Here is a 54,156-nt window from a genome sequence, read left to right on the forward strand (position 1 = left end):
CATCCAGTGTGGAATCTCTCTGTGGAAATGATTTTATAAACCTAATAAGTGCTTTTAAATACCTTTTCCCTCAACTACAGAAGTGCCCACTGCAGAGCATAAGATTATAGGAAGGTAGACAAAATGGAACAGACACCACTCCAGAGTCCAGATTATACAGACATCCCCAACCGCTATTAACATCTAGGTTCACAGCCTCCAGTCTTTTCATAATTCTCTCTATACATGTTAAATTTAAAATATGCATGGGGTCCTAACACATTTTTTAAAAATGTAACTTTAGGAAGGACTTCAATCTTGAGATATTTAGAGAATGACCACTGTACCAAGAAAAAAAAAAGAGAGAGAGAGAGACAAGGAAATACTCTACTGGAGTCCTGGAGAAAGTATTAAACCAGGGATCTTGGATTTTGCTGCTAGAACTATTCAAATATGTGCCGGTGTGGTGGCATGCCCCATAATACCAGTACTTGGGAGGCAGAAGCAGGAAGATCTGTAGGTTCAGGGTCATTTTGGCTACAAGGTTAGTTCCAGGCCAACTGCACTACCTGAGGACCAGTCTTTAAAAAGCTAAAAATTTAAAAAGTAATGAACTTAACACATTCGGCAGAGCACCTTTCGACCTAAACAAGTTTTGACTCTCTGTACAAATTGTATTTCCTAATTGTGGACAATTTGGAAGAAGAAGGAATAAAGTCGCTATTAATTAATCAATCCATTTTTGAGATAGGGTCTCATTATGAAGGTCTCCCTGATCTGGACCTCGCTGTGTAGACCATGCTGGCTTCATACCTCAGAAATCCACTAGCCTCTGCCTCCTGAGTGCTGGGATTAAAGGTATGTGTCACCACGCCCAGCCATCCTGAGTTCTTAAAGGACTCATTTGAAGCTGATGTGTGGTTTTTTTGAGACTGGCGCTTGCTATATAACCCAGAGTGGCCTTGAACTCGGGACCTTGAGTGTGGAGATTATAGGTGTGTGCTACCACACTGGGATTCAAATATGGTTTTGGTCTAAATTTATTACGTGTATTATTGTGTGTGGGTTTACACACGTGCCTGAGAGTGAGCATGCGCAATGGTGTGTATGTGGGGGTCAGAGGACAACTTTTGGGAGTCAGTTCTCCTTCCATGCCGTCCCCAGGGATCGAATGCTGGTCGTAGGGCTTAGCACCATGTGCCTTTATCTACTGAGCCTTCTTGCCAGGCCCCCAATCCATTTTTTGAGTGATTTTTTTAAATTTACTTTTATTTTATGTGCATTGGTGTTTTGCCTGCATGTTTATCTGTCTGAAGGTGTCAGATCCCCCGGAACATGACAGTTTTAAGCTGCCATGTGGGTACTATGAATTGAATCCAGTTCCTCTGGAGAAGCAGCCAGTGGTCCTAACTGCTGAGCCATCTCTCCAGCCCCTCCCCCCTCATCTGTTTTTAAATGAAACTTCTATGTATTATAAGTGATAGAAAACTTTATCACCTCGTGAGTATTATTTTATCTACAGTCTTTGCTCAGTTTTGCTCGGTCAGACCATTTTGGTGGATTCTGCTACAGAAGCATGGTCTTTTGAACTGACAGTGGAGGTAGGTCCCCATTACAAGGAACTCCAGATGTGCGTGTCTGACCGGGTTGACTGTTCAAGGCTAGACCTTAGTAAAGGACCTCAAGCAATGGTCCTGGGCTCGTCGATGTTACCGTAGGGCAACTGACTGAGCTCATCTCACTGTATTCCTGAAACAGATGTCTGCCAGCAAGTGGGATGAAGACGGTGAGACCAGTGCGCCAGTAAGTCAAGGTGAGCATCAAGGTGAGCCGTCTCGGGCTCTCCAGAGGAGGGTGGAGGCTAGAAGGCCTCTGGGTGAAGGCTTCCCTCCTTCCAAAGGCAGAGACGACTCAGATGCCCCAGCAGAGCCGCCACCATAAAGGACAGATTACGGTAGCCAGAGCTCCCTTTGCTGTCGAGTCTCGGGGCTTGCCTTCACAAAGCTTTGTGAATAGACAAATGTGTGTGTATTGATAGGAAAGATTTCTGTCCCATAATTTATGAAGTATTTGTGTTAAGTTCTCTGTAGACTCCTGATTTCACACACAGTGTTCTTTTTGATTTTTGCCAGACCCTTGCCTCCTAGGTTATAGTTATAAGCCGAGTGACCAAGTGAGTATAATGTTAGCATAAATGTTATTGTCCTCGCTGGGTGGTGGTAGTGCGCACCTTTAATCCCAGCACTCGGAAGACTCGGAGAGGGGCAGATCTCTGTGAGTTCGAGGCCAGCCTGGTCTACAGAGCTAGTTCCAGGACTAAATCCTTCGCGACTAAGAAACCCTGTCTCGAAAAACAAAAACAAACAAACTAACAAACAAAATGTTATTGTCCTCAAAGCTTAAGAATGAAATGGAATCGAGACATCAGCTTAGCTGTTCATCGGCTGCTTTGATGAAGTGAATAACAGCTTCAGAACACTGGGAGAGTATGTCTTGATTGTGAGTTGCTATTCACAGTTAGGTGGCAGCTGTGACAATCTACATTAGAAACACAGTCTCCATCATTTTCCTAGCCCCGGGCACTAAGCCCTGGTCTTTTTGCTAGTTTCCAGGTAAATGCTCACTCCCATGATGGTTTGGAGCTGGCAGCATATTGTCAGAGAACAGACTTGGAGACAGAAGTACAATAATAATGCATCCTCCGGTAGGCCTTCCCACACCCAGATAAACAGCTCTGAGAGTCCACAGCATAATAAAATGTAGGAAGATAATTAGGAAATTATGGGCATTAAGTAATTATCACCTTTTTGGTAGACTGATTTAATTGTAAATTTGTTTAGCAATGATGGTTTAACCATCTCACAAAATTTTCAAAGATGTATCAGGCTTTTTGAGCTGCTACGAGCCAACATCAGCACAGAGCATGGCAAGGAGAGAGAGGCTGTCTTGCTGTCAAATCCCTCTCCCACACACCCTGCCACCTTCGCGACATTTCTTCTCGGGAAACCTTCCATTTGATACCACATCCAGGGCTTACAAAGGTTCTGCAGTCATTTCCTCCCGTCTCTGTGGGGTGGAGAGCAGCGCCAGAAAAGCACTCATTTTGCTGGCATTAGCGACTGATTGAGGAAGGCAGTGATTTGACCGCTGGGTCGGACTTTCTTGGGTAATGTGAAGTTGTTAGCCAAGGCCCCATCATTTTGAAAAGTGCCATTTTGAAGAGTTGTAGCAGTTTCCTGAAACCACAGTAATCAACATTCAGGAATACATAAAGTAGTTTACTTCCCTAGGTTCCTGCCACCATCCCCACTGAAGACCCCGATAGTGCCCAGCCACATCCGGTATTTATGGGTGGTCAGATGACTAATTGAGTTATTTAGATGGGGTCTTACTACGTAACCATTATCAGACCTAGAATTCAACTTTGTAGGCGAGGCTGGCCTTGAGCTCCATAGAGATCCACCTGCCTCCCCAGTGCTGGCCTTAAAGGCCTGTACCTCTGACTGAAGGACCTAACACTCTTTAACTGATTGCTCACAGGTTATGTCCAACAAGGGCCAACTGCAAGCCAAAAACAAAACTTTGAAACCTCCTTCCCTGTCCCAGGTCCTCTGTCCTGTAAATATGCCAATTTATAAGCAGAAGGCAGGCTCTGGCTCTCCAGACACCTTCTGTAGGGCCGCCAAAACTGTCTGTCCTTCTCACTGACCTCTCTCTCTCTCTCTCTCTCTCTCTCTCTCTCTCTCTCTCTCTCTCTCTCTCTCTCTCTCTCCCCCTTCCCTCCCTCCTTTCCTTCCTTCCTTTCTTTGTTTTTCAAGACAGGGTTTCTCTGTGTACCCTTGGCTGTCCTGGAACTCTCTCTGTAGAGCGGGCTGGCCTTAAACTCACGAGATCCGCCTGCCTCTGCCTCCTGAGTGCTGGGATTAAAAGAGTGGGCCAGCACCACCTGGCTTAATTGATCTTTCTATAGCAACCAATTATTAATGACTATTCTTGCCTAACTTGCTGATCTGTTTTCTTGGTTAGCAAGTAAAGAAACTTTCTATAAGCAACAAAGTAAAGACAGATCCTTGGACTATTCACAAGTGATGAAGAAACCAAAGCAGAACCAACTTTCTGCCGTAACTGACTCCGAAATCGCTTTGGTCAGTGCCTACCTTGAACATAGACGAGCTAGGCGCCATTCCCAGTTCCACCGGAAGAATCAGATCCAGCAAGACAGCGATAGCACTGAGCGCGAAAATGAGGAATCCAACTCTGGAGCATCCTCGTGGAAGGAGAGCGAAAGTGAACAGCCTCCGTCGCCCGCCAGTATCAAGAGGAGAAAATCAGTGTTGAGGCATAGGGATCTGGAAAATTACCAAGTTAGAGAAAGGCCCTGCCTCCACTGCAAGGCCATGAGAACCAAAGAATGGCTGTCGCGTCACTTCCCCGAAAGTACTTCAGGAACAACCCCCGTGACGGAGACGGAAGAGATTCAACAGGAGAGTCTGACACTTGGCATCAACACAACATTAAGTAAAGTTTGAATTTTGGCATCCTTACCTTACTTGAAATCTAAAGAAGGAGATGAATAAAACATGAAATCAGGGTTGTGGGTAAGGAAACCTTTACAATAAAGCCTCTTTGCTAAGGACAAAAGTGTAATTGGAACTCAAGAGGTGGAATTTCAGACAAAGTCATTGTTCAAAACAAGGGCGAAGAATTTGTTCATGCCACCGTAGGAACATGGAAGACTTGTATCTTGTGTAATCTTTTTTTTTTAGGTCAAAGAGCCCAGGGTAGATAGTCCATATCCCAAGTGTATGTATTTTGTTTATGTTGATGATACAAAAACTACGACTCTTTGAAAATACATTTAGCTGGGTGGTGGTGGCTCACGCCCTTAATTCCAGCACTTGGAAGGCAGAGGCAGGCGGGTCTCTGTGAGTTCAAGGCCAGCCTCCTCTACAAGAGCTAGTTCCAGGACAGGCTCTGAAGTCACAGAAACCAAAAAAGAAAAAAAAAAACATTTATGCTGAGAAACCATTTAAATATATTCCTATATTTTGATTATCTGACTGACTAAACCATTGAGGTGGCAGGACGGACCGGTTGGTTTGTTAATAGTTGAGACGACTCTGCTAGAGCTGTGTTGGTTGGGATACTGAGTCCACTAAGGGCTGTTGAGGAAAGAGCTTAAGGACCTGGAATATGACCATATTTCTCGAGTCACCAGGAAGACAGGGAGAGAGACTCTGAAGGCAGCCGGGCCGTGGCTTGTCCTCGGTTGTTGTCCCAAGACCATGGCAAGTGTTAAGACTTTTTTCTCATACTTGTTAAGATAAGGAGAAAATTTTTATTTGACACTATTACAATAGAGATCAATAAAGGAGCTACATAGAAATGAAAGCCTAATACAAGATAAGTGATACACAGCCAGGGGCAGGGTGAAGAGGGTCATTGGTTGGAAACTACTAAAGGATAATGGATAATCCTTTTTAAACTTACCAAACACTGTTTTTGGAGATATGGTTTCTCTAGGTAGCCTTGGCTGGCCTAGAGCTCGTTATATAGTCCAGGCTGGCCTCAAACTCAGAGATCAGCCTGGCTCAACATCCCGGGTACTGTGCTTGACAGTGTGGGCCACCACATCAGGCCTCTAAGGTAATTCGTGGTGAAGGTGGGACTTAACCATCACAAGTATGGTCAGCCATGAACTTACCAGCTCAGTAGTTCAGACAGAACAGGGCCAAGCTGAAACCTGGTCAAGAGGAGGACTCAGAAGAGCCTGTCTGAAAGTTGGTAGAAGAGAGGACCTTTAGTACAAATAGCTGAAATCTAGGCAAACTTAGAATTTTCATTTAAATTGGGGACCCTAGCGCTGGGTGGTAGTGGTGCCAATGAAGAGTTTAAGAGTAAAATGGATGGGTAGCCATTCTGTGGATCACTTTCCAGGTGGATGGCAGGCACCCAGCTGTGTTATAAAACAAGGCCCAGATCCTAGAGAGGGCTAGCAAGGATAAGAAGATTTGACATGACCTCTGGTCATGGGACTAGAGTTCAAACAAGGGTGCAGGCCTTGGAGAAGGACTTGATTACCATCTGTGGTGGATCATGCAGCCTGATACTAAGGACTAAAACTTCCATGAGGGGCATGGAAAGGACTAGCACGGAGAACAGACAGGCTGTGACTTGGGACCCAGGATTCCCCTTGGCAAGGGCTGATTCCTTAAGTAATTATAGCAGAGACTTTGGAACCAATGTAGATGTCTCCACCACTGGGGTCTAACTAGGATTATCTGTGTGAACATCAACAGAAAACAGAGATAGATAGAGTGGCTTGGCAGGATACATGAAGAACATGCGTGAGGCTTTGGGTTCCATCCCCTGCACGACATAAACCAGATATGGAGGCACATGCCTGTGATCCCAGCACTAAGGAGGTAGAGGCAAGAGGATCAGGAGTTCAAGGAGATCAGCCTGGGATACAGGAGAATCTGTCTTAAATAACACTAAACAGAGGTGGGAGGATATCTAAGGAGAGAGTTGCCCCAAACCAAATGGATGAGACGTAGATGAGGTTAGATAAGAAACAAAAGCATAGACATCGAGGTTGGGACTAAAGAGGACAGTGCAGAATTGGTGGGGTGGGAAATTGCTCAGGAAACCAAGGCTGTAAATGCCGGTCATAGGTGATGTTGCCTTCATGCAAAGCCCAGTGTCACTCTCAGGGTGGGACTCCAGGCCAGCCATGATAGTTGTAATGCATTAAGTAAAATGCTGCAGACCCTCGAGTGGCTGCAGCGGCAGAAACGCTGCGGATCTCCAAGCAGTGGCAGTGGGCAGCCAATCCCAGGCAGGTATGGCACTGTTCCAAGTGGCTGCAGTGGGCCAGAGGGGCAGTGAGTTCCACAAGGAGAGACAGACGGATGGGCATACCATGAGACCACGCTGCAGGTCTCAGAAGGAGGATGGTGCCAGGCAGGGAGCCACGCAACAGGCAAGATAGGCATGCCATGCAGAGTAAGGTTGGATATTTATTTAGTGGACTATGGATGGGAAGGGGAGAGGGGCTAAGGAGAGAAGGGGGAAGAGCAGAAAGAAACAGAGAGAGACAGAGATAGACGAGGGGGGGAGTGGGGAGTATGGAGCAAGGCTGGGGCAGGGGCGAGAGGCGGGAAAGGGAGGGACTCAGGCTGGAAGCTGAAGATCAGCTTGCCTCAGCAGATGGGGAGGGAGTGGGTGTGGCTTGTCTCTTAAAGGGACAGCAGACCATTACGATAGTCTCCTCTTCAGTTCTCTCCTCTGATGTTTATGGTCAAAGGCTGTGGCCTGTTTGGCCGGCTGGCTTGAGGGAGGGCTTGCCTCCGTTTGGTGACTCATCCATGCATTTTGAGAACTGACCTCGGCCGCTGCAGGTGACGCACACCTTTAATCCCAGCGCTCTGGAGGAGGAGGCAGGCAGATCTCTGAGTTTGAGGCCAGCTTGGTCTACAGAGTGAGTTCCAAGACTGGCTTCATAGCTACTGAGAAAAACCTGTTTTGAAAAACCAATAAAAAAAAAGAAAACAAAAACAACAACAAAAAATCCAAGTCACAGCTGACTTCCATAACAACTACATCAAGTATCAATCACAGTTGTTCTCTGGAACTGAGAGGCAGAGAACTGTCGGAAGCAGGGAAGGTTCTGACTGAAATGGATGTCTTGAAGGAGGTCATGCATGCAGGGGGTATTTGCAGAAAGATAGGGAATGAGGGGGCAGGGATCATGGATTACAGGGTGGTCAGTATCTATCTCCTTGCCAAATTGGGTGATGTGGCTTTACTGGGTGCCAGTAGGCACCTTAATTCCCTTAACCTTTTGCAGCCTTGACTCAGGTAAAACCAGATCCTTCAACCTCAGAAAAGAACTGAAAGGGAAGCTGGATGAAGCAGGGTTGAAGTTGAGTGAAAATAGAGAAGTGGTCCCCGTGGGGGAGGTATACACACCTCAGATGTGGGGATGGGCTTCCCAAGGAAGGCTGCACTTACATGTCTTAGTACTGACCATGGTTACCACTGTGGCTCTGAAGTTACAACGCAAAGGGCTGCTAAGAGACTCTAACACTTTCTCTCTTTTTGATAAATGAGATGAAAGGCAGTGCCCTAGATATAATCTAATAAGATAAAACCAGCAGCCATTGGGGTTGCCCTAGGAGCGCAGGACATATATTTTACTATAAATGGGGTTTCTAGTGAGATTTCTAAAAAAGTATAGATTTATAGAGAAGAAAGGAGAAAGGCCTTAAGGAAATATTAATTTATCAGAGTTCTCATCTGGTCAAGATGGCAGATTCCTAGGTGAGGGATTCTTTTTCTGCTCATGTCTGCATGATTTTCTCTGTCTTTGGATTCTGCTTCAGGGTAAATCTAAGTAACAGAAACATAATAATGTTGTTATTGGGGGACATTTAGAAAATGTTTGCTATATTTCAGGCACATATGAGCATCTATAAAAACTAGTTTTCACACATCTGCAAGATAGGTATTATGCCAACCTGGCAAATGATGAAACCAAGGCAAAAGGAAAGATTGGTAAAAGTGAAAGACCTGGGTTTGGGGTCATATCTAACCACCATGATAATACATTATCTATTTTGTTTTCTTTTTATGTGTGTGTGTGTGTGTGTGTGTGTGTGTGTGTGTGTGTAGGAGCACTTGTCCATAGTATGTGGAAATAAGGACAACTTGCTGAATGGAATCTGTCCTCTCTTTCCACTGCTTGGTTTCTAGGGTTGAACTCAGTTTAGGAGGCTTGGTAGTGAGCACCTTTACCCTTTGAGCCGTCTTGCCTGCCCTTATCCTTGTTCTTCTTTTTAAAGATATATTTTATGTGTAAAAATGTTTTGAATTTTTGAATGTATGTATGTACACCTTGGGGCCCACAGAGATCAGAAGAGGGCTTCAAGTCCCCTGGAAATGGAGGTATGGATGGTTGTGAGTCACCATATGGGTGCTGGAAATTGAATCTAGGTACTCTGCGCTCTTGACCCCCGAGTCACCTCACCAACCCCATTCCGTGTTTGTTGTTTGAGATAGGGTCTCAGTAAGCAACCCTGGATGGCCTTGAACTCAGAGATCTGCCTACCACGGGCTCCTGAACCCTGGGATTCTAGGCGTTCATCACCCACCATACCTGGCTTCTGGTGTGAAAATTTGGCACACGAAACAGCAAATAGAGATTAGAGGACCGTGGGAGGAAAACGCAGCCAAGAGTCAGAAACTGAACAGAGCGAGGAGCCAGGGCTCACCTGTTTGGTGGAAAGAACGCACGGCTTCCACTTGCCTCGGCTTCTATGAGAAAGCCTGGTTTGGCTCACGACAAGAGGAAGAAACCTTATAAAGGCTGAGCTGAAGCCATGGGAAGCTGGAAATGAGCGAGACTGAATGCTGACTAGCAAGAGGCAGCAGGACCTAGAAAACAGCCAGGGTCTGAGAGGAGACAGAGGCGCTGATTTAGAAGGGCAGGGAGTAGGGACTCTCACTACGCCATCTCAGAGCAGGGAGGCCCCTGAAGGCAGCGTACACCTACTCCAGAAACCCAGTTAACAGCTGCAGGATTCCAGATAGCCGGGAAGGAATGCTCTCATCTCCCAGCTATTCTAGGAAGGTGATTTCAGAACAGCTCTCTGTGGCTTCAGGCTTCACGGTCAACCGCCACAGATACTAAACATTGGTAGTTTTTATTGTTCTGGGTTTGTTTTTCATTTTTTATTTATTTCAGGACAGGGTTTCTCTGTGAAGCCCTTGGCTGTCCTGGAACTAAACTCTGTAGACCATACTGGCCTCGAACTCATCGAGGCCCCCCTGCCTCTGCCTTCCGAGTGTTGGGATTTAAGGGGTGCCCCAGCACCACCCGGCTAAGTATTGATTTCTTACTGTACCCAACTTATAAACAAAACAACTTCACTCACAATGGGGATGTTCTATCGGGAACTCACCATGGCCAGCTGGCCCGGGTCTGAAAAAGCCTGGGATAAAACCGGACTCACTGAACATAGCGAACAATGAGGACTACTGAGAACTCAAGAACAATGGCAATGGGTTTTTGATCCTACTGCACGTACTGGCTTTGTGGGAGCCTAGGCAGTTTGGATGCTCACCTTACTAGACCTGGATGGAGGTGGGTGGTCCTTGGACATCCCACAGGGCAGGGAACCCTGATTGCTCTTTGGGCTGATGAGGGAGGGGGACTTGGTTGGGGGAGGGGGAGGGAAATGGGAGGCGGCGGCGGGGAAGAGATAGAAATATTTTTTTTTTTTTTTTTGTTTTTCGAGACAGGGTTTCTCTGTGGCTTTGGAGCCTGTCCTGGAACTAGCTCTGTAGACCAGGCTGGTCTCGAACTCACAGAGATCCGCCTGCCTCTGCCTCCCGAGTGCTGGGATTAAAGGCGTGCGCCACCACCGCCCGGCAAGATAGAAATCTTTAATAAATAAATAAATTAAAAAAAAAAACAACTTCACTCCTCCTCCACCTCATCCTTCTCCAAGAAAATTTGACTACCCAGTAAAGAGTAACCGAGGGTGTGGGAACAATAGAACTGCCAAATAGACCTTTTGTTTTTCTGCAGCAGTACAGATAGGACCCAGAGCCTTGTTCATGCTCGACAGGGACTCTACCTAAATGAAATTGTATCATAGGGACACACAACATACAGGTGAAAAATCATATGTGCATAAAGTTTCCACACCCTCTGGGAATAATCCTCCGTGGTAAGGGTAGGGGCTAGTGTAATGAGTAGTAAAATCAATTAAAATAATAGAGGGTAGCAGGATTGTTTGAGGAGAACTGTTTCGGTTTCAGGATACAGGGACTGAGTTACAGTACAAAATGTGCTTCTTGCTATGTTAATGTAAAGAACAAAAGCCTTCTGCTGGATGGGAGTTTTCTTCTTAGATTTTTCCCTTAATATGCAGCCACACATCGTCGCTCCACGCATTCCAGACTGGCCACATGCTAGTAATTAGTAAATCCTCACCGCACTGTAGGACGGACCCACTGTTTAGGTTAGTGAAAAGCGTGAATTGAATTGTATTACTTTAGAAGGACTACAGGTTTGTATTTGTAAATACAGTGAGTGGAAGCAAGCTAACCAACTGCGGCCAGTGCACAGGGATGGACTTTGCTTTGGAGACTAGACAAGAGTAATTTGTAATTGACATTTCAAAGAAGCCTAAGAAACAGGCCAGCCTTTGTTTAAGTCATAATTACCCTGTTTGTATGTAAAAGGATACTTCTGTAGAAAGCTTTTCAAAACAACTGGCTCTTTTAAGTAGATAATTATTCCCCGTCTAATCTTGTTTATACTGTGCAGAACTTCAGTGAACTCTTTATTCCCCCACAAAGGTTAACTTCAGCCAGCCCTTCCCCAAATTATCACAAATTCCCAATTAGCGAATTCTGAAAGGGTTTCCCTGCAACAATATGCCGGGGACTCGTCTGCTGGGTTCTTTTATTGCACTGAGTAACGTCTGACAGGTTTCCCAGCACCGGGCCACCTGGACATTCTCTCTGTCAGGAACACGTGGTCAAGGAGGTAGACTGCGGTTCAAGGGGAGCAGCAAATGAGTCCCAAACCTCCGGAGGTGGTGAAGGAAGAAAAGGGGCGCAGTATGTTTCTTATGAACTCCATAGTCAACTCTAGGCCCTTTTGGGTGTAAAGAGGAACTTGGTAACCTAGGCGAAAAAAAAGAAAATTAAACTTGTATGTATTTCTTTATTTTTAATGGAGAGCAGAAGATTGTTAAGCCTAGAGACTCTCCTAAGAGAGGTGTCTTAAATCAATTGCTCGTGTGCTTTTTTTGATCAACACCGCCGGCCCCCAGCCAGTTCTCCAGCACGGAACTCCTTATTTTCTGTTGGAAGTTTCTACTCAGCGTTCAGAATTCAATGCACGAAATACTTTCTAAAAGTAATAAAAAGTTTTAACCCCAACAATACTGTGTTCCGACTTTTATCACTTGGCTTCTGAGCTTGACTTCCTTTGCAGGCAGATCTCAGCCCCGCCTGATTAGAGGGGCCTGCAGTCTGTAACGACTTTGTTTATTAGTGTCCCCATCACCGTAAAGTTTCATATGTTCAAAATCTTGATTTAGCGGCGAAAATGCCAGGCAGGGAGCCAGCTCTGCTACTAATTAGAATAAATCAAAAGGGGGAAATGGGGGAGATAAAAACCAGGTTCCGGTGGGCGGATCCACTGGATTTGGTCTGAGGGAGAAATAAGGGACTAAAGTGGCCAGAGTAAAGCCTGCTAGGGCCGGAGCACTGCGTGTTGTCTGATTGCAGGGCTTCAGAGTCAGGGTCCGGGCCGCCCCTGCTGATTGCTCCCCTTCCGTCCGTTCTAGCAGACTGTCGTTCTGCCCCGTCGTACACTGTTACAGGAGGTCTTGATTGCTCTGAGCCAATCATGGCAGTACCAGTCCCCGTTGTCTACGAGTGGTTCAAGCAGGCAGGGGGTGTCCCTTCTTTCTGGGGAGAAGTTAGCTGGTGGGGGCATTCTTCAGAGTTTCTTCACTCCGAAAACAGACACGCAGAGAGAGGAAATGGCCTCTCTTCTTTCGGTGGACATCTCGGAGTCTGCCGGGGATGGCAGCACGTGTCTACCGAGGCGCAAAGTGGGAGGATGGAAAGAATAGGTCCAGAGCGGCTGAACTGAAAGATGTCTTTTTTGTTTTTCTTTTCTCTCTCTCTCTCTCTCTCTCTCTCTCTCTCTCTCTCTCTCTCTCTCTCTCTCTCTCTCTCTCTCTCTCTCTCTCTCTCTCTCTCTCGTAGCCCAGACTTGGCTGGAATTCGCCATCTGCCTGCTTCAGCCTCCGGTAATGTACTGGGATTGCAGGAGTGTGCCACTGGGCCTGGCACCCTGCAGGCAAGGTAATTTTTTTCTAAGACGTGTTCTTACTAGGTAGCCTTATCTGGCCCGGAACTCTATGTGGATCAGCCTGGCCGCAAACTCATGGAGATCTGCCTGCCTCTGCCTCCTGGGTGCTGAGTCTAAAAATATGCCCCGCCAACATATTTATTTTTTAAAACTGACCCTGGCTGGGTGTGGTAGTGCACACCTTTAATCTTGCCACCAAGCAGGCAAAGGCAGATGAGTTCAAGGCTAGTTTAGGCCAGCCAAGACTACGTAGTGAGACGTAGTCTCAACAAATAAACAGCAAGCCTCTCTCAACAAAGCATGTCTATCTGTATAGTATCTGTATAGTTTTTTTGTTTCTTTGCTTTTTTTTTTTTTTAAAGACGGGGTCTTTTGTAGCCTGCGCTTACCTCAAACTTGCTGTAACTGTCACCTTGTGTATGACCCTGACCTTCCATCCTCCTGCCTCTGCCTCCTGAGTGCAAGAACTATACCACCACCCCCAGTCTTATGGTGCTAAGACTGGAACCATGAATATTGGGGAGCTCCTCTGCCAAACAAGCAAAGTTCTCAGCCTTTAGGGACAGTAGCTATGGTTTTTTTGTTGTTTGTTTTTGTGTTTTGAGACAGGGTTTCTCTGTGTCTCTTAGCTGTCCTGAAACTTAGTCTGTAGACCAGGCTGGCATCGAACTCCCAGAGATCCGCCTGCTTCTGCCCCCCAAGTGCTGGGATTAAAGGCGTGCGCCACCACTGCCTGTCCGGTAACTATTTTTGAGCATATTTAGGGAGTTTTCCTGTCTCTTGCAGGTGATTTAGGATCTTCCTCCATGAACAGTGCCTTTCACCTGGGAAGAGCTTGGCAGTGCTGAAGTCGCTAAAGACAGACCTGTATAAACTGCTGCCCTTCCCCGTATCCACAGTGGGATGGATGCTATGGATGCAGAAGTGTCCCCGCCCCCCGCGGACACGATTATGCCAGCGTCATTTGTGCATTCTAGAACGTTCACAATCCCGAGCACAAGGCAAGGAGATGTCCATAGCTGTTATTTGTGTTTGGGAGCAGTGACAAGGGAAAAGTCTGAAAGTGTCAGAGATGAACACCGTCCTTCCAACGTCTTCTGGGTAACCTGGAGTGGCATCGGGGGAAATGAGTGAGGGCCCTCGCTGATGCTAGAGAAGAGTCGGTCGGAGATGGAAAAGTCTTTGCCAGGGCTCTGATCTTTCGCTTGTGCTGCTGGCCTCAGTTTTGCTCACTCCCACCTACTTTGCCTTGGCCAGGCCTTGGCTGCGGCAGAATTTTCTTCCATTTTAAGTCCCTGCCTGAGAAGCTGGACTTGGAACCGAGACAGATACCAGTTTCCCAGGGAAACTGGCCTCAGAGCAGGTCTCTTCCAGGTCCGGTGTGCTCTCCAGGTAGGTTAGGAGCTGGGGGAGAAAGTTGTTGGAGGAAGAGAAGCACAGTAAACAGAGAAGAGTGAAGAGCAGAGTGATTTTCAAGTCCCAGTCTCAGCTCCTTCCTGAGGGCCCCCTGTCACCCCCACATCAGCGCCTCGGCACCTCACCAGCAGAATCGTGTGACAACATCCCCCTTTCACTTCTGCCAGCTCAAGTGGGTCTCTGTTACTGGAAACCAGAAGAACCTCCTCCCCAGTGGCGTGCTGGAATGTTTGACAGTGTGCGCAGTGTTAACAGCCTGGCTGTGTAGCACACCGCTTTCCCTGGTATAAATACCCACACTGTTGCCAGTCTCAAAGCTGCCAAAGGTACTGCTGAGTGGAAGTTGGGAAGAGATGAGAATATTGGCTCCAGCACATCCCCGGGGAAAATGAATACAGCGTGCGATTCGCTTCTCAGCCACAATACGCGGTTCAAGGACACATGCGGATAGCCTCTCAGTCAGGAATTATGGGATACAAATCTTTTTAATTAGTTTCAAATGTGCAATGTCTTAGGGCTCAGGGAGTAGAGGATGTAGGATCAAGCTTTTAAATCATCGTGGGGAAAAAAAACCCCACCTTTTTAGTATAAGGCTTTTGTGTGTACTGGGAATTGGAGGCAGGGGAAGGGTTCATATTGAGGTCAGAAAGGAAGTTAAAAGTGCAACTGGGGAGGTGTGGAAGGCAGCCTTGGTGAAGGCCCACATCAGGCCTTGACAGAATAGCTTTCTTCAGGCAAAGACACCTGGAACTAGGCCACAGAAGATTAAATTAGTCCTTCACCATTCAGCCACCAGTAAAACTCCTGACCTGATTCGTTTTTTTATACGTGGTGCCTGAAGTTGAACATAGGGCCTTGAGTGTGCTGGGCAAATCTAATCCTTGACCACTGACAGGGTCTTGGTTGTCTGGAACTGGCTTTGTATACCAGACTGACCTCACATTCATGGCTAGCCCTCTTGCTTCTACCTCTCAAATCCTGGGCTTTGCTTTTTGTCTTTTTTTCTTTCCCATCCAGGAGACAGAGGCCTATTATCACACAATTAGAGCTAAAAAGACAGACAAATATGACCTGGGCTGGAAAGATGGCTCAGGGAGCAGGTAAAGGAGTCTGCTGCCAAGCCAGACAACCTGAGTTCAATCCTCAGAACCTACAGTGTAGAGAGAACCAGCTGCGAAAGGTTGGCCTCTAACCACATGGGTCTTTCCCTCTCACACACATGTCGTTGGATTTTCTTTGGACCACCAGCTCCCAAATAATGACTCGGAGACTTCTTTATTATGAAAGCTTGGCCTTAGTTTAGGCTTGTTCCCAACTGCTCTTATAACTTAAATAAACCCGTTTATATTAATCTACGTTCTGCCACGTGGCTCGTTACCTCTCTTCTGTACTGTACATTGGACTCCCTTTACATCTTTGCTGGTGGGAAGGAGTTCCTCTCTTTTCCCGGAAGTCTTGCCTATCCCCCTCCTGCCTAGCTACTGGTTGTTCAGCTCTTTATTAAGCCAATCAGAAGGTGCCTTGTCAGAGACATATCTTCACAGTGTACAAAAAGGTTATCCCACGACACACACACGTAAACATTATGCACATCAGTGGCAAAGTAAGGTAATACTTTTATTACTGACGAAGACAATTGGCAAGAATCACGTGGCTGACGGTAGATCCTTGCTTTAGTGAGCGAAGTCTGGGAGGCACAGGGAGCTGTGGTTTGCACGGGCTTCAAGGAGGCACCATTCCAGCTACTTTACGTGCCGTTCCTCTACCAGACAGCTACTTATCAGGCATCTAATTGACCTCTTCAGAGGCCAGTACCCCCTCTTTTTTTTGTTTGTTTGTTTTGCTTTTGTTTTTTGAGACAGAGTTTCTAGGTAGCTATAGAGCCAGTCCTGGAACTCGCTCTGCAGACTAGGCTGGCCTTGAACTCACAGAGATCCGCCTGTCTCTGCCTCCTGAGTGCTGGGATTAAAGGCATGCACCACCACTGCCTGAATCCCCCTCAGTTTTAAGACAGTCTTCCAAAGTTATTCTCTGTAACATTTTTATTCTTTCAAGGAGTCAGCTTCCCATTTGGGTGTCCATGGTGTCATTCATGGACATGGCTAAACTCCCAGAGTTTAGATCTGTGTATTTGAATTCACGAGCGACTATTTTGTTTAATCACATTGTTTAGTTTCAACTGCAAAAGTACCTGTGTGCACTGGTGTTTGGACACGTGGTGTATTTGACTATTCCGTCCTTGAGAATTTAATATGTTGATGTCAGTCAGAAGTAGATTTTATAGCCTTAGTTTAGTTGAAACAAAGCTGAAAATACACTATGTATTTGGATATAAGCCGATCGACTTTATTTGTGAAAACAAAAACCCACCAAAAATTAAAGAACACAGTAGTAAAAAGATATCTTCCTTTAAAATTTTTGAGTTGGGGGCTGGAGCCATGGCTCAGTGGTGAACGGCTTTTGTGTAGATACAAACTCAGGTTCAGTTTTCAGCACCCACATGATGGCGGGCCTTCATCTGTAACTCCGGTTCTGGGGATCCATCGCCCTCTTCTGGCCACTGTGAGCACTGTATGCACACGGTACACAGGCACACACGCAGGCAAAACCCATTCACAGAGAATAAAATTTAAGAAAGAAAATTATTTTATTTTAATTAGCTTACAAAGTAATAGATTTCCTTAGGGACTGTCACACGTGCTTAGGTCTGACTTACTGTCCCCTCCCAATATAGTCTTGAAGAAGTCATCTGAAAAGTGGCATGAACCAATTGTTATATGAAGAATCAATTCTGTATAGAACAAAATTGAGAGATAATACCAAAAAAGCTTAAAAAGTTCCTGTAGAGAGAAAAATAAAAATCAATACTTAGTAAATATAATAAAAAGGTAAACAGACAACTTTTGGAACATAATATTATAAAGAACTTTAAAAATAAAACAAACCCAAATAATTTAGTGGAAAAATGGCCCAAATAGTTGAATAGAAACCTCACGAATGATAAATTCCAAGTGCCCAATAAATGCACTAAAGAGATGTTCAACTTCCCACATAAAGGAAAAATCAATGAATTTTTAAAAAAATTTTAGATTGATGTAGGTCTAATTTTTTTCTTATTTAAAAAAGTGACTTGAGCTTTGGGCAGATGTGGGAAGTGAGCTCTCTGGAAAGCATTCTTCATGATAAAGTTGACAATGTTGGAATATTAAAAATGTTTATACTTGGGCTGGAGAGATGGCTCAGAGGTTGAGAGCATTGCCTGCTCTTCCAAAGGTCCTGAGTTCAATTCTCAGCAACCACATGGTGGCTCACAACCATCTGTAATGAGGTCTGGTGCCTTCTTCTGGCCTGCAGTCACACACACAGAATATTGTATACATAATAAATAAATAAATATTAAAAAAATGTTTATACTTTTTGACCAGCAATTCCACTGCACACCCACAAAAAATGCGGCACTTCAGCTTCAACAGCAGAAGCGAGATGACAAGGAGTCGTCAGACATCATCATTCAGACATCCCCTCCGCGCAGGCGCGACTCTCAGACCCGCCGCTCTCAGGCCCCCCAGCCTTCCGTAAATGTGGCAGCCTGCAAGCCTGAGAGCAGGTATAACTGGAGCACCACAGCGCAGGGACTAAGTGTGACTGGACCTGGCCAGCCAGACACCTAAAACTGTCTGCGGGAGATTCAGGCGTGGACTCTGCGAAAGAACAATGGGCACCTGTTTCAGCGCCCAGTTCATCTTGAATAATAATAATACTTTCAGCTGGGCAGTGGTGGCTCGTGCCTTTAATCCCAGCACCTGGGAGGCAGAGGCAGGCGGATCTCTGTTGAGTTCAAGGCCAGCCTGGTCTATAAGAGCTAGTTCCGGACAGCTAGGCTGTAACACAGAGAAACCCTGTCTTGAAAAAAACAAAAATAAATAAATAAATAAATAAAAAATCCAACACAAATTTTTTTTTTCAGCCAAAGAAAAATAAACACACAGGGGTCTGGAGAGATGGCTCAGCAGTTAAGAACATTGACTATTCTTCCAGAGGTCCCGGGTTCAATTCCCAGCTCCCACATGGCAGCTCACAACTGTCTGTAACTCCTGTTCCAAGGGATCTGATTCACTCATACTGACATTCATGCAGGCAAAACACCGGTGTGCATAAAACAAAAAATAAAAACAATTTTTTTGTTTTGTTTTTTCGAGACAGGGTTTCTCTGTAGCTTTGGAGCCTGTCCTGGAACTAGCTCTTGTAGACCAGGCTGGCCTCAAACTCACAAAGATCCGCCTGCCTCTGCCTCCCGAGTGCTGGGATTAAAGGCGTGTGCGACCACTGCCTGGCATAAACAAATTATTAAAAGGAAATAAATAAACCCACGACTACGACGAGTCACTAAAGTGGCCCGTGTGCTTAAGATTCCGGCATTCCCAGAATGCGCCTTCTAAAAATCTGTTTGTTGTTAGGTTTTTAGATTAGAAGCACTGTGCACATTGTCAGATGTTCAAATAACAATTTTGTTAAGGAAAAAAGAAAATTCAGCCACCCAGGAGGGTTCTTAATGGTTCCATGCATATTATTTCTGGATGAAAAAATTTCTTTTATGAACACATGAAATAATCGGATCTCTTGCTTTGCAAAACCAAGAACTAAATAGATTTAGATAAATGTTTTGATTTCTTTCTTTCTTTCTTTTTTTGACACAGGGTCGATCTCACTGTGCGGTCTTGGCTGGTCTGGAATTCTGCCTCTACCTCCTTAGTGCTGGGGTTAAAGGTGTAAGCCACGACCGCCAGGCGATGCACTTTTTCTTAATTTAATCTCTTGGTATTTGTGATCTAACTTGGAACAAAATATATTGGGAAAATATAACCTCCTTGACCATCTGAATTCATTAAAGTTCAATCAACTCTTGTTATCTTAATTTGGATAGAAATAGATTTGGATAGCCAGGAATAATCATAAAAGTGTTTTTTTCTCTCTTACACGTGTTACATTTAACACACAATTTTCAACGACAGGCTTATTTTTTTCATGCTTACAACTATGACATAATTCTTATCCATAATTACCTTTTCCCTCTCTTTTCAATGATTACATACTATTTCATTGTGCATGTCTCTTATCCAAAATGTTTGAGACCAGCAGTATTTCAAATTTTAGATTTTGAAATATATGTATATACCTGTGCATACAATACAAGACAAACTGGCTGATTTATATATAGAAAAATTACATTGAATAAAAATAAAATCAAAAACAAAATCCAACTGCTAGCTATCATTAAAGGTAATATTTGAGACAAGGGGGGGAACAATAAACAACTTTTTTTTTTTTCTGAGATAAGGCTTCTCTATATAACAGTCCTGAAACTCACTATGTAGACCAGGCTGGCCTCGAACTCACAGATATCTGCCTGCCTCTGCCTCCCAAGTGCTGGGGTTAAAGGTGTGTGCCACCACCAACATCCGACTCAGTTCTGTTTTAAATAGGATGTACCTATGCAGCCTATATTGGCCTTCCAAGTCAAGGTAATCCTCCTGCCTCAGCTTCTTAAGTGTTAGACTCATAGGCATGTGCTACTACACCATCTATTTTTTTTGTTTGTTTTTCATGACCTAATGTTTTAATTAATCAGTACAGATTGAAACTGGGGACTTTACTGTTAGTGTTTTTAGGAAGTAACAGCCTCATCTTGTTACATCAGGTAACATTCTGTTTCATTTACACTTCAGACTTTTCTACACAATTCCAGGAAACGGTTGTGTCTGATGAGACAGCTTGCTTAGCCGTCTTTCCCTTTCCTAGACTACTGATGCGCAACAGAAATTTATTGCGAACACGTGTGTAACTGTACAAGTGTTTGTGGAGGGCAGAGATCATTGGACCCCCAGAGCTGGAGTTACAGGAGGTTCTGTGTTGTAGCATGTGGGTGCTGGGAACTGAAAACCGGTCCTCCGGAAGAGCAACAAAGTGTTCATTCCAGGCCAACCTATGCCACTTAAATTAAAATTCAAAGAACTTTTTTTAAAAATGGAGCCAAGTGTGGTGGCTCTTGACTGTAATCCTAGCATTTGGAAGGCTGAGGCAGGAAGACTGTCGTGAGTTTGAGGCCAGTTGGCTACAGTGTTTCCACACCAACCCTGGCTAAAAATATGTGTGGGTGACCTTGCTCACCTCCTACTGCCAGTGGTTCTTGTACTTGAGGACGTAGGACTTGGGCTGCAATTAGTAAAGAATCTGTGGAGATGACATTTTTTTTTCACTTCTCAATAACTTAATATTAAAAATACTTGCATACTGAAATTTTTGCCTTGCAGTGGCAAAGGCTTTCTTCAGAAGGGCGAGAGACCTTTCAGGAACGACAGTGGTTGTCTGTAGGTAGCAGAAGGGGGCAGCAGAGAGCTGCCAGGGTGGTAAGATCTGGGATCCCCCAAAGGTTGGGTAAAAAGCATTGGTGTTAGCCGGGCGATGGTGGCGCACACCTTTAATCCCAGCATTTGGGAGGCAGAGGCAGGCGGATCTCTGAGATCGAGACTAGCCTGGTCTACAGAGCTAGTTCCAGGACAGGCTCCAAAGCCACAGAAAAACCCTGTCTCGAAAAACAAAAAACAAAAACAACAAACAAACAAACAAAAAAAACAAAACAAAAAAAAAGCATTGGTGTTAACCCAAATCAGGAGTTCACAGTTCAAAAGGAAAGCCAGGCTGGGCTGGAAAGTAAATCTGAGAGAGAAGCCTACAAAGGATGGGACCAAGGCGTGGTGGGAGGTGCTGGGGATGCTAGGCTTCTAGTATTACTAAAGTAGGTTTGGCCTTGTTCTTTTTACCTAACAAAAATGAAGAAAGTTGACGTTATTGTTCATCACAGGAGTGTTTTGACAGTCGCCAAATCACGTAGTGGATTTCTTTCAGATACATAGTCATCATTTTCTCTATGTCTTTTGTTCTATAAGCTGCTTAAAATGCTTTTTTTTAAACTTCTTTTTATGTCTTTAGAATTCTCAGTACTTTAAATGTTTAAAATTTAAATTATATATGCCTGTACATGCTCATGAATGCTCTTCCCACAAGAGCCAGAGTTCCGAGCTACCGAGGGTTGTGAGCAGCCTGATGTGATGTTGTGCTGGGAACTGACTCAGGTCCTCTATAGGAGCAGTTGGAACCCAACGTAACAGTCCTGGCTGTCCTGGACTTCACTCTTAGACCAGGCTGGCCTCGAACTCACAGAGATCCGCCTGCCTCTGCCTCCTGAGTGGTGGGATCACTGATGAATGATTTATTTATTTTTATTTGATAGTTTTTAAATTTTATTTTATAGTTTTGCCTGTGTAAGATCCCTGAAACTGAGGTTACAGACAGCTGTGAGCTGTCATGTGGGTTTTGGGAATTGAACCCAGTCCCCTTGAAGAGAAGTCAGTGCTTAACTGCTGAGCCATCTCTCCAGCCCACCAAATCCTAGTATTTTTTACATTTTGTGTGTGTGTGTGTGTGTGTGTGTGTGTGTGTGTGTGTGTGTGTTTATTTGGTCTGTTTTATTTAACAAATGATCACTTAGAACACACTAAGAATCTTCCACTTTTTCACCATTTTGATGAATATATACCCTAATCAATCTTTGTGTCGCTATAATGATTTTCTTAGAACAAATTCCTAAAGTTGCATGGTTGGTACCAGAGTACTTGAAGTTTCTAGGTCTTAGCCGCCGAAGCTCACTGTAGCAAATGTAGCAGGGTACACTCTGCCCCTAGCTTGTTTCCCTCACCTCCCACCAACTCTGAGCAGTATTTTCTGTTTTTTTTGTTTTCTTTTTCCTCCCAAGTAAGCAAGCCATGACAGTAAATAAAAAACAAACCAAATAAACCACCTACACAACAAAACCCCCAGCAAAACGTAGCAACTTCAATAATCGGATTGGATAAAAAAGGGCATTTCGCTTTAAAAAAATAGCGTTTTAGCCAGTTGATGGTGGTGCATGCCTTTAATCCCAGCACTTGGGAGGTAGAGGCAGGCAGATCTCTATAAATTTGAGGTCAGTCTGGTCTACAGAGTGAGTTCTAGGACAGCCAGTGCTGTTACACAGAGAAACCCTGTCTTGAAAAAAAACCAAAAACCAAAAGAAAAAAAAAAGCAGCATTTTAAAAGATGGCTTGGTGGCACACACTTGTAATCCCAGCACTCAAGAGGAAGATTAGCAGTCCAGAATTATCCTCAGGATCAGGGTTTGGGCTAGCCTGGACTATGTGGGATCCTATCTCAAAAAACAAAACTAAAGAAAGACAAAACAACAGGGATTCTTCGGTGATCACAGGTGATTATTTTTTATTTTTTTATAAAAAGATTGTGTTTGTGTGTCCATGTGCACGTATGTGCTTGTGTTGTTTGTCTATACATGTGTGTCAAGGTGTGACTGTAGAGGGGGGAGAACTGTTTTGGGAGTTCTATGAGGGTCAGAATATCAGATGGCGGAAATTTTACCCACCGACTATTTGCCCCTTAAATTTTATAAGTTGTAAATTTTATTTGTGTATTTATTTATTTTATGTTGTATTGCCGGATGCTGGGGATTGTCTCCAGGGACCTGTGCATGCCAGGCAAATGCTCTACCTCGGAGCCCCTTAGTCCTCTTTAAATGTTAGCTCTGTGTGTGTGTGTGTGTTTGCCACTGTCTATATCGGTTGTTGGTAGTTTTTTTTTTTCCAGGCAGGATCTCCTACAGCCCAGACTGGCCTTGAACAGCTAATCCTCCCGCCCTCCCTGCCTTGGTCCTTTAAGTGGTGGGATTACAGACATATGCAACTATGTTCAGCAAGGCTTCACTTTCAAAATAAATTTTCTATCTTAGAATCATTTTCGGAATAACTTTACATTTGCAGAAAGGTTGCCAAGATGGTAGAGAGGTCTCTGGTGTGCCCTTCCCCAGCCTCTGCAAACACTCACATCTTGTCCAACACAGACATTCCACAAAGGTTTCAGGCGTCTTGTTTTAAAGGGGCTGCAAATAATCAAGCAACTCGGATGGAAATTTTTGTTTAAAGTTCGGCTGATTGAAACCATAAATTCTGTGTGTTTTGCAGTCAAAGCACCGTGTTCTGAAATGGTGTTAGGAGTTCATTAACTCCACTGCAAAACTCACTCTGCTGTGAATAAACTCGCTGCCACAAAGACGGCCATGTCCGGAGTTCTGATGTGGAGGACCTTTGGCGTCTGGAAACTGTTCCGAGGGATTTAATTTGTGGTTGGGTCTCATCTGGTTCTGTATAGCATCCCTTGTAGCCTGCGGTGAGGCTGTTTCACCTTCTGGGGTTAAAGGGCAAAGCCCTGAGAAGCATGCCTAGCATCACCCTGGTAGGAACAACAACCATCAGAACCATTTTTTTATGGGCCCTATATGCTCTCTCCTTCAAAATTACACCTTCCCCCGGGATTCATTGATGAAGAAACATTCGGTCAAAAATGGTCTTTTTCTAGAACTGAGTAGAATTGCTTGGGGTAATTGGGCCCTTAAGAGCCTCAAAACTGGGAACTAGAGCCAGAGGATAGTGCTCTTGGAGTCTGTTCTACCTCAGAACAGCTCGGTGTGTGTGTGTGTGTGTGTGTGTGTGTGTATCTGGAGAAATATCATTTTTTTTTATCCCTAAAGCATGGGTGGGGGTGCTGCTCACTGACCTCTTTCTGCCTGGAGATTTCCTCAGTGACTCTCAGAAACAGATTTTATCAGGGATGAAGGGTGTGCAGTGTCACATTGGTTGTGGTGATGTTGGGTATGTGTCTATGCCAAAACTTATGAAATAGCCTGCTTAAAATACGTGTAGTTTAGTGTATGTTATCCTGTTTCTAGAATTAGAAGATGGAAAACTCAATTCCTTGTCATAATATGGATGCTTTACATGGTCAGAAACAGGAACAAAGACCTCTTCCAGCTTCCTGCTAAGGCATCCTTACCTGCTTTCTAGCTTCTTTTAGTATTACTTTAATTGCTCCCATCCTCTATTTCCCTTCCTCCCTCCCTCCCTCTCTCCCTCCTTCCCTTCCTCCCTCCTTCCCTCCTTCTTTCTCCTTTCTTTCTTTCTTTCTTTCTTTCTCTCTCTCTCTCTCTCTCTCTCTCTCTCTCTCTCTCTCTCTCTCTTTCTTTCTTTCTCCTACAGGGTTTTGCTGTATAGCCCTCCTGTCAGGATCCTCCTGCCTCAGCGTCCTAAGTTGGATATAAGCCATGTGCCACCATGACAAGCTGTTTCTTTTTATCATTTATTTTTTTGAGACAGATTCTCAGTGTAGCCCTGGCTGTCCTGGAACTGGTTCTGTAGACCAAGCTGGCCTCCAGAGATCTGCCTGCCTCTGCTTCCCGAGTGCAGGACTAAAGGCGTGCGCTACTTCTGCCCTGCTTCAGCTGTTTATTTTCAGATTTTTTTTATTTGTTATAATTACTGGGAGGGGATAGAAAGCCACTTTGCAGAGTTGGTTCTTTCCTTCCATCTTTACTTGGGCTCCAGAAATGAAGCGTAGGCTGTAAGGCTTCTTCGACAAGTGCTTTGCACAGTGAACAGTCTCTCCAGCCTCTGAGTCTGGTTTTTATTGTCTTCAGTTTCCTCATTCGGGTATCATCCTCAAGTGCTCTTCCTCCTTTGGACACACTGTCCCCACTATCCGTTTCGGGGAAGAAGAGGTGTGCCCCTGACGTGTACAGTAGCTTGAATTCATTGGTGGTACAAAGATTCCTCTTTGAAAGGACAGATAATTGAACTCCTTTTGGTTTGATTTGTTATTTCGATGCAGGGTCTCACTCTATCATGGAACTCTGTAGACCAGGCTAGACTTGAACTCACAGAGATCCTCCTGCCTCTGCTTCCCAAGTGCTGGGATTAAAGGCGTGCGCCACCATAACTCCTTGACTCAGCTGTGTGCAAGTCTTTCCCCAATTTCCCCCCATCTAGTTTGCCCACCACTGGCAATTAAGAGCCTCTTGTCTTTCTTTCATGGTATACTCCCTGCCTTGTGGCTTGGCTTGGAGGCCATCTTTTTGAGGTAGTTTGATGAATGCTCCAAGTAGATTTTGTTTTACTTACCAATAATTTAAGATTGGATGCCTTCTCTTCTTGGGTTTATCTTCTTTCTCACTATTTTTTAAATTGTATTTATTTTATGTGCACAGTTTTTATTTTTGTCTTTTTTTTGCCCGAATGTATACCTCTGTACTGTGTGTGTTCCTGCTGCACATGCAGGCCAGAAGAAGGTGTCTGATCCCCCGAGACTGGATTTACAGATGGCTGTTAGCTATGAGGTGGGTACTGGAATTCAAACTCAGGACCTCTGGAAGAGATGCTAGTGCTCTTAACCACCAAGCCATCTCTCCAGCCCCTGCTTTCCGACTCTAAGGGACAGAAGAACCAGAGGTTAGAGAGGTAGCTCATTTGGTGGAGGGTTTACCTAGCATGCACAAAGCCCTGGGTTGATCCCTGTCACACAGCTGGGCATGGTGGCCCAAGTCTGCCATCCTTGCATTAAGGAGGTAGAGGCAGGAGGATCAAAATTTCAAAGTCATCCTCAGCTACAGAGGTTGTTTGAAGCCAGCCTGGGCTCGAAACAATAAAACAAACAAAAACAAAAAAAAAATACCCCCAAACCCAAAAGCAAATAAAACAAGACCAAAAAACCCCACAAAATAAAAACAATCACACCACACCAAACCAATCAACCAACCAACCAACAACAAAATCTAGAATCAGACAAAAAAGAGAAACAAAAACCAGACTGATGCAGTAATTTCTTCATCTAGAAACATGATATATGCATCTTTCTCTTTTGAGCAGTTACTTGAGAAGTTAAATCCAGGGATTTAAAGTGTGTTCAGAAAAAAAAAATTTGATATACAAAGGGAAGTCGAAAACTTCTCTGCAGCTGTTTGTGGTTGCTTCTCGCCAGGTTGAATATACTGCGTGGTTGACTACAATGTAATAAATAGGGTTCCTAGAAGAAAATAGGTCTACCTGTTTTCCTCGTAAGCAGTGACCAAAGTTAGATTCTTGAAGATTTATGTGTCTAGACAAAGACAAATCTGTCTAAAAACAATCTTTGTTAGTCCAATCTTTGCTTCAGAAAAACCAAGCCATGTATGAAAGACCATGCCCGTAATCCCAGCACTTGGTAGCTAGACACAGAGGATTGGGAGTTCAAGGCCAGTGTCAGCTCCAAAGCCAATTAGAGGAGAGAGAGAGAGAGAGAGAGAGAGAGAGAGAGAGCGAGCTGTAAATTGTTCAAAGAAATTCAGAGAAACATACTGAATGGTTTTCTTAGGTGGAGGAATTACAAGAAATTAGGCGAAATGCTTCCTTTAAACTCTGACTTTCTCAACAAGTGTCTTTACTGCTCCGATTGGAAAGACATTCTCATTTTGGAAAAAAAGCATAGCAATAGAGGTATTAATTTGCTACAAATGCAGATGGATCACTTTAGAGACAGTGCGGAATTAAAAATTACAAGGCATTCTGTTTTGTTTATTTAATGTAGCGTGAGGGCTCGAGCGGGCCATATCCACAGGGACTGTCGGCAGATGTGGACTGAGTTCCTGCAGTGTCTCAGGGTAAACAATGTAAAAATAAACGAATGGGCAGACTAATAGAATGTGATAGACAGGATGCCAAGTAATTGCTATAAATGCTTTGTCCCCCCCCCCTTTTTCTTTTTGTCAGAGACCCAGAAAGGACTTTAACCTCTGGGTCTATTAATCTGGCTTCTATCATCAAACAGGGTTAGTGGTACTTTATGTTCCAAATCAGAAATGTCTGAGTTGCCCTTGGTATGCTGTAGCAATTCTGTTTTCTTTCCACTGATATTTATTATCTCACCTTAAAAGGGGAAAATATACAGATAGCACACGCTGGTATCTGTGACCTTGAGAATTTCACCAGCAGGTGAGAATTTTACCACATGGGAATCTCTTGACTTCTCGGAGGGCCAATAGATAGCCCTCAGCCTGGTTCCCTATAAAGTTCAAGAAGGGCTCTGAACGCTGGCCTCTGGGAAAAGCTTGAGCATGAGGTTGATCCTGTTATTGGGTGCCCTACTGGGGCATGTCTACTGTCAAGAAACATTTGTGGGGTAAGTGACACTCTCTAGTGTTTATTTGAATCCTGCTTACCTGGTTCATGAAGCCTCTCATTTGCTCATAACTTGGTCAGAGAATAAGAATAAGGGGGGCATGCATTCAGTGTTGTCAAGAGTTCTCTTAGATTAGCGTGTGTGTGGGGGGTGGAGGTGGGCGTAGTGGGGAAAATAGGAGTTAGCTAAGGAAGAGATGATTGGCCGTGGAAGGAAGAAAAGAAGGAGACTGTCGAACGCCAAGAGACTGTCTATTTGGGAATAAAGAACAGGATTGCACTTGGGACTGTCCCAGTCCGTGGTGGCCTCTACTATGTACAGAGACTGGAGAAAAGGCGAGGTAAGGGATTTTGTTAAGGCAGAGAAATGGATTTTGAGTGGCTGTGCCTTGGGTGAGGGCAACCACTGAGTGACGTTAGTTTTAAGGTTATGGCTGGGAATTCCATCATCAGCTAAGTGAGAGTAGCCTTAGAGATCAAGCAGGCTGGTTTGTTTTTCCTGTGGGAGGTTGGTTCTGTGAGATACATCCTGGAGTGTGACGTCAAGACCTGTTCTTTCTTTCCCATGGTCCTAGATGACATTTTAGTGGGATGTGACAGGAAGGACTCCATTTTGTAAAAAAAATGCTTTTTCCAAGTCTGACCTTGCCACTCTCTCCCCAGCGGTCAGAATGTGGGGCTGCTGGGCAGTAGGGAGGGGCCTACTGTACTGGTCTCGAGGGTCATACAGTAGGTGTTCCTCCCCATCCACTTCCGACCTCGACGGAGACTCCTTCTTCTCAGCCTTTGTCCTCCACTCTTCGGATTCTTTTTTTTTTTTTTTTTTTTTCGAGACAGGGTTTCTCTGTGGCTTTGGAGCCTGTCCTGGAACTAGCTCTTGTAGACCAGGCTGGTCTCGAACTCACAGAGATCCACCTGCCTCTGCCTCCCGAGTGCTGGGATTAAAGGTGTGCGCCACCATCGCCTGGATTCTTATCTGGGTAGCAGAGCCTCCGACACCAGGAAAGCCAGGGCTGTGGGTCTCGGCTAATGTCTCTCCTGGCTGCCGGACTCATCTTTGCTCTGAAATGCTTTGACTTTACTATTTGTTTGTTTGTTTGTTTTGGAGCCCTGGCAGCCCCAGAACTCATATATAAATAACTTAGGCTACCCCCTCCCCCTCCGCCAACCCTAGTGCCAGGCTTCTAGATGTGAGACTCCTGGTTCCACAGTTCTGTAACGGGGCTTGGGGAGCCTTTCTGGATAGTATTCTAAGGGAATTAATGAAGCATTCTAATACATTTGTTCCATGAAACTAGCTAGTCAATTCAATTTGGGAATCAAAGAGTTAAATAACTTTAGGGTTTCTAGACTGTTGACAAAGTAAGTATGCATTAGAAATCTATGAGGGATTTTTTTATTTTTTAATTCACACCCCTCCCATTTTGGCTGAGGAGCTCCAGGGTCTGCTGTTCCTTAGAACACACACCAGGAAATATTAGTCTAATGTGTTACTTTTCCCAGCCCCTCATTTTAAAAGAGGACTCCTGGGATTCCATGCATTAACTAAAACTAATGAGTCCCAAATGGAAGAATTTTCAGACCATTCGTGGCAGATGGAGACTCGCAGGCAGAAGGGTCTGGAAGACCTTGGGGCCTGCCACTTGCAGGTTACACGGGACTGCACTGGAACCGGTGTGACTCACCGCTGAGGCCCTTCTGGGCACCACCAACGAACCGGAAGTTAGCCTGCTTGGAAAATGGACAGAGAAAGAAGGCCCAGTTACTAAGCAAAAGACTCTTTTCCCCAAACTCTTTTCTGACAATCTGTTTGCCAGTTTGGGGGTTTCTCTTTTCTTCCATGACAGCCCTTGCTCCTTAGAGCGTGTGTACCAGTGCAAGGGTGTACGATACACCATTTGATTTGCCTGGGCCTCAGTTTTTGCTAGCTGTGCCCCGAGTTTGTTTACATCATGAGACCCGGAGATGGTGTTGCAGTTTCAGCCACAAAATAAAACAAAGAGCAACCAAAGAAAGAAAGAAAGAAAACAAACAAAAAAACAAACTAGAAAACTTCACGTCTCCCCAGATGTGGGTCTCATTCCTCCTACAGGCCCCAAATTAATCGTTCTCCTTTCCCCCTTCTTTCCTTCCTTCCTTCCTTCCTTCCTTCCTTCCTTCCTTCCTTCCTTCCTTCCTTCCTTCCTTCCTTCTTTCCTCCCTTCCTTTCCTCCTTGAAAAGCAGGCACAGACAAGTTTTAGAACCCAGTGCTTTATGAGAGGCAGGTGTTGTTTGACAAATACTCATTAGCTCAAGGAAAGGACCCTTTCATGGTACGCTTCCTGCTAGCAGCAGGACACTTCTTAATCATTATTTAGATAGCGTTTCCTTGGAGGAAATAAAGCCGTTTGATCACCTCCTTGTTCTGGGGACGTGGGTCAGTGTACAATTTATTAGCTTCTGGCTTGTGAAAGAGATTGTGGACTGTCGCATTCATCTCCGCCATGTGGAGGCTGACGGGAGCAGAAAGCCACAGGAAACGGTGCACAGGCTTTGCTTTTAAGGTCATGTCTGTGGTTAACATTTCTTAGGGACCAAGTTCTTGAGATCATCCCCAGTAATGAAGAGCAGATTACAACTCTGATGCAATTGGAGGCTGAAGAGCATCTTCAGGTACTGGCCATAGCCTCAGCTTTTGCTCCGTCCAGTAAGTAATGCCAGCAGGGCATGCTTGGACCATGGCTTGACCCCTTTGAGGTAATGTGAGAGGCTGGGACTTGGAGCTGGGCTTCCAAAAGTCTGAGCGTTAGTCCCAACTCAATGGCACTGAGCAGACCGCCTTCTTTCCCCGTGAGACTCATTTTCACAATCAGAAAATTGAGGAAAAATACACCATTTTTCTACATATCTCTGAGGACTATTGAGGGAAGGAACAAACATGAAAACCGAGAGCTACTTTGAAACACCGCTGAGCACCTTTAATTCATTATTTCCCTTCTAAAATAATTTATGGCATTAATATCCCATGATGAAATGAATTGGATCACTTGAGTGCCAGATTGATTTTATTTTTTTAAGACTTCCCATAATTTAAAATCATCTGTTCCTCTGCCAATTTTAATATCTAGCCGTGGGATGTATGTACTAAAAACATAACGTCTTTGCTGATGCTCGGGTACAGAGAAACTCTTGTTGCTCTAAGATAGCAGGTCCAGAGTGATTCTGATTTTGTAGATGCAAAATAAACTAGGTAACACATTGCGTTACCGAGATCCTTCAGGGTACATCTCTCTATTTCTCCCAGAATGATTCTTGGCTTGGCCCTTTATCCCTTTCAGCTTGACTTTTGGAAATCACCCACCATCCCCAGGCAAAAAGTCCACGTCCGAGTCCCCTTTAGCAACGTCCAGACAGTCAAAGTGTTCCTTGAGTCCCAGGGGATTGCTTATTCCATCATGGTTGAAGACGTTCAAGTAAGTATGCCAGACAGCAGCCTTCCAGAGGCCTGCTGGTCCTCTCCATGCTGCCGGGAAAGGGACCTGTGGGTTTCCCCGTGGGCCTCGTCAGTGTGAACTCTGCTGCAGACTGGTGGGGAGGCGCAGCTCCCAGTCCTTTTAGCATTTCGTGGAAATGGAAGAAAAGCAATCTGTGATTCAATTAGTTTTTAATTAGAGGTTAACTCAGAAACGCAGGCTGAGCCACAAGACCGCCTGAAGGTGCTGTCACCCTGGGGCTGCAGCTGCTGCCTGGCCCCCAGCCCACGCATACCCCATCTCTCTTCAGAGTGCTACCAGAGCAAGAAAAGTGTGTGACCCAGAGCCGATGGACAAGATAGGCGTACAATGAGGGAAGCTTGGTGCTGGGGACCAAGTGTCAGCACCTCATTTACACCACCAGACCGAATGCGTGGCTGGCAGCTAATCATAGACTTGTTCTATCTTAGGTTCTGTTGGATCAAGAGCGTGAAGAAATGCTGCTCAATCAGCGAAGAGAGCGAGGTGGTAACTTCAACTTTGGGGCCTACCATACCTTGGACGAGGTAGGCATTTCAAAACAAGAATCAGAGAAACAAGCTCCTCTTTTCCCTGATGAAAAGGCTACCTCTACCTGGTGATTTGATAACATAGATATATTGTTGTGTGTCTGTGTCCCGTGTCCTGTCGTGCCTCCCCCCGCCCAGAGTTTCTCTGTGTGGCTTTGGCTGTCCTGAAACTTGCTCAGTGGAGCAGGCTGTCCTCGAACCCACAAAGTACTGGGATTAAAGGCAAGGCGTGTGCTACTACTGCCCAGCAGAATTTTTTGGCTGTCCTCGAACCCACAAAGTACTGGGATTAAAGGCAAGGCATGTGCCACTACTGCCCAGCAGAATTTTTTTAAAACTATTTATTTTTATTTTATGTGCATAGGTGTTTCGCCTGCATGTGTGTCTGTGTGAAGGTGTTAGAGCCTTTGGAAGTGGAGTTACAGACGGTTGTGAGCCGCCATGTGGGTGCTGGGAACTGAGCCCAGAGCCTCCTGAAGAGCAGTCAGTGCTCTTAACCGCTGAGCCATCTCTCCAGCCCTACTATGCTCTTTGTATTCCCTAGCAGATTTCACGGGCAGTGCCTGCTTAATGCAGGCTTAATGTCGGCTTGTCCAGCTCCACAGCCGCACAGTTATTGTGGAGGTGTCCAGAAGCTGTGAGTGAGTCCACAAATAGCTCCTTTCTTTCCACTCTTCCCACAACACTCCTTTGCTGATTTCCAAGCTGCACAGGCTACAGAGTCACCCAAGAGCGATGATTAGCCATGGTCTTGGATGTATCAGGGGCCACTTTGAAGCTGTTGAGTCCCACCCACACAAGGGTGTCAGCGGCCCCCAAACTGCATGCTGATCCAAGGTCGTATGGTAGCAGAGTCTAGTCTCTGCCTTTCTGGGTCTCCATCCCTTCTTTCTCTGCCTGGACCGTGCGCTGCTCTGTAGGTCCAAGGAGAGCACTGCCCTTACTAATGTGACAAGAGCCTTTCTGGAAGCTGATGCTGGCTTATTTCTCTGCGCTGCCAGACTGTGGGTGGGTGGCAACTGGGGAGTTCAGGGGTGAAGCGCAGAGTAGGAAAGAGTAAAGGGGCACTAAGCCTCCAGATAAAGAGGTTTAAAACGCATTTAAAACGCCATTTTAAATGATTTGGAGGCAAAATATGACTCGAACGGATTTGTGCCTTTGTTTCACTGCTGGGAACATCAGTGCAATTGAACATGGGGGCTACGCCATTTGTATAATATGTGTGTGTTATTACTTTTCAACCCTCTCCCAGAAAAAGTGTGTTAGTTTGACTAGAAGAAAGAATAAAAAAGGGTATCTTCCCCCACTTGCTGTTCTAACAAATAGGTGTTTGCGACAGCAAATGCTGGCAACAGCTGGATACTCTGCTTCTGTAATGGTCGCAGCCTGGATATGTGGAGAACGGACAGAATCTCAATGAGCCTTCAAAACTGGGGTCGGAGTAGCCAGTGGCTGGAGGACATCCCCATTGTGCCGGGGCCTGCGCTAGCGCAGCTGTGTTTTATAGTGCAAGCCGGTCACCTCTCTTTCGGTGCCACTGCAGTTTGCTAGTGAGGGCGAAAGGCTTCCCTGCCGGACAGGGTCTAGGGGGAAAACAAGCCACAGGCAAACCAGACAAGTGCCATTTTACATTGCACAGAACTGGAAAGAACCGGCTCTGCGGCGGCAAGATGGCTTCTCTGTTTCAGAGTGACTCATCAACCGGGTGACGGCTTGCAGCCGGAATGTGGGGAGACCGGGAGTGCAGGGGTGAGGAGACCCTGCTAGCTGCATTCCCCTGGTCACTAAATAACAGATGCCTGTTCATCATTTGAACCTTTCAGATTAACCAAGAAATGGATAACCTCGTGGCTGAGCACCCTGGTCTAGTGAGCAAAGTGAATATCGGTTCATCTTTTGAGAATCGGCCCATGAATGTGCTCAAGGTATAAAGCGGGCAGAGACTTTTGTTTCCCATCTCTCGATGCTTCTAGAATCCCGCTCCTCCCAGCTCGGCTTACAAAGCAGGTCTCCCACCCCCACCCCCTCCTCCCACCCTTTTCTCTCTCTCCTTTTTTCATCCTAACCGGTCTTTGCTGGTTTTGAGCATCCCCCACCACCGACCGCCCCCCTTTTCTTTCTTTTCCTTTTTTTTTCTCTCTTTTTCTGCACGCAGACGCAGGTCTGCAGGAGAGAATTAATGCTCGGGTCCTGATAGATGCGCTCGCCGGGAGCCGGGCCGAGAGCACCAATTGGAGCCGAGCAGGAGAGGCGGCGGGCACGGGGGAGGGGAGGGAGAGAAAGGAACGGGAGGGCGAGCACTGGGAAATTAATCTAAGTGGGAATTCTTTGCGGATTTTTCTTTTCCTCTCGCTCTCTTCTCTTAAAGGCAGCTTAAAAACAAAACAAAAAAACAAAAAACAACCAGTAATTGCCCGAACTACATTTTAAAAAAAAGTTTCTCTGTGTGCAGATGATGACGGACAACTAAATGCGAAGGCAAGGCCCTGGAACGAAGGGTTTTTTGTTTTTTAGGTGACAGTTGAAAAAACGGCGAAGGTTCACTGCTACTGTCACCCCAAAGAGTCTTTGGGTTGATAGTTTCAAGCATTTGCACTTTGTTCAGAAAAACAGCAAAAAGTGTTTCCCCAGACTTCCTAGAAAGTTTGTTAAGGGGTGTGTGTGGCGGGAGGTAATGTCACAACGGCTGGCTAAATTTGGAAACGTTGTGGCTAGGAACCAACTGACTAACTGGGACAGATGGACTTCCAGAGCTCTTTCCCCTAAGCAGGCCTGGGAGGGTTGGTTTGCCTACTGCAGGAGGCTTGGCCTGGGGCCGTTTGCTGCCCGGGTTTTTTTTTTTTTTTTTTCTTTACCGGCTGGCCTACCTGTGAGTCAGGGAACCCTAAATTCTCCTCTGCCTTGGTTTTTCCTGACCTCCGATTTTCCAAGTGGTTTGGTGGTTGAGACATTTTGTTTGTTTGTTTGTTTTTTTAAGGTCCCCAACTTGTTTCATCTTAGCACTCTGAAGGAAAAGGCTCAAAACATTTTCACCAAAACTTTCCCAAACCTGTGAAATGTAACGTTTTTAGCAAGAATTTGCATTTCTCATTTACCTTAATCTGTTGCGCTTAGAATGCCACACAGAGATAGAAACTGATGGTGCAAAAATAATCTTTTCCTCCCTATTTACTGATTCAATTGGCAAGGCCACTGTTCCGAATAACCCAGCCACCTAGATCATAAAACTGAAACTCCGGAGAACCGTGGAGGCTTGCCGTCCTGTTCTGATGCAGGGCCCGGAAAATTCTGGGGAGAGTCTTAGAACTAAAATAACCCAATCCATGCAAAAACATTGGAAAATAGAGGAACCAACCAACAAACAGGGAGGCTAGGAATAGGTCTGGCGGTTCTAATTTCACAGCTATAGGAGGAGAGCTGTAAACTGTTTTTTCATTTTGTCCATTCCTCACCCCTCATACATTTGCTCCATGCCTGCTCCCATATGAACTAGTCTTTTAAATAAGAAGAATGACATACTACCCGGAACCTGTTTTTCCCCAGTTAACAACATGTGAGCATATTTTCATTACATTAACTACGATAATTTTTTTTTCAGAAACGTCAAGGGAGGTAAAATTTGCTTTGCTTGTAATCTCCATTTAAGCTTTTGTTAAGAGAAAGGGGCCAAACAAACGGACAGAAGAATCAAGCCAGTGTCACCTGTCCATCTCCTCTTGTTCTCTTAATCCTGTCAGAACAGAAAGGGGACAGAGAAAGACCCTGGGGGAGGTGCCTATTGGAAGAAGCGGTTTCCATTGCTGTGCTTGCGCTATGCTTGTTTTGCAGTTCAGCACGGGAGGAGACAAGCCAGCCATCTGGCTAGACGCGGGCATCCACGCTCGAGAGTGGGTTACTCAAGCCACGGCTCTGTGGACAGCAAATAAGGTCATTGCTTAAAATTCTTCACATATTTTGTCCTTTGGGAGTTAGACTCACTAAGTAAACACACACTGTCCCGGTGGGCCTGATTGCAAGCACTCTCAGGCAAATCCTTCTCTTACAACACCGGCAGGAAACAGAGTCTGCCAATCTTTCTTTTCTTTGCCTCACCCCATCTAGGATCACGGTACTGTGCCTCTGGGCCCCCTGCTAAAAACACAGCAAGCCAGAGAATTGAAAAGGGTGGCCAGCAGGGCCTCTGGGTTTCGAGTTTCAGCCTAGTACCGGGAGAGAAGCTCAATACTTTGAGAGAAGTGCCTCTCCTATAAAATCTTGAAAGGGCTTCAGAGAGCAAGAACAGTTTGCTTTGACCTACAGATCTAAAGTGTAATGAGCTGGGGGTGTCTGGGTCGTGAATATTGCCAAACTCTGATTCTGATGGTCCTTGGCACAAGAGTCAGGACACGATGCTGGGTGTGACCTAGGCTGCTGTTTCTTAAGTAATTCCAAAATGACACGCTATAAATCAGAATGTTAATTCATGAGCAAAGGAAATCAATCCACATCAGATCATTCAAGCATGTGCAACCACGTGCATGCCGACTGATACATTTTTCCCTTCAATTAAAATGCGGTTACCTTTAGGGTATTATGAAATGGATATTTAACAGTTGAATAGTAATGCCTTAGGATGGCTGAGCACAGGAAATGAATAAATTTTAATCCGGCAGAAACTTCAACTCTCCTGCAATTGATTGCAGTCAAAATGTAATTTCCCAAATGGAATTTAACCGCTTCTCCATACCTTTAGCAAAGTCCCCGCATATTTAAGTAATCTGATGTTGGTCGAGTTCTTTTGGAAAGTCACCCCACGGGAGGATTAAGGAATATTAAGTTTTTATAATTTGGTTCACAGATCCAAATAAACCACTCATGTCATTACCCACCGTTGCAAAAAGCGTCACCGCAAATACTAGGGAGAAAAGTGTTGCTACTTCTAATAGATGGGTGATGACTGACATTTATTTAATGTGAGACAATTATTGTCACCAGAAAGGGAAGCTATAGACATTGGTGTGTGGATTAAGCTGCAGGGGACTGTTCTGCAAGGGATTTGGAAGGTTCCCATCGATCAACAATGGTCCCTAATTCATGTTTGGAAAAACAATAAAACAAAAGAAAACAAGAAACCAAAGCACAAAACCACAGTGCCATAGTATTTTGCAGTGTGTTTTCTGGTTTGCAATACTGAAAACTCTGTGTGTCTACTCAGCTTGCTTCTGATTATGGAACTGATCCATCCATCACTTCCCTTCTGGATACCCTGGATATCTTCCTGCTGCCTGTCACAAACCCTGATGGATATGTGTACTCCCACACCACTGTAAGCCACTTAATCTATTTATTTCTTGTTTTTTTTTTATTTTTTTATTTTTATTTTTTTTAAACATCCACAGGGCTTAAGAAGACAGGCAGGAGCTTGGAAAACCAAACAAAAGTTATCTTTCTGTTCTTGTTTTGCTCTAAGAAGAAAGCCTAATCTCTCAGTAGTGGCCTTGAAACGGGGCAAAGGGAAATGTTTGCAATCATTCCTTATTCTCACATGCAATGACTTTACATGTCGACTCAGCCAGAGCCTGTTTCTGCTGTTAGGCTGGACAGTGAGTCACCTAGGAGACTTGTCCCAATTATCTCCGAGATATGTGTGTGTGTGTGCGTGTCTGTGTGTACCCTTGCGTGTGCTGGACTGATAGGAAAGAGGAGGCAGATATTCCCTGCTGACAACTCGATTGCCATATGAGTTAAGTAGGCAGCACAACGCATCCTAGCATTTTTTTACTTACAATTTGTCAAAGAAATCCTCTGTAATATCACTAAAAGGAGTTATGTAGGCTCCCTCCCTGTAAGATACATGACAGAAACACCGCTGTGGCATTGCGACCTCACGTATATTCAAAACGAATCCGAGTTTTAAGTTTCTTCTTGTGGAGAGCAGATAACGATGACAATGACTAGCGTTTTCAAAGGGACTCAGAGTCTCTATTCACAGCCCGGCACACTGCATGAATGCAGGGTCCACAGGCAAGCAAAGAAAGGCTGCCTCTGATCTCTCAGAGCTTCCCAAAAAACATTAAAACATTAAACACCCTTGGCAGCTCTGTAGTAAGGTTGCCGAGTTAGCCCCACGTTTTCCCCAAACCATTCTCTCAGAAATTCCATCTTTCCCTTTTTTTTGTTGTGGTAGTGGCTAGCATTGAACAGAACCATGTTTTATGGAACATGGCTTGGCAGGCATTTATTTGAGAGAGGAAATACAGAAAGTGAACCCTATGTGGGGACCATTTGACATAGCTGTGGGCCAAATAAATCCTGTGCAGTTCTAAAGGTAGGGAGCCAGGGGAAGGGGTACTCGGGGAAAGGACCTGCCGATCAACAGGGATGACCACCTTTTCTTCCCCCATATTCCTGTTTGCTGGGATTTTAAAAGAATCGTATGTGGCGAAAGACCCGGTCTAAACTGTCTGGAAGCTTCTGTGCTGGTGTGGATCCTAATCGGAACTGGGATGCAAATTTCGGAGGTGAGTGCGGGGTGGTCGTCTCCAGGGACAGTCGAGACTGCTGTCTGGGCGGCCGACTGCTTTGCCGGGGATCTGCAGTGCCGTCAGCCTGTTCAGTCCATTTAGGATTCAAGTCATTTTAAAACCTCTCTAAAACACTTCACTAAAGCCTCCCCCTTCACGGGAGGGAGTGCAACACTGTCACAGCTCCAGGCAGCGTTTAGTGTGGTTAGCTCACTTCTTGCTTTCCCTTCAGGCGTCCGAGCTGAAGAAGCCAGGCTTTGCACAATGGCGGGAGCGCAGGAAGCGCTGAACCAACCGCTAGAGGGGGTTAGGATCTATTAGGAAGACATGCATTACATCATCTGGTAGATGCTTCCAGAAGGAAAAGTTACAAAAAAGAAGTACAAATGGAATTAAGACATGGATTTTTTTGGAACAGAGGCAAAGATAAAACGTTAGCTTGCTCATCTGGCTTGTTGACTGCAGTTTTTCTGTTTGGGGGTCCACTGGCAAGCTGCTTGGGGTTTCTTTCATGCATTTAGGCACCAATTAAACCCTGCCTTCACTAATCACAGAACTGAAATTTGTTGTTTTTTTCCTGCGAACTTCCAGTACCAGCGCATCAGTGATTTTTCTCATGGAGGTGACTGCACACTTGACAAACTGCACCTCAAGGAGAGAAGGGCTTATTTTGGCTACAAGATTGGAGGAACATTCCATCATGGCCGTGGCAGTGGGAGATGAAGAATGTGGGGGCACCGTGGCCTGGAGGGATGGCTCAGCCGTTAAAGGCTAAGCTCACAACCAAAATGATAAGAATGTGGGTGCATTGCGTTCCCGGTCAACAGCAGAGAGAGCTGAGAGCTGGGGCTCAGCTGGCTCCTCCTCTTTGTCCTTCTTTAACCGCTCAAGTGCCCCAGCCTGTGGGGGAATGTCACCCACATTCGGACTCTAGGGTGGGTTTTCTCTCCTCGGCTGAATGCCTCTGGAAAGACCTCAGAGCTCCCAGAGGTGTCTTTCCTGGGAGTTCCAAATCCAGTTAAGTTGACAATGCAGATTAAGCCTTGCAAACACTGGGCTGTGGGCTTTCTTCTAATACCTGGCACAGAGTCTGCACCACAGAGTGCAATCATTAAATATTTGTAAACCAAATGAATTATCGAGAGTTACAGAACTGAGACAGGACCCACCAGGGACATGCGATGGGATATGCATGAGTGATAACTTCGTTCATTGCTTTAACAATTTATTATTCTTATTATTTTGCACATAGGAAAAAAGTAATCAAAGCGCCAGAGCCTGGATATTGAACCGTATCCAGTAATTTGATGGCACTTCCCCCTCTGAAACCTTATTTTTAAATAATTTTAACTTAAGATGGCAGAAGTTATGTTTACATGGATCTTACCCAGTTCACTTAGAGAGCTTGGGAAATCTCAGTCTCCACCTGCTCCCAAAGCGTCTAGCCCTGCCAGGCCCACAGGGACCCCTGTTTCAGTCCTCTTGAGCAACTATAGCTGTTGAGAGAATCAAGGCCAAAAGTGGCCTTGTCAAATGTGGTGGCTTCCAGGGCAGAAAGAATGTCAGAGGTTCCTCACATTTGTGGCTTTGTGACTTGGTCCAGTCACGAAGTACAGATGCACCGAAACTTCTGCTCCTGGACTCTTCAGGTTGGAAGAGGTCCCAGGAAAGGAACTTACAGAACCCCCACCCGCCTCGGGAGCTCTTCTTCCAACAGCTCCCAGAGAGGGGAGACGATCTAGCTGGATAGCTCTTTCCGCCGTAGGAGAGAACCATATTTTAAGAGAAGAGCTGGGTCCAGTTAGTATTCTGGCCATGCCCTGCAAGGCAGAGACTTGATCTAACCCAAGGGTGGGCTTCTCTGATTTACACAGGAGGAACTTATTCATGCATGTGCTAACCCCTGCATTCTGCAGTGCCTTCTTCAAGCTACTGTCCTAAGTAGGCTTCTTCCTCTTTACCCCACCAGGACCGGGAGCCAGTAGCAGCCCTTGCTCTGATTCGTACCATGGACCCAAGGCCAACTCTGAAGTTGAAGTGAAATCCATAGTAGACTTCATCAAGAGTCATGGCCAAGTCAAAGCTTTCATTACGCTCCACAGCTACTCCCAACTGCTCATGTACCCCTACGGCTATAAATGCACCAAGCCAGATAACTCTGTTGAGCTGGTGAGTCCCTCCATTCGTATTTTGATTTCAACAACCACATCTGCTGGGTGGCCAAGTTAAAGTGCAGTTAGGTACCAAGGAGAAGGTATGCTAGTTATGAAGGTAATGGAACCTACATCCAATGTAAGCCGAGTTTCTTTGCTGAGTAGAATCCATAAAAATTAATGGTACCTTAACATAGATGATATAAAAAAACATCTGCTTTTCTTTTCTTCTTTTTGAGGCAGGCTCTTACTTCAGGTAGCCTGGTCCAGGTTGGCTCTAAAATGACAACGTTATGATTCTCCTGCCGGCCTCAGCCTCTTGAGTGAGTGCTTGGGTTTCAGGTGTGAACCACCCTGACTGGCCTTAAGCGCCTGCCATCAGTTCCCAGGGTATACTTCCTAATCAGCCTCCGGATATGGACTTGGTGTTCTTGGACCGCTGGATAGATGCTCTGCGCTAGGCAGTACAGCTCCCTGCTCTCACCGAGGGCTTTCTTGAGCCCCTTGGCTCTGGGACCTGACATGACAACATGCTGGGAGATGGTGTGTGCTTAAAACGCTTTCTTCCCTAAGTTAGTTCCTTCTGTCGTCTGCCCCCCTTCAGAAACAAACAGATTGGCTGCAGCCTTGGGTCAGATGGTAACATCTCAGGAAGCTGCTCACAATTGAGCAACAGTTATTCCCAGATGAAGAGAATGTGCAGACATTTCCAGTTTGGCTTTTAGGCTTGATTTTGAAACCCATCTGCTAGGCATAAGCCTGGAATTGAGACCTTGTGGACGATTTACCTTCAAGTAGATTTTTTTTTTTGTCAGCTGCCACAGGCTGACGGAATAGACAGCTACAGTTCAAATGTGTCTTCATCTTCTCAGTTTGGGCCTTAGGCTTGTTAGGGCAGTTTTCAGGGTTGCAGGGGGCTTCTTACCAAAGTCACACCTAGGGGAAAATGTCAGGGTTGGAAGGAACCTATGTGTACCCCCTGGTCCCATTGTTTGTTTTTAAATTAAATGTAATTAATTTTTTAATTAAAAATTAGCATGCTAAGTATAAGGTTTCATTACAGCATTAAAAATTGCTCCGGTGGATTCTTGCCCCCATGTTCTTCCCCATCCCTCTGCTCCCTGTTCTCTGTCCGCCTCTGTCCTTCCTTCCCCTTTCATATAACACGTCTCCCCCCCACCCCACTCCCATGCCCTTTGAAACACCTCTTCCCTCTTGAGGTCTCTTTTCTACTTTCAAGACCTATCCCTGCACCTAGATAACCTTCTGTTGTCCACATCCCGTGTTCAGGCATGTGTGAGACGGCCGGGTAGCCTACAGCCCAGAGCCGGGGTCTCTGCCTTAGAGGGAGCCTGATCATGCCGGGGAGAGCCTGAGTGTTAGAGCTTTTCCTTTCCGCTGTTCACCTCGCAGCCCTGCTTTAGCATCTGGCTATGCGGACGAAGTTCGTTCTTTTTAGGAACTGAGTCTGTGAATTGCTTAACGACTAGAAACCCACTTCTCCCAGGCCTTCCCTTACTTCATCTTGCCTGCAAACTACCCTGATTCCTTTAAGGACTTACAATATGGGGCTCCACTCCCTGCCCAGTTGCTGTTTCCTGAGTGCCAGCTTTGTATTCTTGAAAGGTTTCCCCCAAAGTGAACACGAAGGCTGTGCCGTGGGTTATCCAGCATGGAGCAGAGAGTGTGGCTGTAGCTATGGGATGGCCTCCCGCACAGTTTCGGGGATGCAGTTGAGGGTCACCTTAGCTCTTTGGCAGTTTTACACTGGTGTTGTTGACTCATGCTGGGCTCACTGACAACTGAAACCCCCAGGCTCTCAGAGGCTTCGGCTGAGCCAGGTTTCCCCCATCTGGTATTTGTACAGTTGTTTTCCTGGACCCAAGTTCAAGACCTTACATTTATCCTTAGCAAGGACAGTAAAGCCTCAATCAGTCAAAATTGGAACCCTTGAGTAATGGAAAATATTTTTGCTGAGCTCTGCTTCTTGGAAAAAGAGACAGCCATAGGGAAATAAGCCAGTGTAGGGATCAACTTGGAGGAAAAAAACCCACCAACTTCCTAGGTACATCCTGAGGTCAGTACATATATGTTCTTTTTAGGACTCTTAAACCCACTCAACTGTTTTTGTTTTGTTTTGTTTTGTTTTGAGGCAGGGTTTCTCTGTGTAGCCCTGGCTGTCCTGGAACTCACCCTGTAGACCAGGCTGGCTTTGAACTCAGAAATCTGCTGCCTCTTCCTCCCAAGTGCTGGCATTAAAGGTGTGCACCACCACCACCTGGCCAGCCCACTTCCTAAAAAATTTAAAATGACATTTGTGTGTGTATGTGTGTGTGTGTGTAAGTCAGGGAACAGCTTGCAGGAGTTGGCTCTCTTCCTTTACTTGGAGAGTCACAGGGATTGGGTTCAGGTTCTCAGGCTTAGCAACAAAGCCCTTTCCCCAGTGATCTGTCTGGCCACCATACTATTTTCACTTAGGTTTCTGAACAAGGAGAGCTAGTGGCAAAATGATGCTCTCTGGAGCACTGTAAAGGCCTGGATAATGAAAGATGACCACGCCCTGTTGTATGTTCGAAGGCCGGGGAACAACACATGTGTTTACTTCCTAGTGAAATGGTTGAGAGAAAAGGAATGGGGTGTTCTGTGTCATGAGCAAAGGAGACTACGTAACCAGGCCTCCCCAGTCTGTGTTCTACCGGAAGAGACAAGTTCTATCCATTTACTTTTCCTTCTAGGATGAAGTGGCCCAAAAGGCTGCCAAGTCTCTGACAGGACTGCATGGCACCAAGTACAAAGTGGGGCCAATCTGCTCCGTCATCTGTAAGTATCTAATTTGCTAAAAGTTTGTACGAATGACCTACTAAAGGGGAAAGTACCTTCTGAACTTGGGCTAACGCATTTAAACGCCCTCATGTGAAAGGGGGAGTCCATCACACACAGAACCCACCCTTGCCTGCTTCCCTCAGAAGGTCTGGGCTCCCCATGAAATATTTATTATGCGATAACAAAGGACTTCCTGGATCTGTGCATTTTGTGCTGTCTGCTGAGCTTGTCCAGGACATTACATCTCAATACCGTTATGTACAGTCTCTGCCTAAAAACGAACCTTTATCAGAACTTACTCCAAAACTCATGCTTTTTATTAGTTTTATTAGTCTTCCCTTTCTCGGCTAAGAGGGACTCCTGCCTTGAGTAAGCTCATGGACTAAGGGTGGGGGATAAATGGACGTGGCCCCTTTAAGAGGATCTGATTAGGGGCTAGGGACTTAGTTTAGTGGTAGAGTATGTGCTTAGCATGCACAGAGTCCTGAGTTCAAAAGCCCTGGGTTCAGTTTCCTGTATGAAAACTCAAAAGCAAACCAAATAGCAACAGCGGGAACCCCCTGGACAGTTCAATGGTTCAATGGAAAGATGCTGAGACAGGCAACTGTCTTGCACGGAATGGGAAGAAGAGGAAGGGGGTGAGGCAGGGATAAATCTAGAAGTTTGCTATCGACTTTGTGAGCCTCTTCTGCCTTCCAGTGGGTACTGCGGGAGGTCTCGGCGCACCCTGAATTCTGAACCATTTAAGTGACCCTTCCTTATATATAAAGTAAGGAACTCGAAACTACACAGCCAAGTGTCCATTTCCACAGTGCCCCGAGCCCAAAGGTCCTTCAGAAACTAGAGGAGCATGTGCCCCAAACGCACACTCATTCTGTTCAACAGGTTCCAGTTAGCATCTGCCGTGTGCTGAGCATGGCGCCAGGTACTGCGGATATAAGAAACTGACCAAGAGCTCTGTTTCTTTTGTATTGTGTGTGTGTGCGTGTGCATGTATATGTGGAGGTCAGAAGACAACTTGTGGGGATAAGTCCTTTCTTTTCACCTTCTGTGTTCCTGGGATCAAATCCAGATCATATGGCTTGCAACAAGTGCCTTCACCTCCTGAACCATCTTGCTTGCTCAGAGGTCATATTTAAGAGAGATAAGTGGGAATTCAAAGGAATATTAGTATGTATGTGCCATAGTAGGTTGTGCATGGTTCAAGAGTATTATAAAACTGTGGTGGGAGATTTAATGCTCTGGAGAAGCTTCACATGGGACAAAAGTTGGGCTTTAAAGATTGGCCATTAGGTAGCTAAGGAAGGAGCAAAGGATCCAGCTAGTCAGGTCCGAGGGTCCAGAAGTATGACTTACATGAAGGACTCTGAGACCCACAAGCAAGTTTGGAGTTGCCGGGAGGAAAGACGTGAGGCAGGAAGCCGGAGGGATATGGGCAGCGTGTGTCATATGAAGACTTTGAGTTTAATTCCAGGGATTCTGGAAGCCGTTTTGGAGTGTTCAGAGAAGCGGTTGAAGTGTTGAGTGGATGTGGAGCTGTGATGGACTGGATGTAGGTGCATTCCCGAGCAGGAGCCGGGGAGTTAGGGCTGGAGACGGTGGCCCAAGCTAGACCATGGCATGAGCATGGGCAGGTATCTGGGACACAGAGCCATTGGCTCCCTGCCCTTTATTGGAGGTAGAGAGCTTCTTGCTGAAGGTCATTGGGTTGTGCTACTCACTGAGAGGACATTCTGGATCTTCAAAGGGGATCATTGGAAAGAGCAAGGATTCGACTGTAGAAATATTGAGCTTGTAGTACTTGTAGGGTGTGCTGCCTTCAGATGATGTGGCCCTGAGATTCAGCAGCTAGGGAGGGAGGGAGGCACAGAAGGGAGGGAGTTTGAATAGCAAGAGCTCTGCCGAGAGGGTGGTAACAACAAAGCAAGGCTGTATCTGGAGTGGGAAGAACCTTGAGAGGAGAAAGGCGGCAGAGAACTAAGCAGAGGGACCTTGGATTTCAGAAAGAAGAGCAATTATTAAAAACGAGACAGTGGATAAAACGATAAAGGCCATGTAAAGGCCACAACACAGGAAAGAACATTTCCCACTGAATGTTTCTCCCAGTTCATTAGCTGCCTTAGCCAGTGTAGGTGCAGAAGAGTGGGTGAGAAGGGAACGGGGGAGATTCGGAATGGGAGGCTGCTCTTGTTTGCTTTCATAAGATACATGCATACACATATACGTCTGTACGTGTGTAATGGCTGACCAGTGTGGAGGCCAAGAAGTGGGGAGGGTGTGCAGGGGAAAGGGGCCTGTTCTCGGACATACCGTGCGTATTGATATAGCCTCAGCCATGGGGAGGGGAGGGAGTGTTTGTGGGAATGCCCACTTGTTAGTTGCAGTTTTCTTTTTCATTTGGAGACTATGTGGAGGGAGCAGCCTGGCCTTTGACTCCCAGAAATCCACCCGCCTTCTGCCTCCCATGTTTTCTGCCCTCCCCCACCCCGCCCTCCATGCTCCCAAGTCTCTGGAGCTGTGGATTGTAGTCTGGGTATCCTTTGCTTTGCTTTATATCTTCTATTCACATAGGAGTGGGTACAGACCGTGTTTGTCCTTCTGAGTCTGGGTTACCTCACTCAGGATGGTTTTTCTAGTTCCATCCATTAGCCTGCAGATTTCATGACGTCATTGTTTTTACAGCTGAATAGTACTCCATTGTGTAATTGTGCCACGTTTTCTTTATCCATTCTTCGGTTGAAGGGCATCTAGGTAGGTTATTTTAATGGGAGTTCTAGAAAGCGGAGGAGTGAGGTTTACTCATTAAATCCAAAATCCTTCATGGAAATGCAAAAAGTACTTCTGAAGATATGATCGGTCATGGAAGTTTCTCTTTTTAGATTATGTGCTTTTGGCTCTCTCTCTCTCTCTCTCTCTCTCTCTCTCTCTCTCTCTCTCTCTCTCTTCATGCTACCTACAGTATATTTTAAAAACTTTATGGGAGAAATAATTCAGTATTCAACATATTTCTTATCATGTTCAGTCTCATTAATGAGTTTTTGTTGTTGTCAGTGAACCCAAACATATTTAACTGGAGCCAATGCCTGTGGATATCTTGTGTTCATCTTCTTAAAGTTAACATCTATTCCTGTGGAGTGTTTTGTAATTACATGCTGTTAATTTGCTATTTCATCTTATTGATAAATCTCAGTTACTGGGTTCTTGGATTTGTCCAATTTTATGTAAGCTAAAGCTACTATTTATATTTTGTAAGTTTCTTTTAGGAATCTAGTCCCATGGCAAGATTAACCACCCAGTGTGAATGAATAGCTTTGGAGGTTTTTTGTTTGGGCTTTGGAGTTTTTGAGACCTTCAAAGCCATGTTCCATATGAACTTGGTCTTACCCCCCCCTTTTTTTGGCAGAGTTTCATAAAGTCTAGGTTGGCCTTGAACTTACTTGGTAGCCAAGGATGATCTTGAACATCCAGTCCTCTTGCCCCAGACTTCTGAGTGCCGGAATTGCAGGCATGGGATGTATTAGGCTTACATGGTTCTGGGGGTTGAGCCTAGGACTTCATATAGGATAGGAAAGTATTCTACTGATTGAGCCTAGGACCTCATATATGATAGAAAATTATTCTACTGATTGAGCCTAGGACCTCATATATGATAGGAAAGTATTCTACTGATTGAGCCTAGGACCTCATATATGATAGGAAAGTATTCTACTGATTGAGCCTAGGACCTTCATATATGATAGGAAAGTATTCTGCTGATTGAGCTGTATCTCTAGCACTTAGGGAACTCTCCAGAGCACCTGAGTATTGGTGGTGGGCACAGAGGAGTGTATCTAACCCAGGACCCTGATGACAACTTAAGTTTGAGAAGAGCCTGCCTTTTTTTTGGCAGCCTTGGGTTGGAGGCTGGAGTTTAGCCTCTCAGCAGAATGCTATCCTGGCATCCCTGAATCCCAATCCCCTATACATGTCTCATCCATTTCATTATAAGAGATTTAAGTTTTTCTTTTTACCTTGCCAGACTTTGGAAGGCTATGTATTTTTCTTGCTGAGGACACAGGTATCAAAGATAGTTCCAATTAGCTAATATCAGATATGTACAGATGTGCCCTATGGTCCCGTGGAACCTGGTACTTCCGTCACCTAACTCCTGACTGCAGCCCTGCCCAGTGCTGACTCTGGGTCCCTGCCTCACCCCCACCTGGAGAAACACTGGTACTCTAGGAACCAGCTAAGAGCTTTCCTTGTGACTCAGACTGGCATGTGGCTGGGGGCTGAGCACCTGCTCTTCTCCAAGCAGTGGCCAGCTGCACATCTTTGGTAGGTGAGACATTTCCTGGACAACTTCTTGCCTGCAAAGGGCTTTGAAAACCTTCACATAGTCACGAGAGAAGGAACACAACTGTCGGAGACAGAAACATTGATCTGAATTGTAGTCCTGCCACTTTGGAACCCAATCACCTTGGGTCAGTTACTTACCCTCCCTTGTCTCTGCCCATCTGTGAAATGGCTTGTTGGGAGTCTCAAAAGATGGTGGAATAAAAGGGCTTGATAACTCTTTCGTGAGCACAAGCAAGGGCTGTAACCCTGCCCACCGCCTTCTCGGGTCTTGTTCCCGCTGCGGCTCATCCTCATTTGACACACAGATCTTCTGTAACTTAGAGATGAAGTTGGCTTGCTCTTTAGGTTACCAGCTAGTGGTTTGCAGGGTCAAGATTCTGTCTGAAGTCCAGACTTTGTACCCTCTCTGCCCCTCTTAGTGAGATTGGCTTGGCCAAAGGTTCAAGGTGGTGATTTTGGAACCCACAAAGATCCGCTGAAGTGAGTTAGTAACCATTTCGTGTCTTCGGTTTGCTAAGCACTGTGGTGGCTGCTGTGGGGATGAAAGTCACTGGTCATAGAAACTCCTGGGCTTTACAGGCTGAGCATCCCAGATCTGAGGTTCTCAAACCCAAGATGCTCCCAGCTCTAAAACTCTCCCCTGACAATGGGAGGCCACGCGTGGAAAATTCCGTATCTGATCTTACATGGTGGGCCTGAGCCAAAGCTATGTGTGCTAACGGTAGTGATGGAGTTATCTCTGGGCCATGGATATACAAGTTACACCTAAAACACAAATGAGTTTTCCCTTTAGATTAAGGTTCACCCCAAGAGATCTTATCATGCATATACAAACATTCCAAACTCTCAAAAGTCTGTTATTTAAGACACTGTTACTCCTAGCACTTTTGGATGGAGGCTAGGTAACTTGTAATTCCCAACACCAGCCTTGAGTGTCCTTGAAATAGCCTCCCTGGTCTCTGTTCTAAGGTACCTGGTAGCTTCCTCCAATTCTACCCCAACCTGTTCTCCCTGGGAGGGGCCTTGGGGCCAGGCCATTGCTCAGCTTTGCTGAGTCACGAATGCCTCAGGACTTCATAGCCTAATGACATCTTTCTTCATCATAATCACGTGCCACATCAATGGGCAGATTTAGCTCAGATGCACATCACTGTACTGGCTTACCCACGATCCCCAGCATGTGATTTGACATCACATAGGAGCTTGCTCTACCCTTATGGCAAGAGTCCCCTGAGGCCAGGGACCAAGTCACTCGCTTGCTTTGTAATCTGTTTTATCCCACTAGAGAAAACGACATGTGTGCCTTCTGGAGAAGGAAATGGTGTGGCCTCCCTAAGCTGGGGAAGGTGTCAATTAGGGCATCAAGCAAAGTTCCCAATAGGTAAATAAAGCTGGAAGCTCCCCGATGGCACCAAAGAGAGGCCAAGTGTCCATTCGAACGCCTCTTTCATTTTATTTTATTTTATTTTTTTATTTTTTTTTGTGGTGGAATTCTCTCTCTTTTTTTTTTATTGCCTCTTTCATTTTAAACTAGTCAGTCTTATGCTCTTTTCTGTCAGAGACTAAGTCTGTTCTTCTAGCCCGTGCATAGAGGGCCTTGGTCCATCTCTCATCGTGCTGGAGGTCAACGGAGACAGTGTAACCACATTTGATTTCCCTCTGCCCCTCAGACCAAGCCAGTGGCGGAAGCATCGACTGGGCCTATGATATTGGCATCAAATACTCATTTGCCTTTGAACTGAGAGACACAGGCTCATATGGCTTCCTCCTGCCAGCCAAGCAGATCTTGCCCACGGCAGAAGAAACCTGGCTTGGCCTGAAGACCATCATGGAGCATGTACGAGACCACCCCTATTAGGGATCTGCAGAACAGACAGACACCATTAAAATCTCTGGTGTAAAGCAAAACCGGCTTCTGATTATTCCTTATTCCAGCCCTAACCTGGAATTTAAGCATTTCTTTTCTTTCTTCTTCATTTTGTTTGTTTGTGGGACTGGGATTTGAACCCAGGGACTTGCCCTTGCTAGCTGAGCCCTTCCCCACTGAGCCTCATTCTCAGCTGTTTCTCCAGTTTCTGTTGTCCCAAAGCCACGAGTCCCTGTGTTGTACCTGTGTCTTTCTGTTTAACTTGTTCTAAGTGAACTATTCCCAACACCCTTTACGTTTTTAATGTAATAAGTTACATATGATACAAATTTGTTGTTTTATTTTCTTCAGACAGTGTTTCATGTGGTTGAGGTTGGGCCTGAACTCCCGAGCCTTTAAGGTGCTGGGATCACAGGCACATGCTGCCACACCTGACTGTTGGTAATTGAGGGGGGGCAGTAGCTAATAAAGATATTTTAATAAGAGAAAGAGACATGGGCTAGAGATATTAACTCAGCGTTAAGAGCGCTGGCTGCTCTTGCGGAGGACCCCTGTTTGACTCCCACCCACGCCGCGGTTCACAACATCTGTAGCTCCAGCTCCAGGGGATCTGATGCCCTCTTTTAACCTCTCCTGGTACCAGGTATGATAGGTACACAGATACCCATGTAGACAAACCACCTACACACATCAAATCAAATCAATAAATCTTTAAAAAGCAAGAGGGAGAATAAGAGGAGCTCAGAAGAGAGTAAGATACACACAAGAGTTTGGGTATAGGCTTTCCAAAGAAAAATCCCCCAAAGAGAGAGACTAAAGTATACTGTATAGCCCCAAAGAAAATCACACATAGGTCTCCATAAATTATAAGCTGATTGGCCCATTAGCTCTAGCCTCTCACTGGCTAACTCTCACATCTTGATTAACCCATTTTTCTGATCTATGTTAGCCATGTGGCTCAGTACCTTTTTCAGGGGGGCAGATCACATCTGCTGCTTCGGTGGTCTGGGCAGGTGTGGGGTACTGGGTGAGACAAAAACCCCAACAACAAGCAGGCCCCGTCTGTGTTACAGTATATAATGGGCTCCTCAAGGGAGAACTGTTCTGTGATCATTCTTGAGACACGGTCTCTCTCTATGTAGCCCTTAGCTGTCCTGGAACTCTCTTATGTAGACCAGGGAGGCCTCAAACTCACAGAGATCCACCTGCCTCTGCCTCCCGAGGGCAGAGATTGAAGGTCTAAGCTCTCATGTCTGGCCCGATGGTTATTCTTAAGGGTACGGTTCTTCATTATTGAGGGGAAAGCTCAGCAGTGTTGTGTGTGCACACTGTTGTGCCACCGTCACCAGTGTCTGTCTCCAGAACTTTCTCATACCATCTCCAATTGGAGCGTGTACTCATTAATTGGAAAATCGACATTGCCCTCCCCTCTAGCCTCTCATAACCATTATTGTACTCTCTGTCTATGAATTTTGTGAGGGCAGGTACCACATGAACTGAAATTCCGTAGCATTCATCATTCTATGTGGGATCGATTTCACATAGCAAAATATTTCCAAGGCTCATTGATGTAGCAAGTGTCAATCCTTCATTTTTTTCCTTCCTTCCTTCCTTCCTTCCTTCCTTCCTTCCTTCCTTCCTTCCTTCCTCCCTCCCTCCCTCCCTCCCTCCCTCCCTCCCTTCTTTCCTTCCTTCTTTCCTTTTTCAGTTAGGGTCCCACTAAGTAGTACAGGTAATCCTCCTGTCTCAGTATGTCAAATGCTATGACTTCAAGTTTCAGATATGGACTGCCATGACCAGCTGAGCACCTTTATTTTAAACCAGTGGTTTTTAACTTTCCTAATGCTGTGACCCTTTAATACAGTTCCTCATGCTGTGATGACATCCCCCAATCATAAAATTATTTTATTTTTTTATAAAATTATTTTATTGTTACTTCATAACTGTAATTTTGCTACTATTAAGAATTATAATGTAAATGTCTGCCATGCAAGATGTCTGATATGCCATCCCCAGGTTGAGAACCGCTGTTTTAAATAGCGCAAGCATTTCAGAGTTAGCAATGGATTTAAGTTCCTTCGTTCACTCAATACAACAGAAAGATGCCAGGCATCTGGCTCCTGTGTATCCTTTGGTGTTGTATGAGGAGGGGGCCCCTTGTTTGTCCCAGCTGCCTCGCTAGCTTACACCCGAAATAACCACACAGAAACTGTATTAATTAAAACACTGCTTGGCCATTAGCTCTAACTTCTTATTGGATAACTCTTATATATTAGTTTAACCCATCTCCATTAATCTGTGTATCGCCACATGGCAGTGGCTTACTGGAGATTCTAACTGGCGTCCATCTCTGACAGAGGATCCATGGCTTCTCTGACTCTGCCCTTCTTCCTTCCAGCATTCAGTTCTATTTTCTCTGCCTACCTTAGTTCTGCCCTATCAACTAGGCCAAGGCAGTTTCTTTATTCATTAACCAATGAAAGCAACCCATGAACAGAAGAACCTCCTATACCACTTTGGTCTTGTTGCCTTGTGCACCATTGAGTTTGTCTTTCTGCTTGCACACAAATTCTCTTTAGACATGCCCTTCCATTAATGATTTAGATTTCTTTACTTATTTATATGTTTATAGATGGCATTCCTTGGGAGACAGTGGGAAATGGGTTTCAGCATCTAGAACTCTGGGTCTAGAACTAAATAGTTCTTTTTATCATGCTTCTAGCTGATTCCAGTCTTTGTTTCTCTTACTATTAACTTCAAAGATGAAGTCTGACTTGACATGCGCTAGAATTCCACCTTTGGTGGATAGGGAAGGTATAGGTTCAGTTAAAGTGTTGGGAGGACACAGAGCTCTGACACAGGACAAGATGATAGGGACCCCAGTTTTGCCGCATCTGATGGAGGTGACCCTTGGGACTCAGTGCCTTCTCCTCCTCCCTTTTTATTAGGTTGGTTCTTTGGCCCTGTCAGAATCTGTATTAAGACAGACAATATAAGTCATACTACCCTTGTCTATCAAGATAGGATTAATTTCCTCATCCCTCACTGTTGATGGTATGTCCTTGACCTGCCTTAGTTTAGCAGGAATCCCCCTCCCTTGATGCTTCCTCTTAGTAATTTTCCATCTACTGATCCCCTCATCCTACCGTCTTCGCTGCATTTGGCCCCAAGAGGAAACTAGCCCCTCCTACTACTATAGCCCTGATCTCCATGGCAACAATCGCCAATAAAATCTTCCTTACTGTTTTAACAAGTGCCAGAATAAATCTCAACACTGCCAGCCATGACCCTTGGCTCTATACACTACCCTACCCTTCAGCAGACATGAAAAGGATGAGTCCATGGGGAGAATGGGAAGGGATGAGTTGGGGTTTCTTGGACAAAGCCATATGCCTGAAAATAAGCCGCTGATGTCATGAATAATGTCCACTTATTCTATGGACTCCAGACTCACAGGGTAGCTAAACCTCAGGAAGGACTTACTATTTAGTTTGATCAGAGATAGGCTTGAGTCTGGGCATGGTGACATACACCTTTAATCCCAGTGCTTGAGAGGCTGAGGCAGGAGAATCTCTGTGAGTTTGAGGCTAGCTGGTTTACATAGTGAGTTCTAGAATACCTTAAAAAAAAAGCTGGGGTTAGTGGCTCAGGCCTGTTATCCCAGCATCTGGGAGGTTGAAGCAGGAGGATTATGAGTTCAAGGCTAACCTGGGATAAAAAGTGATCTCATGTCTCAAAAACAAAAACAATTAGAAATCCTGGGATTGGAGCGATGTCTTGGAGGTCAAGATTGCATATGTTCTAGATCTAATCTACATAGGAAGTAGAAAAAATCTCCTGCATAAATTGGGAACATAGGGGCCTTGGGAGAGGGTTGAAGGGGAGGGGAGAGGCAGGGAGGGGAGCAGAGAAAAATGTAGAGCTCAATAAAAATCAATTTAAGAAAATATTGCATAAGTTCTTGCAGAGGACTTGGGTTTGATTCCCAGTACTAACATGGTGGCTCACAACTGCTGAGAGCTCCCATTCCAGGGAATCTGATGATGGGCTCTGCTGGGATCTGATGCTCTCTTCTGACCTTGGAAGGTACCTGCACACACACATGGTCTATGTAAACTCACACAGGCACACATATATACACATAAATAAATAATAAAATTTAAAAAATAAATTCAAAGCAAACATCATTAAGCCTTATCTGTCATTTAGATCCAAAAGAAAACTGTTAATTTATTTAGAATAACTTTCTTCCTATACCATTTACCACCCATATTACTCTTTTCTTAGTGGAATCCTAAGAATTAGGCCTTTGACCCAATAAATTCTTCTTTATGATCTGCTCTGCTGGGTTCCCTGGACAGGCTTCTTAAGTGTGCCATCTTGGGAGTTGGCCCAAGGCTGCTTGGTCGTCTTCGCTTCCCAAACAGTTGTTTATTTCTCTAGAGGTGACTCCATCTTGGGTTTACAAACTGGCCTCTCCCGTCAGTACGAATTCCACCCAGCAGTGTGGGATCTTTCCATCAAAGAACACCATTTAGATGCCAAGCGATGAGCAATGTGGCACCCTAGGTAAGACGTTCCCAGCCTGTGGAGCAAGTTCCTGCCTTGCAGACGGAGAGGCTGGGCCTTCATCACTGGAATGGAATGGAGGAGGCCTTGGCTGGGGGCCTGCCTTGTCAGAGCTGGAAAGGTGCTGGAGAACCATGTTAGCATTCTTGAGAATATGAGTCTGCCTCAGGCTCCTTTATAAATACGGTTTGACTCAGTTGGTGTGTGATTGGCACCTGGGAGACATGAGATGGTTACTGTTCGTTGGGGCCCTTGTTGGGTCAGGCATCTGCTGCCGAGACAAATTCTTTGGGTGAGTTTCTTCTGGACTTTATTACCATTATTTAGTTATTTTAGTAATTAGGGAGCCAAATGGAGTGATGAAACCTGAGGTGGTAGAGCTTGGGGAAGGACTTGGGCTTTTATATCTCTTCTGTCCCTGTGTCATCCTGGATCAGCCACTTCTCTCTGACACCTGATTTCTTCTGTGAAACCAGAGCTAGTGGTCTCCACAGGCCTTC

The 54,156-nt window shown here is 45.3% G+C and overlaps 2 protein-coding genes across 2 annotated transcripts in view; both read left to right on the forward strand.

The window, feature by feature from the left end:
- Ssmem1 (serine rich single-pass membrane protein 1) overlaps positions 1-4,508 on the forward strand; it is a 7,085-nt gene extending 2,577 nt beyond the window's left edge. The window contains exons 2-3 of the mRNA XM_075953983.1: positions 1,738-1,792; positions 4,006-4,508. Of these exons, the coding sequence (XP_075810098.1) occupies positions 1,738-1,792; positions 4,006-4,508 (558 nt within the window). The remainder of the gene's footprint in view (positions 1-1,737; positions 1,793-4,005) is intronic.
- Positions 4,509-27,279: 22,771 nt separating this feature from the next.
- Positions 27,280-49,128, forward strand: Cpa2 (carboxypeptidase A2). Its single transcript, XM_075953630.1, has 11 exons — positions 27,280-27,382; positions 29,953-30,034; positions 30,700-30,834; positions 31,305-31,400; positions 33,227-33,328; positions 35,232-35,330; positions 36,598-36,708; positions 37,813-37,903; positions 39,876-40,075; positions 42,795-42,879; positions 48,891-49,128. The coding sequence occupies exons 1-11, from the start codon at positions 27,318-27,320 to the stop codon at positions 49,076-49,078; spliced, it is 1,254 nt and encodes a 417-aa protein (XP_075809745.1). The 5' UTR covers positions 27,280-27,317; the 3' UTR covers positions 49,079-49,128.
- Positions 49,129-54,156: the final 5,028 nt, after the last annotated feature.

Source organism: Microtus pennsylvanicus, chromosome 19, assembly GCF_037038515.1.
Source record: "Microtus pennsylvanicus isolate mMicPen1 chromosome 19, mMicPen1.hap1, whole genome shotgun sequence".
NCBI lineage: Eukaryota > Metazoa > Chordata > Mammalia > Rodentia > Cricetidae > Microtus > Microtus pennsylvanicus.

Excerpts from the sequence above, each read along its gene's own strand:
- Cpa2 (XM_075953630.1), top strand. The coding sequence starts at position 27,318 with ATGAGGTTGATCCTGTTATTGGGTGCCCTACTGGGGCATGTCTACTGT. Across the intron at positions 33,329-35,231 it reads GGCCCATGAATGTGCTCAAG|TTCAGCACGGGAGGAGACAA; the intron begins GTATAAAGCGGG and ends CTTGTTTTGCAG. Across the intron at positions 35,331-36,597 it reads CTCTGTGGACAGCAAATAAG|CTTGCTTCTGATTATGGAAC; the intron begins GTCATTGCTTAA and ends GTGTCTACTCAG.